Genomic DNA, 71,051 nt, shown 5'->3' on the forward strand with positions numbered 1-71,051 from the left:
ACACATTATGATTTCAGTTTAGCTGCTATATATATATATATATATATATATATATTAACTGCAATTTCTTTTCCCCCTGATGCTATTCACCTCACAATGAAAAAAGTCAACGAAATAAATAAATAAATAAATAATTCTTTTTCCCCATATGCTATTCACCTCACAATGAAAAAAATCAATGGTGTTCGTGAATCTAAGAGCTTAACTTAGAAATTATGTTTTGTGCCTAGTACAGTGGTAATCATGTTCTATTTATGATGATAGACATCTTTAGAGGTCTGAATGCTTTGCATTTAGAATAGTCATCACATCATGAATTATTTCAATTACTCCTTTGCTTCCATTGTATCATATGGAATCAAACTTGTTTCAAATGGAGTTTTGGTTTTTGGCATTTAGAATAGGTCTAACACATTTGAGATCAAGTAGAAAAATTAAAACACATGAGACATCAAACTGTACCTTGAGTTCCTTTTGTAGGCCTTAACACGGCATGGTTAGATGCCTTAAAAGTGTGTGGATCTTTATTGTGGTTTTCTAGAACCTTGAAGGTATGCTTAAACTATTACGTAAATCAAATGAAAAATTTCTTCAGTGTGATTCCTGTAACGGCCCAGCTCACTAGTGATATTGTCCACTCTGGGCCGAAGCCCTCACGGTTTTAAAATGCGTCACTAGGAGTTACGAACCACTAACTTATAAACCCAGAATCTATCCCGTGTTTTACCGATGTGGGATTTGCCTAGGGTGTTACAATCCACCCCCCTTATGAGACTCAGCGTCCTCGCTGAGGTTTGCCCCACCATCGTTCAAGGTTGCACGCGGAGCGACTCTGATACCACAAATGTAACGGCCCGGCCCACTAGTGATATTGTCTGCTCTGAGCTAAAGCCCTCACGATTTTAAAACGCGTTACTAGGAGTTACGAACCACTAACTTATAAACCCAGCATCTCTCCCGTATTTTGCCGATGTGGGATTTGCCTAGGGTGTTACAGTCCAACAAATGTAATGGCCCGGCCCACTAGTGATATTGTCCGCTCTAGGCCAAAGTCCTCACGATTTTAAAACGCGTCACTAGGGGTTACGAACCACCAACTTATAAACCCAGCATCTCTCCCGTGTTTTGTCGATGTGGGATTTGCCTAGGGTGTTACAATCCACCCCCCTTATGGGACTCGGCGTCCTCGCTGAGGTTTGCCCCACCATCGCTCAAGGTTGCACGCGGAGCAGCTCTGATACCACAAATGTAATGGCCCGGCCCACTAGTGATATTGTCCGCTCTAGGCCAAAGCCCTCACGGTTTTAAAACGCGTCACTAGGGGTTACGAACCACCAACTTATAAACCCAGCATCTCTCCCGTGTTTTGTCGATGTGGGATTTGCCTAGGGTGTTACAATTCCACTATTGATGTTAATTAAAAAGGTTAATTGTAATGAATAGAAAGCTATGCTAATAGAAAGAAAAATCAGTAATTACTTTCATTTGGTGCATGATTGCCTAAAAACATGGGGAGCAATAACTATTTGTGTTATTATTAAGCACCTTTGGTCAAATATTGTTGAATTGAGCATCAAATATAGTGCTTCAAACACAATGTTTATTTCTAGCAGAACTTTCTTAGGGAAAAAGATGTGCTATATTTATGTAGCATGAGAGTTGATGACAAGTTATTATTCATTGCCCTTTGAATTGATTCAAAAGGTTCAATCTAATTCTAGTATGTTCAGTGATCGAGGTATGAAATAACAATTTAGTTGAGGACATTATTAATTTTGCCAGATATGGGAATCACACCTTGGAAATAACTAGGGACATGAAAGTAGTATGGCTCAAATTTCTTAATCAGTCCTTCGAATTCTCATTGCTACTAGTTTGGTTTTGGTTGAACATTGTTCTTAATCCAAGATAGAACGAACTCTAAAATTAAACAATTAATATGAAAAAAAGAATGGTTAATTTATGTTAGATATATAAAGTCTAGAACATGGTGATCTCATGTTTCTTGGTATTTTTTCAAGAGGTCAATTGTAATAGAAGTTGGTTGTATATTTCTTTTATTAACAAAACAAGTCAATTTCCAATTCTCATGATCAATTTTAATGCTGGAATTAGCTATAATACTAGGAATTATTTGATGTTTATCATTAGAATTTGGAGATTATGGAAAGAGTTACTATTAGTTATCTCATGATAAATTCATTTAATACTGAAGGTCTAGATTATTATTTTTAGTTTTATTTGCCTTTCAAAAGCTTGAATTCTTACAAAATAGGAAACTTACTTTCATGCTTTTTTTCTTGAATTAATCTCAAAATGGGAGTTTTCTTTAATACTCTTGCATACTTTTATTTACTTGAATGTTATTTTTATTTGGAGTTAATAGCATTCATCTTTATAGGTTGATATGGCTACAAAAAATAAGGGTGCTGGAAGGGTTGCATGGATTAGTGAACAATTTAACTTGTTCGTTAATATTTGTGTTCGAGGCACTAATTTGGGCAAGAGAAATGGTGATGGATGGGATAACAAAGGATATACATGATTACATAATGAATTGAGGCAGGTTGGTGTAGAGTATACTAAAGAGCAATTAAGGCACAAGTGGGATTGGATAAAAGATCAATGGAAGATGTGGAAAGCATTAAAAGGAATGAAACAGGACTAGGATGGGATCCCATAAAAGGCACAGTTGTTGCTCCTGATGAGTGGTGGAACGAAAAAATTAAGGTAAGTTAAATAAAGAACTAGCTTTTAAGGCTTCATTAAACAAATAGGCATTTAATTATTTATTAACACTAGTGTTTTAATTTTTATATGTATTAGGAAAATTCAAATTTTGCAAGATTTCAAGAGAAAGGAATTGGACAAGAGCTTTATGAAAACTATCAAGAATTATTTCTAGGAACTGTGGCTACTGGAGAATTTGCATATGCACCATCATCTGGAGTTTTACCTAATGAAACTTAGGAGACGCAATAATTTAATACCGCAGATTATGTTGAGGAGAATATTAATGCAGAATCTAATTTTGATGATGATTTAGATGAAATGATGAATGCTGGTTTTGGATCTAGAGGTTCATTTAGTCAAGCAGTAGGTGAAAATATAGGCTTAGAGAATACAAAAAATGATAGTAGTCAACATAACGTGCAAAAATAAAAGAGGAAAGAGTTGTCTAATGACCCTGCAACAAAGAAAAAAAAAGATAATAAAGGCAAAAAGGTTTCAAGTGCTACACAGATGACTGATACAGTTAAAGAGCTAAAAGAAACTATAAAAGAGACCATGAAATCTAAGACTGCAACTATGTGTAGTCTTTTGGGAGATCGCTCAGGTTGTTCTATTGAAGAAGTTATGAAAGATGTATTAACTTTACCACATATAGAGAAAGGAAGCGATATTCATTTTTTCTGCACACTGTTACTTGATCAAAAGTCAAAAACAGAGATGTACAATACTCTCGAAGATGTAGAAACAAAGTGGAAATGACTGCAATTTCAATTCTCATTATGGACTAATGGTGTGTGGAAGTCTTTTACTTAATAGATGCTATTACTTGTATTTGCTATTTTTCTTATTTTTCATTGCTTGTTTGAACTCTTAATTATCAGGTTTGGCATTGCAATAAAGTTTTAGTGTAATCATGAACTTTTAAAGTTAAAATATTTAGTATTTAATATTAATTTATATATGAGGTTTATTTATTTTTATTTTTTCTTAATAGAAATTGATGTTGTTCAGCGAATGATTTGTGATGAGGATGATAATGAAGTTTGGCAAACAACCACATATGCAGTTGATATTATATGTAGCTATTACTTGTCTTATATTCATAAAGAACCTTGTATGGATTCATTCCATATAGGACTTGTATGGTTACATGAAATAATGATAGGTAATGAGAGAAGATATGTTAATTTATTCAAAATGGATAAAGACACATTAATAAAACTTTGTCTAGACTTAGAGCATTATTACAAATTAAAATGTTCTAAAAAAATGACTATTTTGGAAAAAGTTGGCATGTTTTTATATGTTTTCGCTTTGAGAGCTCCAAATAGGTAAGTTCAAGAAAGGTTTCAGCATTCAGGAGAAACTGTCAGTAGGAACTTTCATGAAGTATTAAAAGCAATGTTGTGCTTATCAATTGATATGATAAAATCGCTAGGCCCTGCATTCAGTAATATTCCTCTTAAGATACTAAATGATGACAGATATATGCCTCATTCCAAGGTATATTTTTCAAATTTTTTTCTTATCTTTATATGTAGTACTATATTACAAATATCATTAAAAATCATTAAGTATTTTAATTTTAAAATCTAAACATTTGAAAAATAGGACTGTATTGAAGCAATTGATGGAACTCATTTGTCTGCTTGTGTTAAAGAAGAAAATTTGATTCGATTTATTGGTAGAAAAGGGGTGCCTACCCAGAATATTATGACTGCTTGTAGCTTTGATATGCAATTCACATTCGAAATGGCAGGATGAGAAGGTATAGCTCATGATGGACACCTTTTCCAGTATGCTATCAATAAAAAAAATTTAAACTTCCTCAAACCACCACCAGGTAAATGCGTATTTTATTTTCATTTTTCTCATTTCTTTTTTCAATTGGTCATAAAAAGGCAAGTACACAGATGTAACAACCCAAAATTTTTAAAATTATAAATAAAATAAAAAGAAAATATTATGTTATTAATATTATAGGATTTATTTCAATTGATTTTAAAAAAAAATATGGAAGATAAATGGAGAATAAAAAGGAAATATTAAATTCTAAGATGATATGTCAGTTCAGGAACAGTCTTTTATGGCCCAAGGTCCCATGGATCCAATGGTAGCTACCTTAGCTGGATTACAGAGAACTATCGATATGATGGCACAGTATATGGTCGACCCTCCCCAACAGCAACAGTCCACCGCACCAAGAGGGAAACCTTACAAACAAATAATTAATTTCAAGAAGTTAGTGCCTAGTACTTTTGATGTGTCAGATGATGCCTATCGGTTTTTTGATTCCTGCAAACAGGCAGGGATGGAGTTGCAGTTGATTGATAGGAGGCTTACTACGGGTCTCGGGGGATTTAGGCTGGCCCAGGTCCTAATGCCAGTCCGACTCATAGGTTGGGTCGTGACATACACAAATATATACACACAAACCTTATACTATTATACATTTGTGATTTGTTTTTTTAATAAAATATATTTCATATGTAGGAAAATATTATGTAGTGGATGTTGGATATCAACAGATGGAAGTAGGGCTGAGTAGATTTCGGTTCAAATTGAAAAATCGAACCGAACCGAGTCAATTCCATTCAATCAGTTCGGTTTTAAAATTCAATCGTTTCGGTTTGGTTTTATATTATAAAAATTTTGATTATTTCGGTTTGGTTCGATTTTGAAGAGAAAAAAATCGATTAAACAGAACCGAACAGTAATTTATATGTTCAAATCGAACCAAATCCATTTTTGAATTGATTTATTTTTATAGGAAATTTATGAATTATATTTAATTTTATATATATTAATTATTTAATTTCATTGATTAATGGTTATTAGGTTTAAACCAAAGTTAAAATTAGACCAAATAAATTGAAAATCAAGTCTAAATTAAAAAATTAATAAAAAATCAAAACCGATCAGTTTAAACCAAATCGAAATAGAGTGGTTCGGTTCAATTCAATTTTTTACTAATTTCAGTTCAGTTCGGTTTCCAAAATATATAATTCGGTTTTTATAATTTAATTCGGTTTGGTTCGGTTCGAACCGAATGCTCATCCCTAGATGGAAGGATATCTTACACCTTGTAAATGTGCTAGATATCATTTACCTAATTTTCAACGTGGTGGAAGACCAAGGGTACTCAAAGAAATTTTTAATCGTTGGCATTCATCTCGAAGATGTTGCATTGAACGAACTTTTGGAGTTTAGAAGGCAAGATGGAAGATATTGCGAACAATGCCTTCTTATTCATTTCATGTACAAAGAGATATAGTATTTGTGTCCATGGCATTACATAATTACATTCGAAGAAAAGCATTGGCTGATCCAGCATTTGAGCGATTAGATAAAAGTCCAAATTTTATACCACCAGATATATTTTCTGATGCAGATGACATTCAAGTGGAAGAAAATAGTCAAGAAAGTGGAGCACTTCAAATGAATGCATTATGTGATCAAATCGCTCGTAGTTTAATGTTGGCAAATAATGATTATTAATTTTTTTAAATAAATATTACTTACTATAGTTTCAAATATATTTTACTCTAAAATATTTAATTTTTATTTATATATTTCAATAGTAAATAAATTTGTTGAAAAAATAAATTAATAATATATATTTATTTTAATAATAAAATAATTAACAATATATAAGAAATTAATAATTATATAATTATTTTAATAATAAAATAAATTACATGATACATACTCTTATTGATCATTTTACATATGAACAGCAATAATAACATAATTTTGTCAAATACTTAATATCAATCAGTTATTATCAATTATTAATTATCAGCTATCAGTTAATAGCAATAACTATCAGCTATCAATTATTAGCTACACCTAACAGTTAAAGCAAACAGTCCCTGAAGCTGTTAATATAAATACATACAGAGTCCATTCGATGACTTTTCTAAATAGAATGCGAACAGATACAAATTCGATGTAACAATTGAACATATAAAATAATAATAATAATTACTTGATCAATACCGTCCAAATGCTTCTAAAATTGTGATTAATTTATTAATAACAGGCTAATTAACATGCATTGCTGAGGTTCTCAATTATACATATTGACCGCCACTCTTTTGCGTACGCAGTCGGATACAATATTCAAAGCTAAATCCCCATGCATTACCCTACTAGTTACATACAATTTATAATTGATTTTTTTTTATTTAAACTCGACCTATTATTCATTTAATAGATTTAAGATTTAATCTCATTTCTCAATTTTTTTTATTAAAAAAAGTTTTAATGAAGTATATATGTTTAAAGAGTCATGGGTTTAATATTAAGATGATTATTCCAGTTCTATAAATTAATTAAAATATCTTTATGTGATATGAAATAGTGATTATAGACACCATTACTCACTTTTTACACCATTTATCTCTTTTTCTCTCATATGTTTGTTAATTCTAGTTTTAAATTATTATTGATTAATTTTACTAAATAAACATAAACTTTCAAAAGATTACAACAATTGTGATGAAGAGATTTATTAAAAAATTTGCTGAAATATTGAAACAATTTAGAAATCGCATGAATGTGGTATTTTAAAAGATTTTTCTTACTTCATAAGAATATAATTTTTTTTTTAATATTAATGCTATAATTATTTTATTAATTGATTGACCTTTTCTATAAAGAAAAAAATAATAATAAACACTTATAATAGAGTTACTATTTTTTTCTGGCCTTTTTTTTTTCAATTATTTCCCTTATCAACAAGGAACTTTCTACATTGTATAACATTAATTGTCATTGTAAGTCAACATCACATACCTTGTGTCCTTGTAAAGAAGAGGAGAGAGTCAAACTCACATTCCTTCCCCTTATGAGAGTAGGGGTGAGTAGATTTTAATTTGAATTGAAAAATCAAATCGAATCGAGTCAATTCGGTTTAATTAGTTCAATTTTAAAATTTAATCGGTTTGGTTCAGTTTTATATTATAAAAATTTCAGTTATTTTGGTTCGATTTGGTTTTAAAGAGAAAAAAATTGATTAAATCGAACCAAATTGAATAATAATTTTATATATTCAAATCGAATCAAATCAAACCGAATCAATTTTTAAATTGATTTATTTTTATGGGGAACTTATGAATTTTATTTGATTATATATATATAAATTATTTAATTTCATTGATTAATAGTTATTAGGTTCAAACCAAAGTCAAAATTAGATCAAATAACTTAAAAATTAAGTCTAAATTTAAAAATCAGTCAAAAATTAAAATCGATCAGTTTGAACAGAACCGAACTAGAATAGAGCGGTTCGGTTCGATTCGATTTTTCATCCATTTTGATTCTGTTCGTTTTCTAAAATATGTAATTCGATTTTCATAATTTAATTCGGTTCAGTTCGGTTCGATTTGATTCGGTTTGAACCGAATGGTCACCCCCTACTCGAGGGAGGGAGGATAAATCCAAATGCAAGTAAATAATCACTTTTTTTTTTTTAATTCAACGAGAAAGAGTAGAGATTTTGATAGTAAAACTTTAGACAAATAACTTCTTAAATAATTAATCTCATATTTTATTTTTATTGGGTACAATGAGCCTGATCAGTACTCAAACTTAATATCTTACAGTTTTGAAAGTCACTTAATTATCTCTAAGTTAAAATTCATTAATGAAATAAGTAAATTTTTGCACCTAGCATTATTTTTTAATAATTATTGTGTATTTTTAGTGTTTACGTAGCATCACTAACATTGATATAGATCTCACCTTTGATAATTTATAAAGAAATTGAATTTATATGAGTTATTTTTATGCATAGGTGCATCTTAGAATTTGCCCTTTATATAGGCTGAGTTGGAGATTATAAACCCACATCAAATCTTTTAACGTTAGACTAGTAGCTCTCATGGCTGTAGCTGAATGCTTGCAGATTCTTGCAGCTTTCATTTTCATGCTTCTTCTCAGCCATTGGACTTTGAACAATGCAATTTCGCCAGTTACAAACTGGCCTGTCGTTGGAAAAAGCCACCTCATATCCATGAATAAGTGGCGGTGGCTCCTTTGAGTTCAGAGGACCATGGTTTGCCAACATGAACATTTTGCTGACCAGTGATCCTACCAAAAAGAAGGACACCACGTAGAGGAGACGGCAGAATATGAGTACCCACAGGATAGGACTTGCCATGAGAAGCAAGCCAATCTGCCGAAATGTTGGCTTCTCGGTAAACATGGAGGACTTCATCTTGATGGAAACCACTCAACCACCACTTAATTAATGGATCTCAGCAAAGACACGCATCTGGCCATATGTCTCATTAACCCTAAAATCATATCATGAAGCTGTCATTGTTAATCCGTAGCAGCTATTACCTTTTCTTCTTTATTTATTCGTAGGGCTAATAATCAAAATAATCCCAAACTTTGCTTATTTTTTCAAATTTATCCTATACTTTAAATTTTATTAATTTTTATATGCCATCTTATTTTTTTTTTTAATTTTAAATTTGGTTTCCCACACTTGATTGAAAATAATACTAAAATCAAATTTTCTCAACAATGATAGCTTTAGAATTCAAACTTCGACCCTACAAATAAAGTTTATTTGGGATTGGCTTTACGCCACTAACCAAACCATTTGTTGATAATGAGACCTTATTTTTTATAAACTCAAATTTATTATTCACAAATTTTATTTTATTTATATTTCTATCATTCAATAGAGTTTTTTTTTCTCTTGTTTACTCCACATGTGATTATTGTCTTCTCTTTTATTAAGTATTATTTTTATATTTTATATTGAAAGGTGTCAATTAATTTTAAATTATTATTAATTAATTTTATCAAATAAACATTAAAAAAAACTACAACAATTGTGATGAAAAAGTTTACTAAAAAATGTGAAAATATCAAAATAATATTTAGGGACTGCATGAAATAGACTATGTAGTGTTTTAAGAGATTTATCTTACAAAAAGGTTATATTAAAATTTTTTTAATATTATTATTAATTGTAAAAACTGTATAATTATTTTATTAATTAAATATCTTTTTGTAAAAAGTAATAAACATTTGATAATAGAGTTATTATTATTATTATTTTTTTTTGGTAGCATTTTTTAAGTAATTTTTTTTAATTATTTCTCTTATCAACAACAACAACAAACCGTCTACTTCATATAGCATTAATAATTATCTTTGTATCTGTACCCAAAAAAAATAATTGTCTTTATATTGTAAGTCAAATTTCTCATGTAGGAGAAATCCAAATGGAAGTAAAGGATTACATTTTTTTTTTTTTAAATTCCATGAAGAGAGATTTCTTTTTTTAATAAATTTTAAAAATTACATAATGATAAATGATGATACAATTTCTAATAAATTGTTCTCTTATTCTCTTTTTAAATAAAAATTTTTCTTGTCTAGATTGATAATAGACTTAAAACCCTATTTAAATATATAAATTTGGTATATTTATATATTGAATCGGTTTATGTAAGAATTTTCGCTTTAAATAGGCTGTCTTGGAGAACATAAACCCACATCAAATCCTTCTACCTTAGACTAGTAGCTCTAATGGCTATAGCCGAATGCTTGCAGATTCTTGCAGTTTTCATTTTCATGCTCCTTCTCAGCCATTGGATTTGGAACAATGAAATTTCGCCGGTTACAAACTGGCCCGTCGTTGGAATGTTGCCGGGACTTCTTTATAAAGCTCCCCATATTCATCAATACGCCACCCAGCTCCTGAAACAAAGTGGTGGCACCTTTGAGTTCAGGGGACCATGGTTTGCCAACATGAACATTTTGCTCACTTGTGATCCTATCAATATCCGCCACATTTCCACCAGAAATTTTCTCAACTACCAGAAAGGCCCTGATTACAAGAAGATTTTCGAGCCCTTCGGAGACGGTGTTCTCAATTCCGACTTTGAATCATGGAAATCTTTCCGCAGGATGATTCAGTCCATGATTAAAGATAACAAGTTCCAGTTGTTTCTTGAGAGGTCTATGCGAGAGAAGGTGACGAAAGGCCTAATCCCAGTTCTTCAGCACGTATCCAGGCTTGGAATTGCTGTGGACTTGCAAGATTTGTTTCAGAGATTCACCTTCGATAATATTTGCCTTTTGGTTCTAGGCTTTGATCCAAATAGCCTCTCCGTTGATTTACCTGAAGTTGCATACAAGACGGCGTTCGATGATGTAGAGGAGGCTGTGTTTTACAGGCATATTGTCCCTGAAAGCATCTGGAAGTTGCAGAAATGGCTTAATATAGGACAAGAGAAGAAGCTAAGCATGGCCATGAGTATCATAGATAATTTCTTGGAGCAGTGTATATCATCAAAGAAAGAAGAAGTTCGCAGGCGCAATAAAGCCCAAAAGCTGCAAGTTCAGGAGAAGGAAGAAGAAGATTATGACCTGATTACAGCTTGCATAGAAGAAGAAGAAATGGATGATGAAGAGACGAAATCTTCCAAAAATTCTGATAAATATCTCAGAGATATCGGATTCAATTTCATTGCAGCAGGGAAAGACACAGTCAATGCAGCTCTAACATGGTTTTTCTGGCTAATTGCCACACACCCATCAGTCGAAGAAAAGATTATAGAAGAGATCAAAGCCAAGTTGCAGAGAAACGAAGATGGGACATGGAGGTTTTACAATCTACAAGAGCTAAGCAAGCTAGTTTATATCCATGGTGCCATCTGCGAGACTCTTCGGCTATACCCAGCAGTACCCTTCAACCATAGAGTATCAGTGCAAGAAGACACTCTCCCAAGTGGCCACCATGTGGAAGCAAACACCAGGGTGATGTTTTCTTTGTATTCAATGGGAAGTATGGAAGAGATATGGGGTGATGATTGCCTGGAATTCAAGCCAGAAAGGTGGATTTCAGAGCGAGGAAGTATCATACATGTTCCATCTTACAAATTCATTGCGTTTAATACAGGACCAAGAAGCTGTTTAGGTAAGGATATAACCTTCATCCAGATGAAGATAATAGCAACTTCCATACTCTGGAATTATCACGTTAAGCTGGTTGAAGATCACCCTGTTGCACCTTGTCTTTCTGTGATGATGCATATGAAACATGGTTTGAAGGTGAGGATCTCCAAGAGAGGTGAATCTTGAACAAAATCTGGATCAAGATTTTATTGTGCTAGATACTTATATATCAGCCACATTGATAACTAGTATAAACAAGTGAAGAGACTAATTACACTTGTGTAAAGACCAAAATTTAGGATATTTTCATGGATTGAATTATATATTGGACTTAAAAATGTTATTTACATTTATACTTATAAATTCATATTTCTAAAGATGAATAATCATATGCAGGTTATATATGTTATGTATTTACCTTTGAATTTTATTATATAAGAAATATTATTCCTGCAAACTATACCTTTTGTTTTGAGGTTTGCTATTGTTGATGAGAAATTATTTGAGATTAGTGTACGCTGTTAAAGTATATGTTTTATTCTTCACAAAATATAAGAGTCATTGATCTTAATTCAGAAAATAATTAAGAGAAAGCGATTACTTCAATTTAAAACATATTATTTATCTCAGTAAAAAGGATCAAAAGCAAGATATAATTTTAAGATGGTCATCGTTAATATTTATTTCTTGATATATACTTCATTTATAGAAAAAAAAATATTAATTATAATTTTAATAATTAATAAAATTATTGTTCTAGTCACTGCAAATCGAAAGAGGCGGCAAAGAGGGGAGAAGATTTTTCGATTTCCCTTTCCTTGTAATGGGAATGGGATTTGAAGGGTGCTTTGGATGCTTGGGAGTAGGGCTGAGCACAATACGGTTCAAACCGAAAAATCGAACCGAACCGATTCAATTCGGTTCAATCGGTTCGGTTTTAAAAGTTAATCGGTTCAGTTCGGTTTTAATTTATAAAAATTTCGGTTATTTCGGTTCGATTCGATTTTGAAGAGAAAAAATCGAATCGAATCGAATAGTGATTTATATAGTCAAATCGAACTAAATCGAACCGAATCGATTTTTGAATTAATTTATTTTTATGGAAAATTTATGAATTATATTTAATTATATATATATTAATTATTTAATTTCATTGATTAATGGTTATTAGGTTCAAACCAAAGTTAAAATTAGATCAAATAACTTGAAAATCAAGTCTAAATTAAAAAATCAATCAAAAATCAAACTGATCGGTTTAAACCGAACCGAACCGAATTAAAGCGGTTCGGTTTGATTCGGTTTTTCACTAATTTCGGTTCGATTCGATTTCTAAAATTAGCGGTTCGATTTTGATAATTTAATTCGATTCGATTCGGTTCGATTCGGTTTGAACCGATTGCTCACCCCTACTTGGGAGGCCCCAAAAATGATGCAAACGACATGTCGCGCTTGCATGGTGCCGCATAGGTGGAGGCGCTGCTTTTTTACCTTGGACGACGTCGTTTCTCTAACGTAGGCTATGGCTGCGATTGGCTAGATTGAGTGTGTTGTGAGCCTGGCTTGCTGGGCCTAGCGCCACTTCAGTTTTCTATATTATTTTAAATTTTTCTCCAATTTTCAAAATTCTCTAAAAATTCTTCATACATCAAAAAATTATAGGACTTGCATCAAAATTTTTCAATGAATTTTAAAATTTTAGTGGCATTTAATTTTTTATAATAAAATTGTAGTATTATCAATTCTTTAATTTTTTTACAATTATATCATAAAGATAAATAAATTTAAAAAATTTATATTTTAGATAAAAAAAATATAACAAAAATGTTGTGTATTACACATGAAATAAAAGCTAATTATTATTGAAGTCAAGATAAATTTATTATGAATCTCAGCAAATTAAACCTGAAATAAGCTCAAACTCAAATCTACTCCAACCAAACTTGAATTTCAGTAAAGGTTATATATAAAAATCTTTAAATAAAAATTCAATAATTCTAATAACAATTCATCGGTAAAGTTTCTATTTAATAATTTTAAGAAAATGGATCAAACTTGACTCACTTTAAAAGTTAGTTCAAAGAAAGGGAGTGCTCAAAGTTTAGTACGAGGCACATTTCAGGACTAAACACTTGGAGTGTGAAATAATTATGAGAAGTATAACATTAGTTGAGGAGATTTTGGTACAATTTTAAGAAAATTGGTCAGTCCTAGCTCACTCCAAAAGCTAATTCAAGGGGAAGGAGTGCTTAAAATTTAATAAGAATCATATTACTCTTAACTCAAATCAATGTAAATTATTGCCAGATAAGGCTTTCTAGATACTTAGAGAATTAATAAATTAGCAGCAAACATAATCTTATCAAGCCTAATATTATATTGGGAAATTTTTATTTAGACACAAATATATAAGACCCATGTATTTAACAAATGAGTCTCACTATTCTTTAATTCATGGTTGACCGAGTTTAGATAAAAAAAATCTCATTATATATATATTTTTTGGGGTTAAATTTTAAAGAAAAGGAAAATGGGTTTGAACCAATAAAAATTAAACACCTAGAAGTTGTAATTTATTAATTTAATTTAATTTACAAAAGAACAAACATGAGTAAGAGTAAAGACTGTAGCTAATCAAATAACAACATCGAGAAGCATTTTCTTAAAGAAAATGCAGCCGTAAAGCATAAAAAGAAAAGCCAAAGTATGATTCATAAAAAATTTTTATTGTGAGTGTTTGGAAATGGGAATCTCATATGACTCACTCCATTCATGATTACCTTCAATTCAAGTCCAAAAATATTCTTATCTTCTGGTTTTTGTCAATGAAAATGTGGAAAGGAGAAAAATATTCTTATAAACTTATCCATTCTTTGTTCATTTGATTGGTTATCTTTGGATCATTTGACTTGCCTATACTTAGCCTTAAAAGTTATTCTCACATTCTAGTGGGAATCGTTCTGTAGGAAACTAATCCCACTCTTTCCTTTGCTTTCTTTATCATTGTTTTTTTAAAAGTATAATTGATTCTCATTAAAATATTATAATTTTAAAATAAATATAATATTATTAAACTAAAATTAATTAATTTTAACATTATTTTTTAAAAATATCTCTATAAAAAAAATTCTCAAATTCTCTATTTCTCTTAATGGGCTAAAATTGATAAGTATACTCTCATTAATAGTCTCTGATCACTAAATCAAAACAAATTATATTATATTGTATCATATCATGCATAGTAAATTAAAGTGAAGATTACCTTTCACCTAATTGTGTAAAAAACAAAATTCTCAAGGAAAGTGTTAGCTTTCAATGTGGTCAATAAAATATACAGTAAAAAAAATATTATAAAAAAATTAAATTTAAGCGTTTTTTACATTTTTGACATGAATTTTTAATTTTCACAATAGAATACGTGAACTAATTGAAATTTCACAATTACATGCCTCAGTGCCACCTTGTAGGTCGTGGGCCAGAGGAAGAACGAAACAATGAATTTTGGACAATTTTTTTATTTTATTTTTTCCTATTTAGCTGCCACGTCAGCAGCTTTTTTTGATGGCACTGGGATTAGCTGCTCATGTGCTGTGCTTGTTGTAAACTTTTGATTTCTTTTCTTTTTTTTGTTTTTTCGGTAAAGATAGTCTTGGCCGTTGTTCACTTTGGGATCAAACCAGATTAATCTAACCAAAGCCCAAAATCGAATTGGTCTAATTTGAACTAAGCTGAGCTAGTTCTAATCTGATTTTTACAAAATCAGATTTTTTTTTTCTTCCCTTGAAATTGATATTTGATTAAAATTGAATCAAATCAGAAATGGGACCGAACCTAAAATTGAGAAAGACCTCGTGGTTTCATCTCAATCCTCTAATCCTCTAAGAAGCTGAATCAAAATCACCGAACCGACTCAAATCAGACCCTGGCCATCCCCAGGTAATAGGCCCAAAAGAAAGACCAGGGGACAAATGCCAAGCTCAAGCTGTTTCTTGGTAAAGGAAACAAAAAAAAAAAAAAAAAAAAAAAAAAATCTACATAATAATAGCCTACCAAAGAAAAGCTGAATGCGTTTGCTTCCATAAAAGGAAAGATAAAGATTCACTCTTAGGAATCCTCAATTGCATTTCTAAATCGGCATTCAAGAAAAAAAGCCCACTGAAAGAGAATAGGAAGTTGCTTCAACCTCAAACAATGCATACCCACAAAAGGCTTAACGTTACATTATCAAGCAAGCAACCTCCTAATATCACCATCAACATATCACCTATCTTCACTGTTGCCTAACTATATGATATTTTATTGTTGGCAGCAGCAGCAGGAGGAGGGATTGCAGATTGCTAACTAGTCATGGAAGAGTTTGTGGTGCAGAATCTCTTCAATGGTGAGAGAGAAGCACAGATTCAGGCTGCTGCTCAACTTGGTAAACTCACTAGTAAGCAAAGGCACAAATTGGCTGAAAGAGGGATTATTTCTCCTTTGATTTCAATGCTTCAGTGTCAGGATTATGAAGCCATTGAAGCTGCTCTTTTTGCTTTACTTAGCCTTGCCTTTGGAAGTGAAAGGTGAATTCGTTGTTGTTTCCTCAATCCCTAGGCATACAATTTCTTCTTCTTGTGAGTAATTTTCAATAACTTTAATAGCAGAGTCTGAAAAATCTTGATAATTTTTGCAGAAACAAGATTCGGATAGTGAAATCTGGGCTTGTACCTGTGCTGTTAGAGCTCCTCCAATGCCAGAATGGGACGCTGACTGAGCTCATAATAGCTGCTCTCTTGATCGTCTCTTCTTGTACAGCGAACAAATTAGCAGTCACATCTTCTGGTGCTATTCCAATCCTTGTTGGAATCCTCAATGGAGACTTTGCAAATAATGATGATGATGATACCACAAACACCATTAGCATCCAAGCCAAGCTTGATGCTATAGCGACACTCCACAATCTCTCAACTTGTCATCAGACTATTCCATCAATTGTTGCTTCTAGGGTAGTTTTTACCCTGCTTCAAATAATTCACAGCTATGAAAAATCATCACAATTTGTTGAGAAAGCAATGGCACTGCTAGAAAATATAGTGACTTTATCAGAGAATGCACTTCTGCAGACTGCCAGTACAAGTGGGGCAATTCGAGCTTTGGTCGAGACGATTGAAGAGGGTTCTCCGCAATGTAAAGAGCACGCAGTGGTAATTCTGCTGTTGATATGCCAGAGCTGCAGAGAAAAATACAGAGTACTGATTTTAAGGGAAGGTGTAATGCCAGGATTGCTTCAGTTAAGCGTAGATGGAACGTGGAGGGCTAAGGATACAGCTCAAGAACTGTTGCTGCTCCTGAGGGATTGTTCATGTTATGGTTCGAGAAGTAAACAATCGAAGCATGAACTTATAGAGCAGATCATGCAAGAAATTGACGCAGAAGGAGAAACAGTCATGGGAACAACAACGCTTAGGATGTTGGAGGAGATGATTGCAAAGCTCAGTACGTGATCCATAATTGTTTCTTTCAAAATTGTGGAAGTTTTGATCTGCTGGTGCTTATTTAAAATATAGAGATTATTTGTATATAGGATTGGGATTGGCATTAGGATTCTTTTGCCAATTTGGGTGGTACATTTCACCCTGATGATTTCATACTGATATTTATGCCGAGTGACATTCATGGTAGGGGGTGCATCAGTATTAAATTCAGTACTATTTTTACAGTACCCAAATCTATGGTAACAGTACCCAAATGAATATGCCATCTGACTTGTTACTTTCTGTTTCCATTTCTTAGCATGCGAACCTTGTCAGTGGCACATCTAATTTCCCAGGGGAACACAATTTGCACAATTCAAGTGAAACAATCAAACCAGGCCCTATTTTCCAGAAATACCATCACCCCCGACCAGAGCCCACGGGTCCACATCCCTATAAGGTTGCGAGTTCTACTCTTTGTTAATAAACAGCATACGTATGCTGTTACAGGTTCTATTTTCATCACGTTAAATGCCAAAAGGATCCCTTGAGAGAAAGCATTAAACAGTATAAACCACTACAACTAAAAGTCTGAAACAGATAGATATTCACTTACTGCCAGAAACAATAGGAAAAGTAAGCGGGGATTAATGTAGTTGGGCAACAACATTTAGCTTAAACGTGACACCATCAACTACAAATTAACAATATGAACATTCCAAATAAAATAGTCAGCGCTCAGCAGTCAGCAAAACACGAGAATACAATTTTGGCTCAACTGCTCGTCAGATTCCAATATCTTAGTTCAAAACCCCCAATTCGCCTTGGGTTCCTTAAAACATTCGCTGCAAGTCGCAACTCGTACATAATTCACACCCAGCCTCATCCGTGGGCTGGAAGCCGATAAAAAGGGCCCATGAATGCTGTGCATTCAAATGGGTAAAAACTCGACCCTGTACATTGTACTACATATAATCCAATAGTGAATGAATATTTAGTGAAGATAATTTACAAAGCACTCTTCACAATCCATCTTCAACTTCCATTTTCAAAACATATACATTCGTGGCTTCCATATCCTACAAACAGTTCCCAATATTGCCCATAAATATTCCCCCATGAGCAAAGCATCCATCATAAATCCACAGGTAGTCAGTCCATATATATCACAATCATTTGTCCCAGACACCAATTTAATCAAGCAATATTGTATCAATTTCAAGCACTAACATGAACCATTCACCAAATGTTGTATCATTCTAGTAACAATATAATCTGTGTAGAAATCAAGAAATAATAAGTGAAGTTCCATATCACTCAAACTGCTAAAATTTTGGTGATACCCCCTTACACCAAAAATATATGTGTATCATTCTCGCAACTTGTGATTGGAGTATTATTTTCAGTGTTACTACTGGATCTGCCTACAAAAAGCAAAGGTATATGAACCCACAGACAATACTAATGTATGGAGCACAAGGCACATTTCAGCCTGACCTTTTATACAAGCTACAGGCCGCTGCAACAGTTGCAACTGCTCCAATCACAGCAACAGCTGCAAGGACATCGCTTTGCTCCAATGATGCTATCCAGCTTGACACTTTACCTAGCCCCTTCTTTCCATGAATTTTGTTGTTTTCCTCCAGTTTCTTTTCTTCATTTACTCCTAAACTTCCATCTCTCCAGCATGAAAAGCCATTAGCGCCCTGGCAACAGCCACCAACATTCTCTTTACTGACGTCGCTGTTGCTTTCTTCACGTTTGTTACTTTCCTTCACATCTTTTCCATTCAGAAGCCTTTGCTCAGCAGCCTTTTCACCTTCTTCACTAGGTGCTCCCATTTGGCCCCTGTAGTTGAGTATTGTAAATCCATGTTCCTCGGTGTACTAAATGATTCTAAATAAATGAATGAAGTAATTACACCTGAATAGGAAAAGAGAAGCATATAGTTTCCAGTGAACTGCATAGCCAGACACCCGAATATTCATGTAATATTGGAAAACCAACTTGACATATGGATCAAATTAGCACATCCTCGCAAATAAGTATGCCAACTTAGAACCTTAGAAAGGAGCTACATGCAAGTCATCTGTTATGTTTTATTACATTCAAATTTCAATGCCTTGTCTATTTTAACCATACATCAAACGAAAAAGTTAAGAACTTTAACATCAATCTAATTCAGGTCATTCTACTTGATTTTGGTCAAAGAAACCAAACTGTCAATTTCTAGTTACGTGTAATGTAGTACGGGGTCAAAGTGAATAACTTGCAGAAACTTCAAGTCAAGTAAAGGAACCAAAGTAAAGCATGCATTTAAATTGAGAGACATAGGCTTAAGCACAAACATGCTTCAATTTTATTAACTAATAAGTAATAAACAAGAAGAAAACTAAGTGAACCACTTAATTTGTAACAAATACAATATGGCTATCCTTAGAAAAAAGGTGAATGACCAAGAACCATAGCAAAAATCAAAGTAAAGTGTAAATCTAGAGAAACAGCATCATCTATAGTGTAAAGTAATTGTTCACTTCAGATTTATTAACATGGTTCACAAATCTAAAACCTAAATACTATTAATATTTAATAAATGCATCAACAACATTCTAAAAAGAAATTCCATGTGAACAGGACAAGCATTAAAACAGAAACACATACCTCCAAATACGTTCTATTACTACTCCTTGCCCAATGTGCTGATCCAGAATTTCAGGCACATCAACGGGTGTAACATAGCCATACCTATAAAGAACAGAATATCATCAATTTGCCCCATAACTTGTGCCATTATAAGGAGAATGAAAGGTCAAATTTTACCAGTGGCCCATAATTTTTCCCTCCGAATCTGGATTGTAGACAATCAAGTTCCCGGCATATTTATGCCCCCCAACATGAGAGCAGGCACTAACAAACACCTGTTCCCTCAGCCCTCGAGATTCAATCCCCTCTTTGAGCTTATCAATAAGAACAGGTCCACAAACACCACATCTCTTATCACGACTACCATGAGCACACACAAAGACATATGAACCAGTAAGCTTCTGCACTCCTGAAGCCCATGGCCTTCCATTCACAAGCACATCATCAACAAAACCATCGACATCCGAGTCCTTCAAACACCTTTGATTGCAAAATGACAATCTCAGAATCAAGAAATATAATTTTGAAAATAAAATGAAATCTCATTGCTTCTTTACTTTCAAGAGAACAATACAGAATACAGATGTGAACAAAGAAATATAGATTAAGAAAAGACTGTATTCTCAATATTGCTGGCAATCAACAATTTCAAATAGTCAGCAGTATCTCAATTATTACTACACCTTAACCATAACAAGCGCTTGAGCACATTCTAAATAACATATAATTTCAATGATACTCTTAAAGATTATAAGACGTGTTGAATTATGCCCACCAAAAGCATTAGAATCTCAAATTAACTAATTCTAACAGCCACCAGCACCTTAAACTCAAAACCTTAATTCTAATTGTGCAGGAGCCCAGGCATCTTATCTGAAGTCAAGATGAGCAGTCTTAATCACAATAAAAAAGAATTAAAAAAAAGAGGCGTAAAATATGGCCAAGTAATATCTTGATCTAAAATTTCACCAATTCGTACATTAAATTCAACAAGTAAATATACTCCAACGCATTCTAGACAAATCTTCATGTGGTCAAGCACTGCAGAAAAATAGCATAATCTCAAACTCAACGAAGAGAAAGGATAAGTCTAGAACCCTAAACTTCCTAGTCTACTGGCATCTAAATCTATCTATTCAATGAAACTAAACAAAATCTCAATCTCAAAAAAATTCTCAGAGAAATGAACAGACCACCGAAAACTCACTTGTATTTGATCATATCAGGAAAAATCAACACATCTCCGCGCTCAAACTCAGTCCCCTCGCGTTCCTCGCAAATCGTTACCTTAGTCTATCGAAACAGAAATAGAAGAGAAAAAAATTCAACACAAAACACAGCTAAAAGCACACAAATCCCTTCGAGCTAACTAAAAAAAAAAAAGAAAAAGTAAAGCTAATTCTAGTCATGAATACCTTAATGGTGATATCGTTCTTACGAGCTTTAACAGCAGAGGAAAAGAGCTTGGGGAGGAGATCAGTCTCAGATTCCTCAACGCGTGGAAGCCATGAGTCAGGACCTCTGAAGCAGACGAAGACGTGTCGGTCGTACTGATCCACAGTGCCGGCGAGGTTGCTCTTGTTCATCTCCGGTCGAGTGAATCCGAACTTCGCGTCCACTTCAGGCAAGATTGCCGTCGAAGCATTCTCAGTATCCGCCATTGAAACAGGAGCTAGAATTCGTACAGGTCTTCTTCTGATTAGAGTTAGAGTTCGTGGTTTCTGCGATGGAAGAAAGCGGAAAGAAAGAAATCTATTGGGAGACCAGAAGTGAGAAGGATGAAGAGGGAGAGATAAAAGAGAGCGGGAACGGTGCGCAATGCGCATCGAGGGGGGTGTCGTTTTTGGTTTTTTTTTTTTAAGTAGAAGCCACCGGCATTCGAAGCCTACCGTATTAATCCGAACTTGCGTCGAGCACATGAACAAATAGGGAAACATTGGCTTTTTCTTGTTTCCGTGAGGACCGGACTAACACATGCTCGTGCATTAGCGCGTTGAAAGTTTGGACTTCAATTTTTATTTTCAATTTGAATATTTAAATTTACTTTAAAAAATATATATTATTTATTTTTTATTGAAAATATATTAAATTTTTATTAATTTTAAAATTTTTTATAATTAATCATTTTATAAAAATTAGTATCAATTTATAAAATTTTTTAAAATATTTCATTTTTTACACATTATTTGTACAAGGATTAGATCAGTTGAAATCCTATTTTTTATTCTCTGATCGAAGGTCATTTTTCCATTTTATAATCATGTGAGAAACTATTCTTTATTAAGTGCCAATAATCAAAGGCCAAGAGCACAAGAAAAGTCTTTCCCGGAAATAACATATTGCATATTTTTATTTGCATTTGATGTCGTGTAGAAATAGGCCGCAAGGAAGCAAGCTACATGCCCATTGCTGACGCAAGCTCTTACGAAAACTAAACAATGGTTGGTGGGCCTTAGCTACGGCCACGGTTACTTACAGACGACAAATTTCCTCCTCGCTTCTCATTAACCATAATACCAGCTCCAGTTGATGTTCAAGAACATTAACATACTATTGTTGATCCTACATATATTCAAAGACTTGAAAGAAATGTCTGTTTACTCGGTAGAAGTCCCATGCTAAATTCAGGTTGAATGAAATATATCAACAGGGTATGCACCGCTTGCAGAGTCTCTCGAATAACGCAAACCAATTCGATCGGTTAAAAAAAAAAATCAATGCTTCTGGATAATAAGAAACTAAACACTGAGTGGAAATAACCAGAGGCAATAGTTTTTGACAGAAATGAAAGAACAACTTCATTCCTCAGTTAATTGCATTTGCTTTTTCCTCAGTGTTGCTTATCATGCTTGTTTAAAGGAAAAGTTTACAAGTGGCTACCAAGGGGAAAAAACCCCTTGCAATGGAAGAAGAACCATTGAAGCACAAGACACACGAGGCTGTAGAAAGCTGGTCTGAAGAAGGACACTGATCACAGAAATCAAAAGAAATCAATCTCTAGATAATTACCTGAAGGCTTCACATCTACACCTGGCACATTCTCAACTTTGGGTGCTTTTGGCGCATCAGCTCTCATAAGAATATCCATCATGGCTTGTCTTGGCACCTCTGGGGGATTTGTGCAACGAATGAGTGCCCAATTCACACTCTGAAAGAATGGATGTTGTTTTATTTCAGTAGCTCCTCGCCTATAGGCAAGACGATGCTGTGGTTCTTTCACAAGTAAACCTCTGATCAAGTCCCTAGCAGCAAAACTCACAGGAGGTGATTCTGGAAATCTTAATGGATGGCCAATTACATTAAACAGTGTAGCCCGATTTCCTGCCCCCTTGAAAGGAGTTTTACCAAACAAAAGCTCATAAAGGAAGATGCCAAATGTCCACCAATCTACAGCACTGCCATGGCCCTCGCCTTTAATTATTTCAGGTGCCAAGTACTCATGCGTGCCCACAAAGGACATTGATCGAGCATTTGTGGGTTCAGCAATCAGTTCAGGGAGAGGGCTTACTTGATGATTTGTCTCATTATTTGGCTTAGCTTTTTTATCTTTCTTGGCCTTTCTTGACAAGAAGCGTGGTCCAAAACATGCTGGTTGGATGCAATCCGGCTGCATTACACAAGTTGGCTCAATGCAAGCAGGCTGCGAGCAATATGCTGAATTTTTTGACTCCATGGTCAAGTGTGATGATTTGACCAGAGTTGGGCAGACAGCACATCTTAAAGAGAGGTCGAAATCTGAAAGCATTATGTGCCCATCTTCCCTCACCAAAACATTCTCTGGTTTAAGGTCTCTGTAAATGATCCCAAGCATGTGCAGGTACTCCAAAGCAAGGAGAACTTCTGCAACATAAAACCTGCAGAATGGAAAAAAAGAATAATGGACTAAAATTATGAGTACTGCATCTAAAGAAATGCACCATAATGTTAATACTAACATTTAAAAAGCCCAATTGTATCCTCATGTTTTCTTGACTCACTCCTTATTGGTATGATTTATCCGCATGAAAAAGTAAACCCCACTAAAAATATCTCTAAAAATACCTTGATTTGAACTCCTTATCTCTGTAATGCTAGTTAAGTTCAAACTTGTACTAGTTACCATTTATAATACAAAATTTTAACTTTGACAAGTAAAGACGCATGTAAATAATAAAGCATTTTTCCTTCACCAACTTAAAAAACAACAAAATTTAATGGGAGAAGCTTGGAATGCAAGAATCAAAAGAGAAATAGACATTATATAGTTATAATTGTCTGAAACTATTGCAATATTCAAGAAAACAGAAATTTTCTTACTGAAGGCAAGGAGAATGGAATGAGATAGGTGTCAAAGCTAAGTTGATAGTAGTTAAAGTTTACAGAATCATGGGGGTAATAACAAAGAAAGAAGCAGTAATTATAGCAGAACCATATAATAATATAGGACCTTAAAAATGTTCGGACGCATAAGAATTTATAACTGGGACAATATTTCAGAGTTTGATGTTGCCTATTTGATATTTGGTATCCAAAATTTGAAACTGTTCGCACCAGTTATTTATCTGTATGCACCTTGCTTCTCAAGTATTTTTCCTAAAAAAGGGAGAGGAAAATAAAAACAAGGAGAAGAACAATTCCATACTCACAATCTCCTTTTAACATAATTTTACCTTTGCACTTAATAGAAAACAGAACAAAGAGTAAGGGAGAGGAGGAAAGAGTTCCTAACCGGGCAGCATGCTCCGGAAAATACTTCCCAGGTTGTCTTTGCCTGAGCGTATGTAGGTCTCCTCCAGGGCAGAACTCCATCACCAAGCAAGAGAACTTTTCTGTCTCAAAATGTGCATACAAAGTGGGTAGAAATGGATGATCCAGAGATTGCAATATCTCTCGTTCAGTTTGGGCCCTTGGAAGCTTCTTCCGAGCTGTTAGAGTTGCTTTCTCCATAACTTTCATAGCAAAACAAGTTCTTGTACCAGTCAACTCAGATAGATAAACATTGCCTATATCTCCAGATCCCAGTTGCCTCAACAATTTAAAGTGATTCAACCCCAATGCTCCCTCACGAGATTGGACAGCTTGAATAGCTTCCCATCTTATATCATTTGCTTTGTGGGGCTTGTACAGGGTACCGGTTAAACTGCTGGAGCTTCTTTCATCGCTAACATCGCTACCTGTGCTGCCTCTGTAGATACTTGTCTTCCTGCTCTCAATATCGTAGGAGTTACTTACATCACCACTTTCACCTGGTTTCTCAATAGAGCTTGCTTCTTCACTAACTTCTGTGTCAGTGAAACTTCGTTTTGCTTCCATATAACAAGTGGCAGTGTAGACACTGTTTGAAGGACTTGAACAAAAGCTTATGGCTGATTGAGATGCTACGTGGCTATTCGGCACCCGAACATCTCCTCCACATGAACTTGAGACAATACTTTCAGATTCAAGTGAGCCACTTGAATTAGAACTCTCAGGATCATCAATAGGATGCTTGATGAAAGATTTGGCTTGCACCATCGAAACTTCCTCTGCTGATTGATTAAGAACTTCATTTGAGCCATCAAATTCAGGCTTACCCTTATGTGGACTATAGAAGTGTTTGGCCATATCAGGCAATTCTTTGTATCGCATAGGATCATGTGCCATTTTGTAGGAATGCTTCTGATTTGTAGCAGAACCATTTGGATGTTTCATGCCAGGATTATTAACACTTGCATAATACGTGGTGGAACCTTCATATCTAGATTGTTTTGCAGATGGAGGCCGAGAACAGCGAGGATCCAATGATGTGGCTGGAGGATTGTTCCCCACTATAGCAGTTGAATTCTGAGTCTTTGAAGAAGAATCAACTCCATTACTAAATGAATCCATGAAGCACCTTCACAGCAGCTCTATCACACCAAAATCCAACCAAGCACAACAATCTTTAGAGATGGAGCAAGGAATGACAACCAAGCCATTAATGGCAGAATCTTCAAATCATACTTTGTTTATATCTAAAATCAAGGAACTGTAATACCATTAAAAAAAAAAATTCAAGGAACTGTTACAATAACTAGGCTATTAGAGATAAAGACACGGACAACCCAGATATTTATATTCAAACAAGAAAAACAATAATTTGTAAAATCCGCAGCTATCAAACCAACTCATGCAAATACTAATCATGAAAACTCCAAGCATAACGGAGATTACAAGATACGATCTCTCCGCGCAATCAAGATATAAACCGTTACGTTATACACAATCAAATGAATGTCAAAATCCACCTATTTAAGCATTGAAAAGACTAGGATTTCTAAAAATCCCATAAAACCCAAAAATTTGCGTTGCTCGACAACCCAATTGCTCAAAAAAAAAAAAAAAAAAGAAACCAAATGTTGAAGCTTGGTTAAAGTTTATAACACAAGCAATAGAACTAGTTGAATCATCTTCTTAAGCAACTAAACCAAAAAGCAAAGCAAAATAGAAGATACCCAGTAAAAGAAAGAAGAAACAGAAGTAAAGGGAAGAAATAAAGAAGGTAAAAGAGCAAGTACCTGATTAAACAAGAGAGAAGACAATGCAGAAGAAGCAATCTTGCATGACTGTGAAAAAGAATTAGTAATGAGAGAACCCAAAAGGCCAAAAACACACCTCAGAAGGAGAGAATTAAGAAAGTGAAACAACTTTGTGATTGTTGTTGTTATTATTATTCGGCCTTTCTGCAACCCTGAATTGCTAGTTCTTCAGATCCGATCAAAACAAGAAAGAAAGAAAGAAAGAACGAAAAAGAGAGAGAATGAGAGAGTAATGATAAATGATTATAATATTTTCATTTTTGAGATGGCGACAAGATGTTTCAGTTATTTTTTTCGTCGTTTTATGGATTGAAAGAAAAGAGTAAAGAGAAAATGAAAGCCAAATTCACAAGCAAAGATACGCTTAAAAGCCGTCTTTGTTTTTGGATTAAATTTTGTGTTCCCTCTCTTTCTTTCTTTCTTCTCCTCCGTCTGGTTTTTCTTCGCTGATTATTCTTTTTTTTTTTATATATATATAAAAATAAATTAAAAAAAGTGGACACAGAGAGGGCCACCTCACTCATTATGCATGGAGCGCCCCTACCACTTCTGGTCCTTTTATTTATTTTATTAATATTATTATTTTATTATTTATTTATTTAATTATTAAAATTTATCATTTTATTTTTATTTTTTTAAAAATATATTATTTAATCTTTCAACACTCAAACTAAAAAACATATTAATTAATCTCTTAAATTAAATTTTGTTAACTTTTCAATCCTCCAATTATTTTTTATCCTGACTCTCTTCAATTAGAAGGATAACCAATTTAAGGTTAATTAAATTTCTTAAATTTTTAAATAATTAAGTAATTATATAAAATTATTTTTTAATGAAAAAAATATAAAAATAATATTCAAGAAATTTAACAAAGTATTTGAATAATTTTTTTAAAAAATATAAATTTATATTTAGTTTTCGTATAATAAAATTTTTATTTTTATCTAATAATATATTTTTTAAAATATAAAAATTAACTAATTAATTTTAATAAAATAAAAAGACTAAATAATAATATTTTTTAAAATATATGAATTAACAAATTAATTTCAAAATATACATTCTTAAAAATAAAGAGAAAAAATAATTAATTTCATTAAAATATAAATCATATAATACTTTTCCCTTTAAAAAATAAGATTGTTAAAATTTTAAATGTTAATTTTTTTACACAGGCATTAGATTACTAATTCAACCAATAAAAAATAAAATAATTTAATGCATGGTGAGTAGTCAGATAAAAAAATAAATAGAATTATGATGAGAATTTTTTTTTTGCATAAAAATTAATTTCTTCTGATGCCCATTAAGGTTTTATTCATTATCAATTGAGAATTTTAAGTTTATTATATATTTTAAGAGGTTAATTTTTATATTGATTGACTTGCAAATAATATAATGTCCTTTTCTATGAGAACACATCATCTTAATTTCCTTCATTGGATCTATTTTCTTAATTATTTATTGATAGTTTTGTGGTGTGTGCTGTGTTAGACATTGCTTTCTTTAGTTTAATTTGAGCTCTAATGCTCCTCTTTATTTTAAAAAAAATTGTTTTAAAATAATTAAAATTTGTAATATCTAATTTAATATTAATTTCTGTATACAACTCAGTTCAACTTAACTAAGTATTTATTCAAAAATTTTGGGGTCGACTTCTGTATCATATTGTGAAATAAAAAAAAAATTTAATAATTCCAACTTGTAATCTTTTAATTACAAAAGAATAATAAAATGGAAAATGAAATAAATTTTGTTTGCAAAAGGAAAAAGCTAACACAAAGGAATTTAAATGTAATCATTCTATTCTTTTAGATGGAATGTTATCATTGTTAGACTTCTCAAAACTCATTATCAATTGGCAACAATATTATTATCAAAGATTAGAGCACTAAAATTACTTTATGATTTACATTTACAGATTAAGAGAAAGTTGTTTTCTGCCAGAGGGGGATAAAAACAAAGAGCAACTATTTGTTTTACGTTGAGTTTTGAAGATTAAAATCGTTTTTTTAATAAAAATATTATTTTAAATATTATTAAAAAAAATAATTTAAAAATATTTATTTTATTATTTTAATATTTTTATAATTAAAATTTATGAAATTTAATTTTAAATTATTTTTTAATTTTTTCTAATTAATATATTTATAAAATTTATTTTTTGTGTCATTCCTCCCATGCATTTGCATTGGCAATAGCAAAACATTTAGGATTCAGATTTCCAGGTAATTTTTTGTGTTCAACACTTCTATATTATTACTAAATCACATGGGTTTAAGCAAAACTAATCCAATATTAATATTAACCTCGTTAGATGAAGGAGGGAGTCCTCACATGCACGCACGTGAACTCCCAAACAGAAGCACGTGGACGGCTGTCATGCCCCTGGCGCATGATAATACGATGCGCCTTAAGTAAACTTAACTAACTAATAGCGCTCTGGCTAATCATTAACGGCTTAACACACCCACGGCCCCACCCCAACTTTTCTTAACTGCACTTGAGGACAAAACAGTCTTTTACGTATGGGTGCCCCCAAACTAATGCCTAATTTTGCTGCAGGCCATCCAGACATGTGGGACCAATCTGTCACGCTGGCGGGTTCCACCACCCGCCTAGGGACAAGTTTGGGTGGGACCCAATAGGGATTGTAGGGAAGACGGTAGGCATATGGTAGGATTGGTGGTTGAGTAGTCCCAAGAGGGTCCTACTAACTACCGCTCTTGACCCTAAAAAGATATTCTGATCAAACGGTGATATTAAGGAGATATTTAGTGGGTAGTGATTGCCGTTTGATCATAGAAAAGGGAGGATTCTAGTGGGGTCAAGAGGATGAGGGTATGTTAGCGGGTCTAGATTGTGACACGTGTAATGATGAAGTGGGGTATTGAGACAATGTCCCCAAAGTTGTGGGACCAATGTTACCAATCACATAAGCATGTTTGAAGCAATCATATTTAGTGTGCAATGTATGTACCATATCATTCTCTTTGGGGCACAGGTGATAATGTAGATTTTATCACTCACATCCAGGCATTGATCTTCCTCAATACAGTGCCTCTCCTCAGTTCTCACAAAATAAATATGCACCTTGTCAAGATTAAATTCAACTCTTACACTTACGTTTATAGGCCGTAATGCAATTAAATTTTTTGTCAAGATTAAACATAGCTTTACTTCTTGCTGTTTCCCTAAAATTCAGAAAAGAGTTATATAAACAAAATGGTAATCATCAACAGTTAGCAATGATAGTACATAAAGTTCAGCCCCCACAGAACTACTGACTCAGAGCTATTTTTGTTGCTCTCTTCTCTACAAGAACCAGATTAGCACTTGAATTTTAAAAAACAGAGACTATTAAGTGGCTAGAACATGATCAAGGCATTAGGTGTAAATGTTAAGATTGTTCTAGCAAATTTTCTAAATATAAGTTCAAGATGTATCTTCCCGTGGACAAAACATCAAGCCTCTTCTCACTGGATTCATACTTCCCCTTGCGGAGCTGGTACCGATGAGTGACTGCTGCAATGGTATATGCTTGCCCTTCAATCGTCACACTCTCCCCACATTGCAAGTTCTGCTACACAAGAAACAACAGGAGCAAAACATGAGAAAAATAATAATAGTAATGATGCATTTTTTTTTTCCAATTTAAACATGTTGGGCCTACCTAGCCCTTTGAATGAATGAACAAAATAACACAAACAAGATGACAGTTGGATCGTCCAAGGTTTTTGTTTGTGGCAAGCATAGAATACAAGAGAAGGGTCTACATTTCATTCTGTAATCCAAAATCATTGAAAACCAGCACCTAAAATCAGCAAAGGACAAACCAATATATATTTAATAATTGCAGAACCCATATCTTCAAACTATAATATGATCTGCAAACAACAATGTCTTCAAACATTTCCCAACCCTAATCTATCAAGTTGTAATGTCTTCAATTACAGGAATCTATTTGGGATGCCCCCAGCTGTGGAATCCTGGACAGAAAGAACATATATCCTAATCTTTTTTTCCAACTATTTTTCCTTTACCTTTTAAGTAGGTCTTATATTCTCAAACAGGTACCTAAATAGTATGTTGGAGTTGGAATTTTTCTATTTTTTGCAGCCTCCAACTTTCTTTTTACGGTTGCTTTCTTCACAGTTAGTGTCATTCACACTTCAGTTTAAGTTCTCTCACTCTTGTTCTGTAAAAGGAATGCCATTACCTTAGCCTTCAAAGTGCAATTATGACTGCAGTACGAGGAACTTTCTTAGAGTATATCAAGAACAGAAATTTGAGCAGTGTACCTATAGAAGTGGAAACAAGTGAGGCCCTAGGATGAACACAAGTACCTCTCTCCAACAATCGACTATCTCCAACCATTTTTCCTTTCCGGAAGCGCTCTCCAGCCTGCCTGTGCGTGAAAGACTTTGCCAAAAAGGTTATGACAATTGACATATCTTGTCCATAATGTGGTTTAATCAAAAAAATTATAGCCAGTACTTTAGCCAAAATAGTCTAAAGTCATTCCCTTCTTTCCAATTTCATGAGTAGCATGCCTCCTGGTACACTTAGTTTGCTACTTTTGGAAGATCTAAATTACTGAGTGAAAATGATCAATTTTGCAGACTGGGGATTTTTCTTCTTTGGTGCATTTGGAAAGCGAGAAATGGCATTGTCTTCAAAAAAAAAAAAAAAAACGTTGGCATCCAACCCAAATAATAACTAAAGCTTGTTGAGACTCCATGATCATCAAGAGGCTTGACTTTTGAGCTGTTCAAATAGATGCACAAACATTGAGGGTGGTCTGAATGTTACTTCAGAGCCTTGTTTTTTATGAGTGATAGTGGAATCCAACTGCCAGTGCCAGGTTATGGTTCAAACCATCAATAACAATTTAGATGACAATGAATTGCAAGCTTCCCTGTCTGATATTCGTGAAACTAAATAGAAAGTTAGGGTTGAGAAAGTATATTTTGTGAAAAGTTGTAATAATGTAGCTCAGGTGTTGGAACATTCTGGGATTATGGTGTTTAATTGTTGCACTTGGATTGAAACAGCCCCCACCCCCCCTTTCACCACTGGCATGAACTTACCTTGCATGATATTTCTTCTCAGTAACTTACATCTCTGTTTTTACGAAGCCAAAAAAAAAAAAAAAAAGAAAGAAAACTACCTTTGTGAAGAAGAAGGTACCTAATAAATAAAGAGGGTGTTTAGTTCTTTGATAAACAAATGGCACACAACATGAAGATGGATGCAATGATGGCAATGCCAGCTATCTGTCCATTTGTTTGCATAGCATCCGTTTTCTTGGGAGACCTGCTGAGCTTTCATATAGCACTACTGCATAGAAGTTCTAGCCGCCTCTAAACTATTAAGTTACTTGAACCAAGTCCATAGTTCACATTTCTTTAACTGGTTAAGCTATATGCCTGCAGTAAATCTTGAACCTCTTTTTTCTTCACATAGTTAATTTAACTAAACATTCTACCCTGAACCATAGTCTGCCTGCTTTTATAGCAATCATGGATTCTACTTAACCAAGCATTTATATCCCACTTATTTACACAGTGCTGAAGCAATCATTAATTTGCGCTTGAACCTTTTAATTTGTTTCATTTGTCTCAGTTACCCCATTACATTATGACAGATAAAATGAGATATAAACATAAATCAAAAGCATATGACATACACCAGATGCATCCACGCAAAAGATGAGCAAATGATCACAGCAACACTTGCTCACTTCACGTATTCCCATTTCCCTCTAAATGGGTTTCTTCTAATTCAGAGGCACTATAATGCAAAGATGCTCAATCATGAAAAAACCAGCTAAAATTTAGAATTCCATGACTACACATAAAATTAAAAGCTAAAAACAAAATCAAATAAGCTTTAGGACACATTAATTAAAATAAACAAAAGACACTAAATTGATTGTCAACAGCAGATAGAATAAAGACTTACGGGGGGAAAGCAGCGGATTCCAAGATTCTTGGGGGGAGGGGTAATTTCTATGACTTTATAAGGGTGGATATGATCTCTTTCTCTTTCCTTCTTTCTGCAAGATAGATGAAGAACTGGTGTCTGCAAAATTATAGTTTAATATCAGATTAAAAGAAAGAGAAAATGAAACTTTTAAAGTGAGAATATTTGGGATAGGAATACAAAACTGTAAAGAAAACCTCTGGGAATTGTTGAATCTCGCACCTTCTTACATGTTCCAATATTCCATGAACCCATTGCCATTCTCTCTCTCTCTTTCTCTTCGTCTTTGTGTGTGTGAGAGCGAATGAAAGCCAGAAAAAAATCAGATCTTTTCTTCCTACATTTTTAACCGAAGAAAAAAAAAGGAAAAAAAAATTCTTAATTTTGGAAAACTAAAAAAAAAAAATATCTTATTATTGTTGCTTATTAAAGTGACGAGAAATATCAATCAGCTCTAGTTTTTAGATTAATGATATAAATGAAATTTCTAAAATCTTGAGTTTAGGATTTTAATTGAAATTAAATTAAACAAGTGACAAGATAAATGTTTTCTTTTTTTATTTTTTTAAATATTAAATAAAAAAAATTATTACTAATAATTTATGACGAATAACTAAAAAATTCTTTGCTTTTAGAAAATTCTAAGTGGATAATATCATGAATAATAATGAGGACAACCATAAACAAATGAAGAGATTAAAGTAAGCACAAGTGGGTTTTTTTTTTTTTTTTTATAAAAATCTCGTGAATTGATTTAAGAGTTATTTAAACTTTGGTCAATTATTTTGGTCTATTTAAATCCCTAAAAGTGAAAAAATGAAAAAAAAAAAATATTAACAGTGTTTAATTTCCATTAACAAGGCCTTTCACTATTAAAATTGCTGCCACTGGATGCAAATGTGTAAACCTTTGAAACAAGGACCCTTTCATTGTTTGTTTCTTCCTCATCGTCCTCATCTATGCTAGCTACCTTATCATTAGATATTCCATGCTTACAAGACCCAGAATCACTCAAGATGTTTCCGAAAAAAGCCAAGCAGAAATATCAGACATGGAAGCAAACATTCATCCATAGCTAGCTTCTCCATCAACATTACAATCCTTGTCAAAGCAATTTCATTAAATATTATCCTCTAGAAAGTTGAACAACAAATTGGAAGTACAACCTAAGCAATGTGAACATCAAATAACAGAAATGCAGTGTCAAGTGAAGCAAGCATAACTTCAAACAAATGATGGTTTAGTTCTGCCAAATGCAATTCAGAAGATGAGGAGACAAAAAACAAGATAAAATTATTAGTCGTTTGAAATGAACTCCCCTTTGCAACTGTCAAGTGACTCCCCTTAAGTCAACAATTGAGTCCATTTGATGATTTTTTATTTTTTTTTGTGTTTTTGGAATCCTTTAAGATATTTATAAGCATGTGAATATAATGCCATTCATGATCGCAATTGAGGATAACAAGTTCATAAGGAAGTAGGCAGATTTTGCAATGATGCTGACACGAACTGTTACTATTCTAATTGAATTTGAAATTTTGGTATTTAGTGTATAGATTGATTAGATATATAGGAATAAAAATATATCCATGAATCAACTTGGTCTATTTTGCTGAACAATATACAATAGCAAAACAGAAAAAATATATATCCCAACATGTTGCGACTAAATAGAAAATTACCTTCAATGAAGGGAAAATGCTTTTGAGTCACCACGCTGCAACCCATACTCCGAGATGAAATTTGAAGATTGCTGACCTCAATGGGTCTTTCCTGAGGCTATTTGCAATATCAATAATCTTAGTGACTATTGATTTGAAGAAGAAGATGTAATCGCCCTTAAATGTTTTCAAAGACTCTTATAGAACTAGGGAAGGAGAGAGAAGCATAGAGAGTGATAATGAGTTAGCGTGTGAACTATAGAAAAAGAGAGAAGCATCGAAAAGGTGATGGTGAGCGTGCGAGAGATTCATCTCCAGAAACTGAAAGAAGCAGCCAGTTAAGTCATCCCATCATGTGCCATGCACGTATCAAGTTTTAGGTTTAATTGACCTATTTTAAACCATTTTTAGACTTTTTGGTTCTTTTATTTACTATTAGAGGTTTAAATGAACCAAAATAATTGGCCAGCTTTTAAGTCGGTGGTTTAAATTTTTAATCCAGCAAATACCCATTTTTGGATCTTAGTATGAACTTTTTAATGCAATGAATTATCCATAACCCTGAAATGTATATACACACATGGTAGTTGTGAAATGGGGTTGCTCTACAATAGCTCTACCAATTAACAAGACAAGAAAATGAGAATAAAAATGGGTAAATACCAATTCTCAATCTGTATTTCCAGGTGTCCGTTAAGAATCAGAGTGAGGGTACATCTCCACAATTTGTAATTCATGGGTGCTATTCAAATTTAAAAAATTAAAAAAGATCGCCTAGATGATTGAACATTCAGTGAAAAAATCCCAGGCACCAACTTGCCAAACTAAAAAGACCTAAGAGCACAAGCTACAGAATTTGACAACTAGCTCAAACATTACAGTTGTGACAACAACTTCACTTGGCCGTTGCACTTCAATCCCAAAAATCTTTCCACAAGAGCCTTCTACCTCCCATAAGGGTGGTATCTACCACTACCCGCACCACCATATCCCCCTCTACTTCCATAAAAGGAACCTCCACTGCTACCTCCATACCCACCCCCGAGGCCAGTGTCATATCCACCTCCATATCCACCACCACTGCCATATCCACCACCACCGCCACTGCCATATCCGCCACCACTGCCACTGCCACTGCCACTGCCACTACCATATCCACCATAACCCTCACCAAGGCCACCGTAACCACCTCGTAAATCATAACCCCTGCTAAAGCCTCCTCCATAACGACCGGAATATCCATAGGAGGGCTCCCCTCTATAAGCTCCAATGCCACCACCCCCATATCCACCATATCCACCAAATTCACCCCCATTATATTCACCATAAGTGCTAGCTCTACCTCCATAGACTCCACCAGACCTATAAGCAGCACCACCACCACCACCACTACCAAAGCCACTGCCTCCATATCCATCATATGCATCACCAAATCCACCACCAAATGCAGGCCTGGAATCATTATAACGCTTAGAAGGGGGTGGTGCAGCATTGGGCTTCTTTGGCTCTGCCTTCTTAATCTCCACCTACAAAAGGAAGAAAGATGTTGGTAAACAGAAAATATAATGCATACCAATCATTTTATTCTACAACAAAAATTACTTTTAGACAACAAATGAAATTGATTTAATCAGTTTTTCTTTTCTCCTGATTGACCTAGCAATCTACACAAGGGCCTATTACATCTTCACAGCACATAGAAAACAAGCCAGCTGGACAATAAGCATAAGAAAGATTATAAAACTCTCAATAATATTATAGCTTATAAACCATCTTTGAAAAGGGGATCACCAGCAACTTGATTAGGCACACAAGCGTCTTCCTTATAGTTGGCATAAATGTCCATTACGCATGCTAAAGATAAAATAAAATCGCTTGATTTTCAAGGTTAAAATGTAGGGCATCATTAATGTTGACTACACAAATATATGCTAGTATTAACAGGGTAAAACACAATCATCATTTAGTCTCCATTTTTGGTTATGGACACAAATTTTTAATTTGTATCAATTTGTTCAATAAACCTTATTTCAGTCTCAATCAATTGAATCAAAGCAAACAGAATCCACTGAAAGATTCACTTAAAAGTTAATTTGCCAAATTTGAGAGAAAAAGGAGATAAAATTGAAGAGGATAAGTCAAAAATTGGTCTTTGTGTGGTTCCTAGATGTTCATCAGGACACCAAAAGAAAGGGAGAGAGCCACATCAGTTTTCCAGTGAGCTTTTCACCAGATTTTGGTGATATTGGTTCAAATGATGCTAAATTGAAGGCTTTTTTTTTTTATATGTGGGAGACTACTTGAAGTTTGATGAAGACTAAATTGAAACGAGTACAAAGTTCAGTGACCACAAGTATTTTTAAGTATCTAAACATCAAACACAGCTAGCCATTTGATGCAGCCAAGGAATTCAAGAAAATTCATAGTCAAATACTCAAGAAGCTTAGGATTATAGTTCAGTTTTAATATAGAGTTTATTAGGGAAATTATAGAATTTTTTTTTTTTTCTAGTTCTTTTAGAGTTCTATTTAAATCATAAATTTTACATGAATTCACTTCAGAGAGTTGTTTGCCTCCGAGTAGAAATTTCTTTTTTTGGGAGACTACTTGAAGTTTGATGAAGACTAAATTGAAACGAGTACAAAGTTCAGTGACCACAAGTATTTTTAAGTATCTAAACATCAAACACAGCTAGCCATTTGATGCAGCCAAGGAATTCAAGAAAATTCATAGTCAAATACTCAAGAAGCTTAGGATTATAGTTCAGTTTTAATATAGAGTTTATTAAAGAAATTATAGAATTTTTTTTTTTCTAGTTCTTTTAGAGTTCTATTTAAATCATAAATTTTACATGAATTCACTTCAGAGAGTTGTTTGCCTCCGAGTAGAAATTTCTTTTTTTGGGTTCTATGGAAACAGCTTGGTTTCTCCAACAATGCATTCTCATGCAAAACTATAAAAGCTAATTGTAATGTCAACTATAATGGATTGAGTTGAGGTCTTGTAATAATTCCAGTCACATTGTTGGAACAAGAAAAGGAGCATCAACAACCAAATATTATCTAGATATAACTACTATCTTCAAGAACCTAGAGTAAGAAGGGCAGCTGTAACGACATAAATATTATCTTAAAGAACCTAAGGAAAAGGAAGAACAAACTGTTGTTGCTATTGGCTGACCTGAGTTCCAGCTAACTCAAGCTTATTCCCTTTGGCCAAAAGATCATCCACTGTCTCCTCCGAGTCAAATGTAATAAATCCAAAGCCACGGGAGCGGTTGGTAGAGTGGTCCCGCATGATCTGGTGTTCAATGACCTCACCATATTGCATAAAGAATTCTTTGAACTCATCTGTCCATAGATCCATGCCCATTTATCAAATAACTAGCACTTTAGTGGTGGCCAGAAAAATAGAACTGCATAAATGATAAATTACCTTCAGTCACAGCTGTTGGAATTCCACCAACAAAAATCTTTTTGGTCTTGAAATCCTTAGATCCAATAGCTCCCTTTGGTATCGTTCGCTTGATTTCCACCTATGTAATTCAAAGACCAAAACAAAAATCAATTATCCACACAAAGAAATGAAGATAAAGTTAGTCAGTTTTACGAAAAGAAAAATCAAAGGTTTAATCCAACATTGAAATCAAACTCCACCCTACTTGTTTCCCATTAATAATATGTGTGTCCTGTATAACTTGATCAACAACTGAGGGATCTGCATAGGTCACAAACCCAAAACCACGAGGTTGTCCAGTCTTCCGGTCCTTCATTATAACAGAATCAGTAATTTCACCATATTTACCAAAGTGCTTGACAAATTGAGCTGCACAAAGAAACATAGAACAAAAAAATATTAAAAAACCACAAATAGTTCTGAAATGAAACTGGTGCCACTAGTTACTTAACACAAGACAAACTAACCAGAAGTAGTCTCCCTGGCTAAACCTCCAATGAAAATTTTTCTGTAGTAAAATCAAACAAAGCAATCAATTAGACATCTAAGTTGAAGTTTCTCAAAACATCATATAACATGAAAAGAAAAACGCAAAGAACCAAGTATAATAACTTTTACTATGTACAAATAAAAATTCTCTAAAGTTAATGGGTGCATTAGAACATTACTAGCCATGCGTAAATCTATTGAAGCACGAAGAAAAGTGTAGCATGATATGCAGGCAACAATATGGAAACCAATCACCAATACTAAAATTACCGATAAGAAATCAAATTCCACCTTTCGTTCCACGAAATTACCGGTACAAAAGAGAAAAAAAAATCAACTTTTCTTTCTTTAATGTCTAATTTCCCCAATAACAAAAGAGCTTCTACTACAACGTAAAAGAATTAGAGTAAACAAGCATATCCTTCTCTTAGATTTTGCATGGAAAGAAACAGAAGCAAACGTACCCAGGACTAGCTCCGTCTCCAGTGTGAGATTGAGACTTAATCTCATATCCGTTGTGGTCGGTTTCTCCACCAGCAATTGCGTCCTGCTCTTGCGGGTCCATGGCTTGCAGATTTAAACGATGTTTACAGAAATGGTAAAGAAGAGAGCTTGGAAGAAGAAGAAGAAGAAGAAGAAGAAAAGCAAGCCCTAGAAAAAAGAATTGGGAATTGAAATGAAATTAGGAGTGTTTGAAACTGGAAAGCCCTAAAAAAGAGTAAAACCCTCAAGTGGCAGTCATTTTGGACTTGTCCTCTGCTTGGGGCCCACCTTTAAATCCATAATTTTACTTTATTTTTTTTTAATAATGTGAACATGAACTTATTTTTAAAAATAAATAAATAAAATTTTGAAATATTTTTATTAATTTGTATTTAAATTAATAAAAATTATAAATTAAAATTATCATTAATTGTTAATTAATATTTATTTAAAACAAGAGAAGAAAACAATTAAAAAAAAAAAAAAAACTAAACTGTCGAATGTGCATCACTGTTAACTCTATTAAAAAGCAGCCAAGATGGAATCCCATCGAAAGGATAACAGAGAGCATGAGTATCCAGGTAAACGAAGAAAAAATTATATAATAAAATTGATATATATGGTAATTTTATTATAATTATTAAGTATGATAAATTTTATATAAATTTTATTATAATTAATTATTATAATAAAAACATTATATCTATATTGAGAAATTTGCTTCTCTAAAAATATGTCCAACATGAACTTTCCTGAACTGGCACAATAGCCTCTGAATAAAAAAGACCAAGGATAGGTGTTTATTTGATAAAATTATTGATATTAAATAGTTAAAATACTATCATTTCATATTTATTAGAATATATTAATTATCAACATGTATTAAAAATGTACAAAAATAATTATAATTATTAATTTTCATTTGCATGATAAATTAAAAGAAAAAAAGGCTAAATATTTAAAATTACTCTTAAATTTTATTAAAATTTTTTTATAATACTTCAAACTTTTAAAACCTTTTATTACATACTTTAATTTTTAATTTTTAGTATTATTAAATCTTTTTTATCCTAGTCAATAATATGCATAAAGGGACACTCTATTAAGTGATTGAAAAGTAAAAAAATATGATATGGCCTTAAAAAAATAAAATAAAAAAAACAATGCATGTGATACTCTCTCACTATCTTTTCCCATACCCAAATAAGGAAGAAACTATCTTCTCCACTCTCTAGCTTAATTGCTCAGCAAATGAGAGTAGAAGGAAAGGAGACTCGCCATTTTCTTGCAAGCCACTCACATGCCTCCAATCCTATATTCACATCATATCCTACAGCCACAACTCAGCCTCTACATGAAACTGCTCTTCATTTCCTTTGTTCATTTCTCTTACTTTTCTCTTTCGATTTGCAAGTTCCTTCTCCCCAGGCAATCGCTCTTAACAAACCTTGGAACTCTTACCTATGTAGTCTCCACGTGGTATCCAACTGAAAATAGCAATAGTGGCAACAGGTTCGGTGCCTTATCGACCTCGTCGGTGATTCTTGAATAAATTGTTTAAAAAACATGTTATAAATTGTTTGTATGTTAAATAATAACGAGAAAAAAAATGAAAAAAAAATGAAATATATAGAATTATATATATTTAAATAAATATATATTATTTGATAATAACACTTAGTACGTATGTGTGTGAAATAAAATAATTATTTTATTTTAATTATTATAAATAAATTATTAATAGATGTATTTATTAAATAAATTATTGTGTTTGTTATAAATGACATATTTATTATATACAAATAGTCATAACTGTTTAAAAATGTGCCATCATAGATGTGTTTTAACAAATACACATATCTATTACACACAAACAGTCACATATGTTAGAAGATATTGGAATTTAAAACAAATAATCGTGTTTGTTGGAAATAGATAGATGTGTCTGTCTAGAAAAGTGTCATGATTTTTTTATTGTTTATAAATATGGATGAGTTATTTAATTCATACACACTTCTTCTTATTTTCTTATTGTCTCTCTAAATCCAGTTCATAATAAGTTCTTAAGTGAAATATTCAGAAGTAGTTGTCTATAGATTTTTGACTTTGTTGTATTTTAGAGATAAATTATCATAACCTTACAGCAATCTAGTGAGAGTAATTAATAACTTAAAGATAGCATTTTATCATGCTTCAAAGCTTATTTGACATCCACTATCATAATAAAATAAACATCAATCCTCCAAAAGGAATAAGGATTTTCCTCCTAAAGAAGTGCTCCTCCATAATTAGCTATTCAACTTTTTTAGATAGGTCAGAGTTGTCCCTACCTCACCCTACATATATGAAGGTCTTGAGAATATATGTGTTAGATTTGTGACTTAAAATTCTAGTGGAATTTAGAGAGACTTTTTCCTAATATGAGTAAGAGAAATATTTTTTAATAGGATAGAGGTATATTTCTTATATAGAGTATAACTCTTATTTTAATGTTATTCCTAAATTGAGTGGGACTCTTAGTTAGATTATGATTGAGGAATTAACATTATAAATAGAAAAATAGTAAAAAGGTTATTATGCTTTGTCCATGGAGAGTGACTTTGCCCATAGAGAAAGGCTTTGCCTACGGAGAGTGGTTTTGCTTATAGAGGGAGGCTTCACTCATCGAAGAGAGTGGCTTCAGCTCATGGAGTGAGGCTATCACCCATTACAAAGAAGGGCTTTACCAATTGTTGAGGATTTGACCTTAATCATTGATGAGTGGCTCTTGCTTATTGCAGATCTCGTGGAAGGAAAGACGCTTCAGCCCAAGGTGAAAAAAAGATATAAAATTCAAGAGAAGGAATTCTTGTCCATTGGTGAGAGGGCTCTTACCCAAATAATTGAAGACATCGTTTGTGGTGGTATAGTAATTGTCGACACCATATTTTGGCCGATCCCCAAAATCAATAAAACTTTGAAACCGATCCCCAAAATCAATAAAACTTTGAAACCGATCCCCGGTACTAAGTCTCCTTCGAACAGCTAATCACATTTCCGATCCCTCTTTGATAGGCTGTCACAATTCTGATCTCTCCCCACAAAGAATTAAATCAAATTGTTAAGTTCTCGCATCAGTCAAAGCTTTACCAGTCTATCGCTCATCGATCTCTCAAACCCATTGTCGAAACTCAGGGCCCGTCAAGTATATTCCTGATAAATGAACTGGCACTAGATCTTTTCCTACCAGTTTTATTGCCGATCTCCCATTCGAAAGTTTAAGAGTTAAGGTTTTGGTTCGGTTTAAAAAGGATTCCAATCTTAAGTGTTAGTTAAATTTTCAATTTTAATCAAGTCCCATTCAGCATTTCTTCCCCACCGATCTCATGCTTATTGTGCTTTCCGATCTCTTATACTTAGATTAATAATTGCATTTAGTTCTTGTTTCGCTATGCTCATACAATCAAATACTAAGGCAATTCAGAGATTTTCCAATCACATCCATTCATTGAACAAAAGAGAGCCCATTTCATTTCATTTTTTGTACAAGCTATTCAGCTGGAGGGTCACCCCCAGCCTGATTTACATTTTGCTCACTCTCTCTCCCACCCTCGGCTTCCTCCTCACTGTCCTCATCGTCGCCCTCAGGAGCCAGCTCGGCCATCCAAGAGAAGTCCTCCCCTGGGTAACGCTTCTGGAGTTCGGCCAAGAGGTCCTTGTGAGCATTCACATAGGCCCCGGCTATTCCCGTCACCATCTCTTCATCTTTCTCCTTAAGCTCCCCGTCTTTCTCTTTAAGCTCTTCGATGAGTTGGGCGACCTGAGCAGCTTCGTTGGCCTGTAGCGCCTGGACTTCTCCGAGAACCCGATTCCTTTCACGTAACAAGATTCTTCGGCCACCCTGTCCTCATAAAACTTCGCCCGCCCCTCAACTTGAGATATATAATCTTGAGCGGATGAGAGTTGGGATCGGAGGGAAGCCACTTCCTGATTTTTCTTCCCGATCTCCTTACCCAGACGCTGAACCTTTTCCCAAACCATGGTCTGATTCACCAGGCACTCCACGTTCAGGCTCATGGATTGAGTCAAGATATCATCAAGGCTGTTCGAGGATAGCCTGTCCCGATCCTCCCGAAGAAAGATGGAAGACCCCAAGACTTGGGCAAAACCGGGGTTCTCCCGAACAGTCCGGTTATTCTTCAGGGACTCGATTAGCTTTTGAGCGCCACGAGAAGAGGTCCTCCCAGAAGATTGAGAAGGACCCCTCTCTGTGCTTGGAACAACTGGAAGAGCCGGAGGTTGCTCTTCCAATCTAGGAGGAGATCGGACAGGCCTCGGCATATCAGAAGGTTTAGGCGGGTCACCTTGTACTTCCTGCATTCATGACTGTGTGTTCAAGCATTTCCGAACGCTTCATCTCTTTTATTCTCCGGGAGATCTCTTTGTCCTTCTTCCGTTTCCTAGAACCCTCACCACCCGCCATACCTGCACAAAGAAAAGGTCAGTGAGATCGCTAAGGTCCTGAGAGCTGAGATATAGAAAATACCAATGCCGAGGTCAGGGAGCGGAAGTTCGCGGTCTTGGCCGGTGAGCAGTTGAATAGTCCAATGATGCAACTCAGCAGTCACCGCATCCAAACAAGAATACTTTTGAGTGGCGGCCAGACTCTTCAGATCCATCACTACTAAGCTTTCTTCCTGGTTCGGGGTAATATGCTTCGGAAGCAAAGGCCCCTGGTACCACCAGCTACGGGGGAAGTCCTCAAAGCAGCTCGGATCTTTGCTCCTCAGAATGAAGAAACGGTTCTTCCAATTCTTAAGGGATGAGGGCAGATCGGAAAAGAGCCCACAATGAGGCTTCGCCTGAAAGAACCAGTGTTCGTAATCCTTTCGGCGAGTTAGTCTGTGCAGTTCGGTGAACACCTTAGCCGTAGGTCTGATTCCCTTAGCTCGGCATAGACCTCGGAAGGCTACCAAGATCCGCCACGAGTTAGGGTGAATTTGAGAAATGCATGCTCGGTGAAGTTTTAGGACCTCCTTATAGAAGTCATCTAGAGGGAACCGAAGACCGGCCTTTAACTGTTCCTCGTACACCATAACCATGTCATTCTCTTCAAAGGAGTGATCGACACGAAGATCGCCGTGGCACTTGATTAGCTGCATTTAATCAGGCCGAATGTTGTATTCTTGGCTAAACGATTGCAGATCGGATACTCGAAGAACCGACGGTAGCTCATCTATAGGGAGAGTCTCCCTCCCTGAAACAGGTGCACGCCTTGATGGTATGATCCGCCCCCGAGCTAGAGCGGAGACCCTAGGGGGTTCGGTTTGCGTGCTTGGCCCGACTACCTCTTCTTCATCGGACGACCATGAAAACTGAATGGAAGGAGGGCTCGCCGCTCTCTGACCTTTGGCACCGCTCATTTTCAAAAGGAATAAAGAACTTAAACTAAAAAAGAAGATCAAAGCCCTTACCGAGTCCGACGGCGTCAAGAACTTGAGAAAACGAGAGAACTTCGAAGTTGTGAGCAGGGGATTGAAAATGGAATGAGAGAACAACTGGCTAACCCTCCCACCCCTATTTATACTAGTCCGAGCATTTAATGCTCGCGAGGTTCTAGGCAACGCATCGATTGGTGGAACTCGATAGCTGTTCTGACACTTCTCTCAAATATTCGAATGTTCCGAGATCGGTTAATTGGAGATCGGCACAACAAGTTAAATATTTTGAATAAAGGATCAGTTAAGTGTCATTCAGGTAAAGAACCAGATCGGATAATCACATTAGAGATCGGAAAATAATCAATGCAAAAATAATAAGATGATAACCGACGAAATAAAGTCTTTATTTTCAAAAGATCGGATTACATCATTTGGGCGATCTCTAGGGATCGGATTACATTAAAATTGGATCACATCATTTCTGTGATCTCTAGAGATCGGATTACATTGAAAACAAAATACATCATTTGGGCGATCTCTAGGGATCGGAATGTCACATTGTGACTGATCTAAAGGGGTGTCACCGTAAGCCGAGCCGCTTAACACCCAATGTGGAGGAAAGCCGCTGTCGGAACACCCAATGTGATGAGAAGCCGAATGAACTCAGTTGAGAGACTCGAGATCGGTACAACCGAGCTCCGCAATACAGATCGGTCAAATCCAGTTCTCTCACCATCGTCAGTTAAGGTCATTCGATCACCGGGATCGTAAATTTTCAGTCGGTGAGTAAAGAAGTCCATCTGAAAAAGATCAAAGCCACAGTTGTAGTCGAACTTCCACGAGCAATAGAAACAGAAAAGTAAGAAGGAAGAGAGGAAAATCGGATGAAGGAAATGTCTCACGATGTGGGTATATATAGGGAAAATGAGCATTTATTGTCGAGCAAAAACGGCAACGCCGAGAATCGAGGCAATTAATGCTTTGACCGCACTGGACCTAAGGGAGGAAAGATCGGAATAATAGATCGGAAGATGGGAGACCGGCATGAAAGATCGGAAAGAACGTGTGAAAGAGATCGAAAGAAGAGGATCGGAAGACATAAGGAATAAGACAAATCCAAAATTTGCGTTGTCAGAATCAGAGCCAAGGTAGTTAAAGCGTTGCAGGCTAGATCTCCACCGCACGCCTAAGAATCGCTCGCAATGCTGATAGGTGCTGTGGTATGTCGTGGATTTTGTACATCCCAATCCCCACCGTTGATCTCACTTATAAGGACAAACCCGGAACCCTTGGATCAAGAGAGAATACGACAATACCAGCGTCTTTCGCTCTTAGCCCTTAGATCGTTCCGGACAAGAAGATCTGGGACCGTCAGATTGAAAGAAGAAAAGGACAAACATTCTGAAGAGGGATCTCAGCCATTCATTTTGATTCTCTTTAATTCCTAGACATCCGATCATGTCCTTCGAAATCTTGACCCTCCATCTCCCTCAAAATAAATCCTGACCCTTCATGGGGAGCACCCGATTCCTATAAATACCAGTATGAAAAAACTGTTCAGGGGACGGACGGACAAAAACGGAGAGGCTGTTATTATAGCGGAAGAACTCTGAAAACTTCATTCAGTTTGTTATTCCGCTACTTTGAAGTGTTGATTGGAAAAACTTTTGAAACTAGTTTTCTGAAGTGTTTCTTGAAAAGGATTCTAAATACTGGAACTCTACATTTCCAGTTTGTTCATTATCTGGTCACACCCTCACTTTCAGCCCTTTATCATCTCTGTTTTCATTCCCACTGTCTAAGCTAAACTTCATTCCACTCGGCTTTTATCTTAATCTGATTATATTTTAGCCGAGCTCCCTCCACTTCCCGAACATCGGCTCTCGTGCTAATCATCCAACTGTCTTATCTCTAGTTGCCACCCCGTAGCTATTTTAGTAGATTTGGCTCCTCACAGGTAAGAGTTCATATTGCTGCTTTACTAAGTGTTTACATTAATTTTCCGCACTTTCTTTGTTCTTCTTACGTATGTGATTTTCTCCAAGTTCATTTTGTGCAAAAGGACCCAAAAGAATGTTACTCTCAAGTTATCTCTTTAGTGATTAGTCCGTTATTTTATTAATCTTAAATCGTTTACGAATGCAAGTTTTTCTAGCTCCTAGTAGCGTGTAAATGGTCCGGTAAGACGTAGGTAACTGCAACTTAAAGATCCCTTTTAAAAGAAAGAACCTGAATAACGCGTCAGGAAGATAGCCAAACTATTAGGCTGACGTAAACAACAATTCGACAAAGAGGTCATAAAGTGGAATAAAACCAAAATAAACAAAACAGAATAGATCGGTCATTAATAGATATTGGTAAAATGAATACATGGAAGGTCGGTAAATCAAGTCTAGTTTTTCCCATCTAGCCAAAAGGTATCGAGAAGCCTTATCCCCAGCATCTTCGAATGCCAGAATCCTTAGCTTTAGGCTCTTATGTCATGTAGCTGAAATTAAAATCCGGGAGATCGGAAAAGTCCCTTTCGGGCTCCCGTTAATTTAAAAGAGATCGGAGGAGAGTTCTTATCTGGTCTCAACTCAAAATTTTAATAACTATTAAATAGAGATCGGAGGAGGGTTCTTATCCGGTCTCCATTCAGAGTTTTAATAAATAACCATTTAAAAGAGATCGGAGGAGAGTTCTTATCTGGTCTCCACTCAAAGTTTTAATAAATAACCATTAAATAGAGATCGGAGGAGAGTTCTTATCCGGTCCCAACTCAAAAATTTTAATAAACGTCTAGAGGAGATCGGAGGAGGGTTCTTATCCGATCTCCCTCCCAAAATTTTAATTTAAAAGAGATCGGAGGAGAGTTCTTATCCGATTCTCACACCAAATCTTAACCCATACGCAAAATAATCTCAGAACTAAAAAATTCGTAACGTCAATTCACTAAGGTGGTCTCATTTACTTGTGTATCTGGGTGATCCAAATTCAGTGAGAAATCAAATGTTCCTTTAGCCAAAAGGATTAACATTCCCATTCAAGCCCTCCTAACTAATTTATAAAGAACGCAAAATTAAATCTACTTACCCTTATTAAGGGACGAGGTGGGGTGCCTAACACCTTCCCCACCCGTTTACGGACCCCGAACCTAGAATCTCTGTTTTGAAGTGGTTTCATTTTTAATTTATCTTCCCAAATGGTTTTCTTTAGTTTCCCTCAAAACTAAGGTGGCGACTCCTCACTTTTCCCACTTCGGTGAGTGATCGTCCAGGCGACTGCGAAATCCCTTTGCGACAGCTTGGCGACTCCGCTGGGGAAGTATATTTTAACCCCGGTCTAGTGGTCCAAAAGTAGATTTAATTTTGTTAGATCAAATTATAGTTAGATGGGCTCATTCGGCGATGTTTTATACATTAATTATTATTGCCGCTAACTATTTTGTTTTGCCTGTTCTATTTCCTCACAGTGCTCTTCATTTCAAAAAGGGGGAAAAAAGGAAAAATGGAAAAATAAAATCCCCCTGAATTGGGAAGAGGTAAAGGTGTCCCTTCACACACTGAACACTCACACGATGTCCTCACACACTATGGTCCTAACCCGGGCTTTCTTACCCTTTTAGGAAAGTAGGAGGGGGTCATGTAGCGGTACCCGTGGGTTTTACCCCGTTAGTATCCGTGAAGGCTTCTGCTCAAATTGAAACTCGTTCTATTCACCGTGATACCCATGGAATTTTCCTGATAATATCATGAGGGTAGAATGGGGCTCTACTGTTTACAGTAGGGGCAATTTGGGAACCTGTGGCTTTTAGAAAATTAGATCCTGAGCTAAACTATCACAATAGTTGAAAGCTGTAGTAAACTACCTTATGAGATAGAACTATCCAGATAGGTAGCGCTCACCCGGTATTAGGAGTCTCCCTATTACAGGACAAAAGGGACATACTTACTCTTACCCTATTCTGCTTTAATTTCCTGTTGTTCATTTTTTTTTTTTAGGGTAATCTTGAATCCTACTAGAACACCTACACATTTTCCTACTTTGATAAATGTGTACGTGTCACCCTGTCAACAGTATGATTCAAAATTATCCCAATTTGTCTTACTAACGAATTTTCTCACAGGCATTACCAAACCAAGAGTCTGTAAAAGGATAGGCATCATTTTTATCATGGCATCCTCGAGTCAGTCGGCAGAAGAGGCTCAGCATGCTAAACTTTGGTCCAAATCAGCTCATAGGTCGGTATCCTCGCAAAATGATGTTTCCGAGGCACACGCTAGCTCAATACCTTCACTAGATCTGGACAAAATAGAGGTCAGAATGAACAACCTCGAGGGTCTGTCTAATGGATGGAGGTCGCTTCCCGATCAGGTCAAGGTACGATTTGAAGAGAAGTACGGAAGGATTGCAACCTTAATGCAAGTCAAGGTCCAAATCCCGGCATTAAAAGCCATGTTGTCGGTTTGGAATTCTAAGTACGGGGTATTCTCTTTCAATGACATTGATACGGTTCCCACTATGGAAGAATATCAGACATTGCTAGGGATTCCTTACTCATTACAGAACCGGATCTACCTACACCTCGAACATAGGCAGACCTGGAAACGACTGGCACATATGTTGGGTACTCCCCCAGAAGAATTGAAGTCAAAAGAAACCACCAAAGGAAACACGCATGGTTGGTATTGGACATATCTCCAGAAATGGTTAGATCAATGCCTTCGAGAGAAACGGTGGGATCAAGCTTCGGTAGCACTCGCCTTGGGAATCTATGGTCTGATTTTGTTCCCAGGACCATTGGGAATCATAACTTGCAATGCGGTGGAAGTGTTCTGGACAGTAGAAAGGCAGCAGATCAATCCAATACCGGCAATCCTTGCGGAGACTTTATTAACCCTTACCTACTGCAGACAACAGGGCAAAGGGTCCCTTAAGTGTTGTTCTCAATTGTTATACCTCTGGATTATCAGTCACATGTGTCCCGTAGAGACGAAGGGGTTGACTTGGTACCTTGACCAGCCTCCCATCGAGAGAATGACCCGGTTAGTAATCATTCTAAAAAATGAACAGCAGTGGTGGGAACGGATTTTGAGTTTCAATGGCCATAGTTACTGTTGGAGGAAGCTGTGGACGTCAGGCCAATCCGTTCTGATCGGTACAGGGGGTAATCAGTTGGTGTCCCTAATTGGAATAACCGGATACACAAGTTACACTCCGGCATTGGTAATGAGGCAGTTTGGCTCAACACAGTCCGTGATCAACATCAAAGAATACCACCAAGGTCACTTCTACCATGAGCTCAAGGAAGAAGAAGGGTTGAAAATGGCTCGCAAGTCTTGGGAAAACATTACTCTGATGGAGAGATCGCCAAAAGGCCCAAATGCCTTGGGTGATTATCTTAAATGGAGAGCTGACAGGGACCGAGAACACTCTACTGTAGAATTCAAGGACAGTGACCCTCGCCAAAGCACCCTGTTAGAAGAAGCTGATGACTGCCGGGATGACTCGCTACAGAAGGCAAATACCGAGAACTCACAGCTGCAAGAACGAATGAAACAATTGGAGGACCAACAGCAGAAACTTAAGAGAAGGGTGAGAAGACTCAAGGAAGAGGCAAGAGCCGAAAGGATGGAGTTCGAAAAGCAAGAGGTGCAGTGGGAAAAGGAAAAAGACTCTCTTCAAGCTGAGGCCATATTTTTCTTTTCTCGTGAATTTATTATCTCAACATTTATCTTATCAAATTATAATGGTTGGTGGCAGCTATCCAAAAGGGTGCATTGCGAATATAATTAACATTTTTAATAATTAAATTTATCTCAAATTTAATTAAAATTTATTTTAAATTACTCAAATTTATCATACATCAAATTATTATTTATTCAAATATTGAGCTATAGTCCTAGCAATATAGATTCAACTATATTAGTTTATTTATGGGATTATTATTAGAACATAGGCCATACATACTATGTCACGACTCGAATTTTGGGTCAGACCGACACTAGAACTTGGCTCAGAATAAGACCCCCAAAACCCATAGTAAGCATAACTATTTTTAATACATTAATAAAACTCATTAAGTTAACTCAATTTTAAGAAAATAAACGGATAGAGTCCGGCCATAAATTGTACTATCTAACGAGGAGCATTAACTCACCAACCTGTAAACAAATAATATTAATGATATAGGAAGCTCAGCTCACCCTCACAATCCTCAAATCACGTATATCAACATTCGGGAGCTCAGCTTCCTCCATCATCAATAATAAACATCTCATTCATCTAGGCAATCTCACATAATTAATTTTATAGCTCCATAACTAAGTTATTATAACCCAAATAAAAATACAACTATTAGTCCATGTAGAGTTCTAAATTTAAATAAAAGACAATAAAAGTAAATTAAAATATTTTCTATTTAAACTTGCGGGAAAAGAAAGCAGGTTAATCACAAATAAAGCCACCTGTCACCGGAGGAAAAATAGTTGAATAGAAGTGAGCGTTCAACTCAAAGAGTAAAATATTAATTTTAAATATAATTTCTACAGCTATCTAAATCTAATGTATTCTTATGTATAAAATACAACACGTTCACATAATTCAAACAATTCAATTAATATTCTCACAAAAGATAACTTGGAGCACGCACGCAGCCATGTGTCATATCAATACATATATGGAAGCTGATCTCCTAGACAGCTTTCTTAATCCAATACTACCAGCGATGTCAAATTAAGCTGGATTTTTGCTTTATAATCCAAGTGCATGGTTCAGCGAGATCAATTCAAAGCTGTGCCCACCTCGACATATCCATATATAAGGATCTGGTCTCAACGAGTCAAGCTCCAACTATGACTATCCGTCCTACCCATATACATATTCACACCATACTCATGCCAACACACATACACACAGAGCTCCAAGTTATCTTAAGGTGATATCCACAAACAAATTCAATAACATGTGCAGCAAAGGAGCGTACTTAGCTAACTAATTATATACATACATATAAATAAATGCATGAGTATGCCTTGAATACAAATTAATGATATTGAAATTACAAATAAAATTAATATCAAACTCATAGTGCAACCCAATGCTTATTGATCCTGTTGAGAAGAAAAAAATTATTGATTTGGATCACCTAAGCAAACATACCAAATAACTATCAATAATAGACCATTAATACTTAATTAAAGAAACAAAAGACTTCTAGGATTGTGTTGAAAATTTGACAAAATCTTTCCTATACCTAGCCTACAAGAAAAAAATCTCATTTATATCTCAACAATCCAAAGGCCTTAGGCCCACAACACAACACAACACAATACCCATTTGAGGCTTACAAGCATCCTAAGCTACACCTAAAACTCTAATCTCCAGCTTGGTTTCTGAACTCCTCTACAATCCAATTAAAACCATACTATTAAAAGCTCTTATTAAAATATCATAATATAATTATAATCAAGTTAATCAATAAAATTTCAATTCCATGTTAAATTTCTAATGAATATTCGACGACATTCTCTCTTAAAATTGGACTAAATTCCATGTCACAAAACTCAAATCCACCATTCAATAATTATACTAGCTTACACAAATTCCCAACTTATATCTTCATACTATTATTAATTCCAACACTTCATACTCAAATTTAAATTAAAATATTCCATAATGTATCCATATCACCAAAAATCTAACTAAACATTTATATTTATTTCCTAAAAATATTCTACAATGACTTAAAAATTCATTAAACACCATTTACTATCTCAAAATAATTTTGGTTTTATCAAAATAACATATTCAACTTAACCCAATCCTTAATACCAAAATTGACAATTTGTTCATTCAAATTTATATAAAATATTTTAACCATCAGATAAATTCTAAACTTTAACCATATGTTTAAGACATCCAAATACAACATCAATAAAAATTTTAACATCCAATTATCTTTACATCATGGGATATCAAAATATCTATCAAACCTTCAAATTTTAAAATTTTCAGAATAGCTCATACTCAGATAACTCATACAAAATAATTTATATCTCACAAATTACAAGTTCAAAATTCACCAAATTTACCATAACAGCTGCAACATCCAAATGATCATCTCTACCAAATTTTATAATTTTCTAATCATCCTAACTATTTATTTTTCTCAAATTTCTGTAGCTAAAATTTAGAATTCTAAATGCATATAGCCTATGTTCAACAGTTTATTTCTTCAAATCTAAAAAATTACTAAATTTTAACTATAACTTCTACATATATAGACCTCAAACATATCAAAAAATTAATAGTGAAAGATGCACAAAACTCACCTGGACGGAAGACAAAATTGTTGCCCCTGCTCAACCCCTGTTTTTGCTCCTATTCATCATATTCCTCCCTTTTTCTCTCTAATTTCTTGGTTTTTAGACTACTCTCCTTCTTTTCCCCTTGTCAGTGTCCATCTTTACTGAAGAAATCTAAAAAATCCAACCACTATCTCCCTTCTTCCCTTCTTCTTCTTCTCCTTCTCTCTTTCTCTATTTTTCATTTCCTTTTCTCTTTCCCGATTCTTCCACTCTCCATTTCTTTTTTTTTTTTATTTATAATTCTAGGGAAGGGGCTGTCAGCTATCCCTGTGACACCCCTTACCCGTCTACAGTGTAGCCGAGCAAGTTATGTCACTCAGTGTGCCGGAGCACCAATTTATATTTCTAATTACAATTTATCCCTTTTAATTTATTTATTTACAATTTTTGATAAATCTGAATTTTTTCGCAAATTTTATAGAAAATCCGGCAGAGTGCCGGCTGTAAATTGGAAAAATAGTTCTTCTGAACCTGTTTAAAAACACTTCTAATATAATTTCTAAATCCAAACTCTATTATACACATTTAAGTCAATCTCAAAATCTCAATCTTAAATCACAACACTATTTTCAGAAATATTTCTTTTCACTTCATTGCTGGAAGCACATTCATAAATATTTCTCAACATAATATACAGAAAATTCTAATAATATGAAATTTCATATATTTACATCATTACATAATTACAAGAGTTTATAGTTACAACCCAAAGCTAATACAAAATGCAAAATATAAAATGCTACCCAAAATCCTAATGTCCTATCATATGCAGTGCATATGTGAGGTGACTCTGGACTCCAAATGCAGCTCTGAATGCTCACCCTGTCTGATGTCTGCTGGGCTCCCCAGCTAGGTCTCCACAATTCTGCTTAATGGTAACAATATAAAATAAAATAAAATGAAATAAAAATAAATATATAGAATGTATATTTACATTTTTGGGTAGACTTAATTTCTGCTATTAATTGCAGTATTATCCATTTTAAATTCTGTAAAGTTTATTATCATTGCCCGAGTAACCTATATTGATCGACTGGACTGGATAAACGGGTAAACTGGCACTGGATACTAAGTACCTCGGACCATCACACCATCGGTCACATTGTGTCTCCCGGTGTGCAACAGAATAGTTAATAAGCTGTAATAATTATCAGGGTTAAAACCCAAGTGTAATGATTCAAATAACATAGCCAAAGGCTATTATGTCACAGAATGGCATGGAAAGCCATGAAACACAGAATGGCATGAAGCCATGTGCAGTATTGCTAACAAAACCCTATTGGCATGCCAAGCTATCCAAACCAATCTTGTTAGGTATACTAGGGCATTTTACACTTTTAAGTTTCACAGTTTTTGGAATTTAAGTTTTAGTTTTACTATTCCATTCATTGGTCAACAAAAATGTTGACTTTTGCATAGGCAATAAGTACATTGGTTTTAATATCATCAACATACCACATTTTGCATTCAAAATTTGTTGGTATTGGTTGTCAATACCATTTCTAAGCTTAATGTTAGTTGGGCAGAATTTTCACTTTTTATGCCTTGTTTTTACTGTTCCATTGGTCAATTTTGCAGTGGAATTTGGCAAACTGATCAACATGAAAATTGTTCTTTATTTTGTCTAGTTGCAATTCCTTTTTTGAATCACTCTATTTGGAGTTTTGTCGCTCAAGTTATGGTCCAAAAACCACAACTGGCCGGATTGAAATTCTGTCCAGAATTTCTGGACTGACTATATCTATAGTGCAATAAACAGTGACTGAAACTCACCTTTTGAATATGTTCTGGTCATAATTTGGGTTAGGTTTCTTCATAAAAGTTGTTGGTCTATATCTCAGCTTGTTGTTGGTAAAATTTCGGTCAATTGGACCTTTCTACACTGATTTATGGCCAAATGACCAAACACTATTCATTTGGTCATTTTGTCCAGGCAGATTGCAGGTCACCCAGATTAGGGCAAGCTTTTGGTCTACTTAGTTTGGTTTTGTGGGCATAGTTTCTTCACCAAAGTTGTGCCATTATGTATCTAGTTTCATGTCCAATTGGCCTTGCACCAATTAAACCTCTACAATTCAAGTTATGGCTGCCCAAACCTACTGGACTCATGTCCAATTCTACAGGTCACCAAGGGCAACCACTCCAATCTCAATTCCCACTACATAAACCACTTCATTTCTAAGTTATACATAGCCAAATGGTTAGTAATTGACCATTAAAACATACTTTCACCATTAAATGATTAAGGTCTCCAATTTATGCCCAAACCCTAACCCTAATATCTCAAGTCATGCATTTACATACCTTCCATTGTCCTAAGCATTGTAATGATGTTAAAGGCAGCCAAATTGCAATTTAACTCTAAGAAATCTTCAAAAATCTACTAGGTTCAAGGCTGCTCAAAACTTTGGGATGGGCATACACAAGATATTTAGCAAATTTCTTTGCAATTTTGCACTCAATTATACTTATTCAACATAAATTTGAAGAGAAACATGAGTTTAAGTCACTAACCTCTTAGGGAGCTAATCCAAAGCTTGTAAGAACTCTTTCTTTTTAATTCTTTTTGCTCCCAAAAGCTTCACTAGGATGTAAGAATAATTTTTTGTATTGACAAATAGGGTTTTTGGTGGAAGAAAGCTAGGGAAATGGAGGTTTAGAAGTTTATTAATGGTGGTTATGGTGGAATGGTTCACGGCAAGGAAGAAGCAAGGAAGAGAAATCTGATTTTTTTTGTTTCATTTTCAGCCCATTTTGTCTCTTTAAAATAAGTTAATACCATGTGTCCATATTGGATAGGTTGGAAAACTTTAATGACATCATTATGATGTCATAATGCTATTTTCTTTCATTTCTTCTCTATTTCTTGTCTAATTAATTTCAATTAAATTTTTAACAACATTTAGTCATATTTTATGTTATATAAATTATTTATTTAACTGGACAAGTTGGCCAAAAATCATCTCTGAAGATGAAATAACCAAAATGCCCTCCGTTTGGCTTAACGGGCCAAAATTGTTTGTACCGATTGAAAAATTTTTCTAAGTATTTTCTTGGCATTCTAATGCCATTATAACCTCAATGACCCTTTTCTGGAGTCTCAAAAATTATTTTATAATTTTTCCCCCGGGTCTAGGGCTCCTATTTGCGAGAGCCGCAACTTCTCACTAGGTTATCCATCTCTTGGGCATCGGCTCATTTAATTTGGTTGTATTTTATTCCTAAAATTTTTCCTAAATTTTTCTTATTAATATTTGAGTTAATTATGGTTCCTCACTTTAGTTTAAATATTTTTACGACGTTCTAGGCTGGGACCAACAGTCACCGAGCAGTAGAATGTACGGAGTTGCTACAAGGAGGGTGTTACAACTCTTCCCCTCTAATAAAAATTTCGTCCTCGAAATTTACCTGATGCAAACAGTTGAGGGAACCGTTGCATCATCATCTCCTCACTTTCCCAAGTTGCCTCTTCAGTGTTGTGGTGCCTCCAAAGCACTTTCACCAGTGGAATTTATTTATTTCTCAGTTCCTTCACTTCCTGAGCTAGGATCTGTATAGGTTCTTCTGTATATGTTAAGTCCGGTTGGATTTCAATCTCTTCCATGGAAATGACATTTGAAGGGTCTGAGCGATATCTTCTCAACATAGAAACATGGAATACATTATGTATTTTATCCAGTTCTGGTGGTAAAGCTAGCCGATAGGCCACTGGTCCCACACGTTCAATGACTTCATATGGGCCAATGAACATAGGTCTTAACTTACCCTTTCTTCCAAACCTCAGTACTTTCTTCCATGGTGAGACTTTGAGAAACACTTTATCACCAACTGCATACTCTATCTCTTTTCTCTTCAAGTCGGCATATGATTTTTGTCTATCTGAAGCAACCTTCAGATTAGCTTTAATTATCTTCACTTTCTCCTCAGTCTGTTTCACCAGGTCTGGTCCTACTAGCTTATCTTCACCCAATTCAGTCCAACACACTGGGGTTCTATATTTTCTCCCATACAATGCTTCATACGGAGCCATTTAAATGCTAGTTTGGTAGCTATTGTTATATGCGAATTCTGCCAATGGGAGGTATCTATCCCAACTCCCCTCAAACTCAATGACACAACTCCTTAGCATATCCTCTAGGATCTATCACATAATTTACATTATTACTATCATTTCAATTTATTTATTGCAAAAATTCAATTAGTTCTTAGGTTTACCTGGATTACTCGTTCTGACTGTCCATCCGTCTGGGGATGAAAAGCCGTGCTAAAATGGAGTTGTGTGCCCAAGGCTTCTTGTAACTTTTTCCAGAATCTCGATGTAAACCTTGGGTCTCGGTCAGATATGATGGAAAGTGGGATTCCATGCAGTCTAACTATCTCACTGATATACAATTATGCTAGCTTCTCCAGTGAGTAATCAGTCCTAACTGGCAGAAAATGTGCTGATTTCGTCAATCTATCCACTATCACACATACTGCATCATGCTTCTTCTGGGTAAGAGGTAAACCACTAACAAAATCCATTGTGACCCGGTCCCATTTCCATGCAGGTATGCTTATAGGCTGTAGCAATCCTGATGGAACTTGATGTTCTGCTTTAACTTGCTGACAAGTTAAACACTTAGTCACATAGTCAACTATATCCCTCTTCATGCCAGTCCACCAATAATGAGGCTTCAAATCATTATACATTTTCGTGCTTCCCGGGTGCATAGCATAAACACTAGTGTGTATTTCTTTCAGAATATTAGTCTTCAGTTCCCCATCATCTGGTACACACACTCTTCCTCTGAAGTACAGACACCCATCTGCTTTCACCTCATAATCAGTTTCCTTTCCCTCTAGAATTTTACCCACAATGGCCATTAATTTTTCATCTGCCCTCTGCCCATCTTGTATTTGTTGTAGTAGGATTGGCCTCACTTACAACTCAACCAAAATAGCTCCATCTTGAGCTAAGGACAGATAGGCATTTAGTGATCTTAAAGCTGTGATGGACTTCCTGCTTAAAGCATCAGCAACTACATTTGCCTTCCCAGGATGATAATCTATCACACAATCATAGTCCTTTAGGAACTCAATCCATCACCTCTGTCTAAGATTGAGCTCCTTCTGAGTTGGCAAATATTTTAGACTCTTGTGGTCTGTATAGATGTAGCATTTTTCACCATATAAATAATGCCTCCATATCTTCAATACGAAGATAATTGCTGCTAACTCCAGATCATGAGTAGGGTAGTTCTGTTCATATGGCCTTAACTGCCTGGAAGCATAGGTGACCACTTTCCCCTCTTGCATCAATACACACCCTAGCCCATTATGCGAGGCATCACTGTAGACCACAAAGTCTTTTTCTGACACTAGTTGTGTTAACACTGGTGCTTCTATCAACATAGCCTTTAGCCTCTCAAAACTGGCTTGGCACTTGTCGTTCCAAGCAAATTTCACATTCTTGTGCAACAACTTGGTCATTGGAGCAGCTATAAGAGAGAATCCTTTCACAAATCTTCTGTAATACCCAGCTAGCCCCAAGAAACTTCTGACCTCAGTTGTATTTCTGAGAGGCTTCCATTCCATCACTGCTTCTATCTTTCTGGGATCCACTCTAATCCCCTCTGCTGATACTATGTGTCCAAGGAAAGAGATCTCACTCATCCAGAAGTCACACTTGGACAGCTTAGCATACAGCTTCTTTTCTCGCAGGGTTTGCAGAATAATCCTTAAATGTTCATCATGTTCTTCCCTGGTCTTGGAATACACCAGAATATCATCAATAAAGACCACTACAAACCGATCTAGATATGGATAGAAGATACGGTTTATAAGGTCCATAAATGCTGCTAGTGTATTTGTTAACCGAAACGGCATCACTAGAAATTTATAGTGCCCATACCGGGTTCTGAATGCAGTTTTTAACACATCTGCATCCTTTACCCTTAACTGATGATACCCTGATCTGAGATCAATTTTTGAAAATACACCGACTCCCTTCAACTGATCAAATAGATCGTCAATTCTGGGCAACGGATATTTATTCTTCACAGTTACTTTGTTCAACTGCCAGTAATCAGTACACAATCTCAAGGTTCCATCCTTCTTCTTTACAAACAACACCGGAGCTCCCCATGGTGACACACTGAGGAGTATGAACCCCTTATCAAGCAACTCTTGCAACTGAGTTTTCAACTCCCTCAATTCAGTGGGTGCCATCCTATAAGGAGCAATAGATATGGGTGCTGTACTCGGCATTACCTCAATAGCAAACTCGACTTCTCTTTCTGGTGGTAAACCAGACAACTCTTCAGGAAATACATCTGGGAAGTCTCTTACTGTGGGTATATCACACAGGTTTGGCTTAGCCTACCTAGTATCAACCACGTGTGCTAGGTAGGCTTCACAGCCTTTTCTCATCAATTTTCTTGCAACTGTGGCTGAGATAATATTGGACAGAAAATCTGTCCTTTCACCCACAACAGTGATCTCATTACCCTCAGAAGTTTTCAGAGAAATCCTCTTCAATTTGCAATCAACTATTGCCTGATGATGTGACAACTAGTTCATTTCCAAAATCACGTCAAACTCGTGGAAGGGCAACTCAATTAGGTCTGACGAGAATTCATACCCCTGAATCCTCAACAGGCAACCTTTATACACCTTATTCACCACCACACTATGGCCTAGTGGATTTATGACCAGAATGTCTTGATCACTCTCCTTTACTGGAACTCCCCTCTCAATGGGTAGTTTGATGCAAATGTAGGAATGAGTAGATCCTGAATCCACCAATGCATGCACAGAAGTGTTGTAGAAGGAAAACATACCCATGATGACATCCGGGGCATCTTGCTCCTCCTGAGCTCTGATGGCATAGGCCCTGAAAGGTATCCTAGTGTCTGGCCTCTCAGCTGACTCAGATGCAGGCCTCAGTGATGGACCAGCTACCTCAGGTTTACCGGGCTTCCTACCACTTTGTGGTACAGGAGCAGGTCTGTCAGTTTGTGTTAGAGCAACAGTAGTAGTCCTCTTCGGACAATTCTTGATCTGGTGTTCTGTCAATCCACACCGTAAGCATGCACCGGTCACTCGCCAACAATCCTCCTTGTGCCACTTCTAACAATACTAACAAGCAGAAGATGCTAGGGCCGGTCCCCTGAACACCGTCCCTGAGGAGCTACCCATTGATGGTGTGGACTGGCCTTTCCTAGGTGTGAACTGTGGTCTGGGCCCCTGAGACTGACTCTAACCCCTCTTCTGCTGTCTTTCCCTTCTATTTTGTTCATTGATTCTGACCCTTTCCACTTTTGATGCAGCATCAACAAGCTTAGCAAAATCTGTGATTTCCAATACTGTGATCATGACTTTGATGTTGTCATTGAGCCCTTCTTTAAACCTTCGGCACCTCTCTGCCTCTGTAGGGACTATCTCCCTCCCATATCTGCTCAGTCTGACAAACTCAAGCTCATACTCAGCCACTGACAACTGTCTCTGTCTCAGACTGATAAATTCTCTTCTTCGCTCTTCTAAATACACTTTGGTCACATATTTCTTCCTGAACTCTATAAGGAAGAATTCCCCGGTGATCCGTTCAGGTTGCACTTCACTGGTTACTGTGTCCCACCACTGATATGCGTCATCCTGAAGTAGGGACACAACACCCGCTAAATTCTCGCCGGGTGCGCTTTAGTCAAGCCAAGACTGATGGTTTTATCCAACCAGTTTTCTGCGGTCATGGGATCATCCTCCCCCTTCCCAAAGAAGTCTACAGCCCCATGCTTTCTCAATTTCTCCAAATGAGATTTCTGTGGTGCTGGTGGAGGTTGTGGCTGTGGTTGTGGTGGTGGTATTGCCCCCATCATTTGTCGGTAAAATTCAGTAATTTACTGAAATAAAGCAAACTGAGGTTGGGCAGGTGCCTCAGCTGCTGGTGGAGCAGATTCTCCCCTGCCCCCAGATTCAGCCCTGGGTGGAGCACGACTCTCCACCTCTTCTTCAATTGCTCTTTGCGAAACAGGGTCCATATTCTATTCAAAATAAGAAAACAAACAGATATGCATCAATGTCACCTCAACACTTACGAATGCAATGAAATGCAATGGTATGCACTCTATCTAGGCCAGAAACGCCTAAACCGATGCTCTGATACCACTAAATGCGACACCCCTTACCCGTCTACAGTGTAGCCGAGCAAGTTATGCCACTCAGTGTGGCAGAGCACCAATTTATATTTCTAATTACAATTTATCCCTTTTAATTTATTTATTTACAATTTTTAATAAATCTGAATTTTTTCACAAATTTTATAGAAAATCCGGCAGAGTGCCGGCTGTAAATTGAAAAAATAGTTCTTCTGAACCTGTTTAAAAACACTTCCAATATAATTTTCAAATCCAAACTCCATTATACACATTCAAGTCAATCTCAAAATCTCAATCTCAAATCACAATACTATTTTCAGAAATATTTCTTTTCACTTCATTGCTGGAAGCACATTCATAAATATTTCTCAACATAATATATAGAAAATTCCAATAATATGAAATTTCATATTTTTACATCATTACATAATTACAAGAGTTTATAGTTACAACCCAAAGCTAATACAAAATGCAAAATATAAAATGCTACCCAAAATCCTAATGTCCTACCATATGCAGTGCATATGTGAGGTGACTCTGGACTCCGGATGCAGCTCTGAATGCTCACCCTGTCTGATGTCTGCTGGGCTCCCCAACTAGGTCTCCAATACCTGCGCGTGGCAAAAGCGACGCGCTAAGCAATTCTGCTTAGTGGTGACAATATAAAATGAAATAAAAATAAATATACATAATGTATGTTTATATTTTTGGGTAGACTTAATTTCTGCTATTAATTGCAGTATTATCCATTTAAAATTCTATAAAGTTTATTATCATTGCCCGAGTAACCTATATTGGTTGACTGGACTGGATAAATGGGTAAACTGGCACTGGGTACTAAGTACCTCGGACCATCACACCATCGGTCACATTGTGTCTCTCGGTGTGCAACAGAACAGCTAATAAGCTGTAATAATTATCGGGGTTAAAACCCAAGTGTAATAATTCAAATAACATAGCCAAAGGCTATTATGTCATAGAATGGCATGGGAAGCCATGAAACACAGAATGGCATGAAGCCATATGCAGTACTGCTAACAGAACCCTATTGGTATGCCAAGCTATCCAAACCAATCTTGTTAGGTATACTAGGGCATTTTACACTTTTAAGTTTCACAGTTTTTGGAATTTAAGTTTTAGTGTTACTATTCTATTCATTGGTCAACAAAAATGTTGACTTTTGCATAGGCAATAGGTACATTAGTTTTAATATCATCAACATACCACATTTTGCATTCAAAATTTGTTGGTATTGGTTGCCAATACCATTTCTAAGCTTAATGTTAGTTGGGCAGAATTTTCACTTTTTATGTCTTGTCTTTACTCGTCAATTTTGCAGTGGGAATTTGGCAAACTGATCAATATGAAAGTTGTTCCTTATTTTGTCTAGTTGCATTTCCTTTTTTGAATCACTCTATTTGGAGTTTTATATCTTAAGTTATGGTCCAAAAATCACAACTGGCCGGATTGAAATTCTGTCCAGAATTTCTGGACTGACTATATCTATAGTGCAATAAACAGTGACTGAAACTCACCTTTTGAATATGTTCTGGTCATAATTTGGGTTAGGTTTCTTCATGAAACTTGTTGGTCTATATCTCAGCTTGTTGCTGGTAAAATTTTAGGTCAATTGGACCTTTCTACACTGATTTATAGCCAAATGACTAAACACTGTTCATTTGGTCATTTTGCCCAGGCAGACTGCAGGTCACCCAGATTAGGGCAAGCTTTTGGTCCACTTGGTTTGGTTTTGTGGGCATGGTTTCTTCACCAAAGTTGTGCCATTATGTGTCTAGTTTCATGTCCAATTGGCCTTGCACCAATTGAACGTCTCCAATTCAAGTTATGGCTGCCCAAACCTACTGGACTCATGTCCAATTCTGCAGGTCACCAAGGGCAGCCACTCCAATCTCAATTCCCACTACATAAACCACTTCATTTCTAAGTTACACACAGCCAAATGGTTAGTTACTGACCATTAAAACATACTTTCACCATTAAATGATTAAGGTTTCCAATTTATGTCCAAACCCTAACCCTAATATCTCAAGTCATGCATTTACGTACCTTCCATTGTCCTAAGCATTGTAATGATGTTAAAGGCAGCCAAATTGCAATTTAACTCTAAGAAATCTTCAAAACTCTACTAGGTTCAAGGCTGCTCAAAACTTTGGGATGGGCATACACAAGATATTTAGCAAATTTCTTTGCAATTTTGCACTCAATTATACTTATTCAACATAAATTTGAAGAGAAACATGAGTTTAAGTCACTAACCTCTTAGGGAGCTAATCCAAAGCTTGCAAGAACTCTTTCTTTTTAATTCTTTTTGCTCCCAAAAGCTTCACTAGGATGTAAGAATAATTTTTTGTATTGACAATTGTAACACCCCAAATTTTTAAATATATTATTTTTGGGCAAATATTGATGTTTTAATTTTATTTAAATTTTAGGAAATTATTTGAACTTTTTCGGATTTTCGAAATCGGGTTTGATTTTCTGAAAACATAAAACTTTGATGATTTTTAAAAATTAATTTAAAGACCACGTGGCAAAACTAAAAATATATTTAGAGTCTATGAATTTTTCTGAGTTTTCTGAAATTTTTTCAGAATTTTTGGACCTCATTTTCGGTTCCAAGGTAGAGTAAAAATTCAAAATTTTGTATTTCGAATCGAACCGGTCGAATCGAATCAGACCGGATCGGACTGATCGAATCGGACCAGCCCCTTCTTCTTCTTCTCTTTTTCTTCCGCGCGTCCCGACCTTCCTCTCCTTCTCTCCCGTTTTCTCTCTCCTCCCTCTTCCCCTTGCCGCGCCGCCGCCTCCCCTGCCACCCCAACCCGCCAACGCCCGTCCCCAGCCACCCCAGCTCGTCGGCTGCCTCTCGGAATGCCGAAAAAAGGCGCCCGAAGCGACGCTACGTTCAAGCCCGCCGCTTTATCTTCCCGGTCGAAATTTGGCCGATTCGGCCACCAATCGGACCGAGTCTTGTGTCTAAATCCATCTACTCGTCGAGAGCCTTCCATAGACACCAAGAACACCGAAATCCATAGAGCGGTTTGTTCAATTTTTGCCCGGGAAGTTTTAGTCCATTTTGACTTTTGGGCTAGATTTCTCGCAAACCGTGAACCCCATGAGAAAACCGAGAGTACCAGAGTGCTCCACTCATCGAGAGCTTCGCGGCGAAGTAAATTTTAAATTTTTCTGACACCGTTTTCGGTGGATCCCATGGAATTTCGCAGTATTTTTCCGAGCATTTAATGAGCTTAGAAAATTCTGTAAAATTTATGTATTAACCCCCGTGTTGTGGGCTTCGTGTAGGTATCTTCAATTCGCGGAAATTCGACAGTTGTCCGGGTCTGTGAATTTTCGGCCAGACAGACCGATTACCGAAAAAGTCTCCAAATTGGATCGAGGTTTTGGCTACCTCACCATTGTCAAATGTCCCGAGCGTGTCCCCGAAGTCAAAATCGGCTAAGGTAAACCCAAACCTTGCTTTTTCGTAATTTTCTAGTGCTTGAATAGGATTAAAAATCCATAAAATATTCGTGGTAGCTCAGAAAATTTTGATTCTTTTTGCAATAGCCTAGTAATATTGCTAAGGACCGTGGGGCAAAGTTTTAGAATTTTTAGAGCTTGTTTGGGCAGTTTTTGCAAAAATAATCAATTATAAGGATTAATAGAAATTTTACATATTGTGATGGATGATTGATTTGATAGCCCAGGAGGGGCTGTGTGATGTTATTGAGTTGTGGATATATGGATTGTGAATATAGAAGTGTGTTTTGAGCCCTTTTGCAGGTTGGGTAGGTCCTAGGTATAGGGGAGACTCTGCCGGATTTTCGGCACGACTTAGGACTTATTTGGTCTTTTCTTGATTTGTATTAAGTCAATTGTATTAAATAATTGTAATGTAATTGTCAGGTGAGCCGGGACAACCTTCTTCCTCCCCCCATCCGCCACAGTGATTGCTATTAAGTTTGTGAGTAAAATATTAATTTTAATTGTAATTTCGATATTGTTATATGTTCAAGCATGCCCATGCATCACTTATATGCATATATCTATGTAGTTAAACTCTAGGCATGATTTATGTTACATTCATAACTGTTAAAGTGCCATGGATGTTATTGTGGTAATTTGGAGCAGTGTGCGTGCGTTGGCGTGCGTGTTATGTGGTGTGGACTATGGATAGGACGGGTAGACACGGCTTGAGATCTTCGCTGGGACCCGGTCCTTCGGGGGTAGTCACAGCTTGAGTTCTTCGCTGGGACCCCGATTTGGTATATTAAGCGAAAGTCCGGCTTGAGTTCTTCGCTCGCACAGGTTGGATTTAAGAGAGCTGTATAGGGGATCAGCTCCCATATTTTATGATTGATATTACTGGGTGTGTGAGTGCTCCAAATTACCTTTTTGCTGTTATGATGTGAATTTATTGCTAATGTTGCATTTCACTCTACAGGGTGCATTAGTATTAGATAGTTATAGAGATTATGGTTAAAATTGATATTTTACTCTCTGAGTCGAACGCTCACTCCTGTTCAATATTTTTCCAGGCCACAAGAGGATATTTTTGAGGTTAACATGCTTTTCTCTCTCACAGGTCATCTATTTATGTTTGTGTAATTCTATAAACTTCTAGAATTTTCGCATGTGTTAGAAATTTTTATTTGATTGGGTCTGTAATATTATTATCATGTTGGACCTGTAGATGCATAACTTTATGCATGTTTGATGGGTTGGATGACGGAGCTGAGCTCCCATTTATTTTATGATGATATGATTATGTGGAGGGTGAGCTGAGCTCCCCAGTTGATTATTTATTGTGTTTACAGGTTGGGTGAGTCAAAAACTCTCCGTTGAAAGGTCCATTTTATGGCCGGACTCTGTTCGGTTGATTTCTTGAAATTGGGCCCAAATGGGCCTTAAAGTTGGGTTAATGAATAGTTAGGCTTACTACGGGCCTCGGGGCTTTAGGCTGGCCCAGGTCCTAGTGCCGGTCCTGCCCATAGGTTGGGTCGTGACAAATGTGATATCAGAGCTTAGGCTCCAGATTCTTAGGGATTGTTTGTCTAAAGTCTTAGGAAGAGTCTACTAGGAGTCACATGCGGAAAATAGAGTCCATATTTGTCTTGCATTGTCATCTTTGCTTCTAGTTTCTGCTTCACATAATTATGTATAAATATGAGTCTATAGAGCTGTGTAACATGTTGTTTTGAATATTGTGGGCTAATGCTGCTGAATTTCAGGAAAATGCGTAGAAGCAGGAGAGCTGCCACTGCAACAGAACTAGATGTGCTTGACGAGGTGTCAGCACAAGATGAGGCTCCTGCCCCGAGGAGGCGGGGTAGGAGGCCTAGAGCTGCTCAAGTAGAAAAGCAGCTGCCAACAGTTCAGGATCAGTCTTTTATGGCACAGGGTCCCATGAACCCCATGGCAGCTACTCTAGCTGGGTTGCAGAGAACCATCGACATGATGGCGCAGTATATGGTCCACCCTCCACAGCAGCAGTAGTCCACCTCACCAAGAGGAGAACCTTACAAACAGATAATCAATTTCAAGAAGTTGGTGCCTGGTACTTATGATGTGTCAGACGATGCATATCGATTTTGATTCTGACGCATGTAGGAGCAGTGCGATTGGAGTAGAAGACTTATTGAGTGTGTGCAGCATGTCATGGGGCCTATGCCAAGACAATGGATGAATGACTACGTATTACCTCGGATGGAGGGTTTGTCGTGGACTCAGTTTGTGGAACTGTTCATCAATCGGTTTGTACCAGAAAGTTTCAGAGATCAAAAGCAGTGGGCCTTTGAGGCCTTAAGACAGAATGGCAGGTCTGTAGATGAATATGCTACAGAATTTCTGGAATTGAGCAGGTATGCCCCTACAGCAGTAGCTATAGAAACTATGAAGGTGAAGAGGTTCTTAAAGGGGCTTGACAGGAGGTATGCAAACCTGGCCATGATGTCTGATCAGTCTTTTGATGTGGTAGTTGATCGAGCCAGACAGATAGAGATTAGCTATGCTGTGGATGACAGCAGAAGAGCAAAGAAAAATAAAGCAGAGGGTTCTTCAGGTGTTCCCCACATGGGTACTCCGGATAGTGGTGGCCAGAGTAATTACAGAGGAAGAAGTAGGAATAAGAAGAGTGGTTTTAGATACAAACCTCGAGGGTTCAGACCAGGATATGGATCCAGCAGTGGTCATAGTTCAGGGTATAACAGTTCTGGGTCTGATTCAGGATCCTCCTTGGCACCTTGTGCATAGTGCGGAAGAGGACATTCAGGACCTTGTATGATGGGTTCAGGAGTATGCTTCAGGTGTAGCCAACCAGGTCACTTTGCTAGGGAATGCCCCGTGTTCAGCAAGCCACAGATGGGGTCACAAGGTTCTATTGCAAATGTTCCTCGTCAGTTGTATCCTGGTGCTTCCAGCATGGCAGGCAGTCAGTTCAGTGGCCAACAGGGCCGAGGACAAGGGGGACGTGGATTTAGAGGCAGATCAGGAGGTAGAAGTTAGTATCAGGGTTCTACCACTCAGGGTAGGGGTCAAGCTTGGGTTTTCACCCTGACCCACCAGGATGCTCAGGCTTCCAATGCAGTTGTGGCAGGTATTCTTCTAGTATGTTCCTATGAGGCTCGTGTTTTAATAGATCCGGGTGCTACGCACTCATTTGTCTCCCCTGTATTTGCCATGAGATTGGGTAGAAACCCTACCACATTAGAATACCCTCTGTCTGTAGCTACCCCGCTTAGTGACAACAAAGATGTAGATATGGTTTTTCCGGGTAGCTCAGTAGTAGTGGATGGAAAAATCCTCCCAGCAGACTTGGTTCCTCTACCAGTAATGGATTTCAATATAATCTTGGGGATGGATTGGTTGGCAACTCATTATGCCACTTTATACTGCAGGAACAAAAAGGTGTATTTCCACATACCTGGTGTGGAGGAGTTTAGCTTTGACGGTGACAGGAGCGTGGCTCCATATAACTTGGTGTCAGCAATTAGTGCTAGAAAAATGTTGAGGCGTGGATGTCAAGGGTATGTGGCATTGGTGAGAGATACCTCTGTAGAAGGTGTCAGCATAGACTGCAGGAACAAAAAGGTGTATTTCCACATACCTGGTGTGGAGGAGTTTAGCTTTGACGGTGACAGGAGCGTGGCTCCATATAACTTGGTGTCAGCAATTAGTGCTAGAAAAATGTTGAGGCGTGGATGTCAAGGGTATTTGGCATTGGTGAGAGATACCTCTGTAGAAGGTGTCAGCATGGAAAATGTTCCTGTTGTCAGAGAATTCATGGATGTCTTCCCTGAGGAGCTTCCAGGGTTGCCACCAGGAAGGGAAATAGAGTTTTGCATTGATGTTGTGCCGGGTACAAACCCCATATCAATATCGCCTTACAGGATGGCGCCAGCAGAATTGAAAGAGCTAAAGGAGCAACTACAGGAGCTTCTGGACGAGGGTTTTATACATCCGAGCACTTCACCCTGGGGTGCTCCTGTTCTATTTGTGAGAAAGAAGGATGGGTCACTGAGGTTGTGTATTGACTATAGACAGCTGAACAAGGTAACTGTGAAGAACAAGTATCCATTTCCTCGGATCGATGATCTGTTTGATCAGCTCCAAGGGGCTAGATTCTTTTCCAAAATAGACCTGCGATCAGGCTACCATCAGTTGAGAATCAGGAATAAGGACATGTCCAAAATAACATTCAGGACAAGATATGGTCATTATGAGTTCTTGGTGATGTCTTTTGGACTCACTAATGCACCAGCAGCCTTCATGGACTTGATGAACCGGGTGTTCAAGCCATTTTTGGATCATTTTGTCATCGTGTTCATAGATGACATTTTGGTATACTCTCGGACCGAGGAGGAACATGTGTGGCACTTGAGAATGGTGTTGCAGACTTTGAGGGAGCACCAGCTATATGCCAAATTTTCAAAATGTGAATTTTGGCTAAAAAGCATCTCATTCTTGGGACACGTGGTTTCTAGTGAAGGTATTCAACTGGATCCCAAGAAAATTGAAGCTGTAACTGATTGGCTTAGGCTTACAACAGTCACTGAGGTGCGAAGTTTTCTGGGTCCAGCTGGCTACTATAGGCGTTTTGTGCAGGATTTTTCCAGGATAGCGGCTCCCCTAACTAAGTTAACTCAGAAGAATATTCCATTCATTTGGACAGATGACTGTGAGGAGAGTTTCCAGAAGGTTAAGGAGTGTCTAACCACTGCCCCTGTGTTGACACTACCTATGAGTGGTGAAGGATACACCGTGTATTGTGACGCCTCCAGAGTTGGCTTAGGGTGTGTTTTGATGCAGAATGGAAAGGTAGTGGCTTATGCTTCAAGGCAGCTGAAGAGGCATGAGCAGAACTACCCCACCCATGATTTGGAAAGGCGGCTGTAATCTTTGCACTAAAAATCTAGAGACACTACCTGTATGGTGAAGTGTGCGAGATATACACCGACCACAAGAGTTTGAAGTACATCTTCCAACAGAGGGATTTAAACTTGAGACAGAGGAGATGGATGGAACTTCTAAAGGACTATGATTGCACCATCCAGTACCACCCTGGGAAGGCCAATGTAGTAGCAGATGCTTTGAGCAGAAAATCTTCTGATAGTTTGGCACACATTTCAGCAGAGAAGAGACTGTTGATTCGGGAAGTACATGAGTTGATGGATCAAGGTTTAATCCTAGATCTTTCAGATGAGGGGATATTGTTGGCTCATTTTTCAATGAGGCCAGACTTGCGAGACAGAGTTAGAGTTTCCCAGCACAGAGACCAACAATTGATGAAGATCATAGAAAGAGTACAGCAAGGTGAAGGTGGAGAGTTTGGATTTGCCAATGATGGCGCCCTTATGCAAGGTTCTAGGATATGTGTGCCCGATGTGGACAATCTCAGAAATGAAATCATGCGAGAGGCACACTATACACTGTACAGTGTCCACCCAGGTTCCACCAAGATGTACCATGATGTGAAAGATAGCTATTGGTGGAATGGCATGAAGAGAGACATAGCAGACTTTGTGTCCAAGTGCTTGACTTGTCAGAAGGTGAAGTTTGAACACCAGAGACTGTCAGGGAAGCTGCAAGAGCTCCCTATCCCAGAATGGAAGTGGGAGATGATTACTATGGATTTTGTGACTGGGTTGCCTCGTACCATACGAGGATATGATTCAATATGGGTAATTGTAGACCGCCTAACCAAATCAGCTCACTTCTTGCCTGTGAAAACTACATATTCTGTGGCACAGTACGCCCGATTTTACATTCGAGAAATAGTCAAATTGCATGGAGTTCCTGCTTCCATAATATCTGACAGAGGGCCCCAGTTTACTTCTTGGTTTTGGAGGAAGTTGCAGGAGGCACTTGGCACACAGTTGAACTTTAGTACTGCTTTCCACCCTCGCATGCATTTGACAAATTGAAAGGACAATCCAAACACTGGAAGACATGCTTCGCATGAGTGTTTTGGATTTTGGAGGTCAATGGGATGATCAGCTAGATTTGGTGGAGTTTGCCTACAACAACAGTTACCATTCCAGCATAGGGATGGCACCGTATGAGGCACTATATGAGAGAAAGTGTAGGTCTCCTCTGTGTTGGACGAAAATGGGAGAAGCAAAAGTGCATGATGTAGACCTAGTGCAGTACACTTCAGAGATAGTTCCTTTAATCAGGGAACGATTGAAAACAGCTTTCAGTAGGCAGAAGAGTTATGCAGACCCCAGAAGGAGGGATGTAGAGTTTGCAGTAGGCGACTATGTATTCCTAAAGGTTTCTCCGATGAAGGGAGTCATGAGATTTGGAAAGAAGGGCAAGTTGGCACCTCGGTATATTGGACCTTTTGAGGTTACTGATAGAGTTGGAGCAGTTGCCTACCGGTTGGAGCTACCATCCAACCTTTTTCATGTTCATCCTGTGTTTCACATCTCCATGCTCAGGAAATACATTCCTGATCCTTCTCATGTACTACAGCCGGACGTAATAGAACTAAAAGAAAACTTGACGTTTGAGGAGCAACCTGTAGCCATAGTGGACTACCAAGTGAGACAGCTAAGATCAAAATAGATCCCCATGGTTAAGGTTTTGTGGAGGAGCCAGTCAGTGGAAGAGTGCACCTGGGAGTCAGATCGGGACATGCGTAGCAAGTACCCTTATCTGTTCAATGTGTGATCATGTACTTTATTCTGCCTTGTGTAAAATTCAAGGACGAATTTTCTGTAAGGAGGGAAGAATGAAACACCCCAAAATTTTAAATATATTATTTTTGGGCAAATATTGATGTTTTAATTTTATTTAAATTTTAGGAAATTATTTGAACTTTTTCGGATTTTCAAAATCAGGTTTGATTTTTCGAAAATATAAAATTTTGATGATTTTTAAAAATTAATTTAAAGACCACGTGGCAAAACTAAAAATATATTTGGCGTCTACGAAGTTTTCTGAGTTTTCTGAAATTTTTTCGAAATTTTTTGACCTCGTTTTCGATCCCAAGACAAAGTAAAAATTTAAAATTTTGTATTTCGAATCGAACCGGCCGAATCGAACCGGACCGGTCGAATCGGACCGGCCCCTTCTTCTTCTTCTCTTTTTCTTCTGCGCGTCCCGACCTTCCTCTCCTTCTCTCCCGTTTTCTCTCTCCTCCCTCCTCCCCATGCCGCGTCGCCGCCTCCCCTGCCACCCCAGCCCGCCGGCGCCGGTCTCCAGCCACCCTAGCTCGTCGGCCGCCGCCCGGAATGCCGGAAAAAGGGGCCCAAAGTGACCCG

General features: G+C 36.3%; 6 protein-coding genes and 1 long non-coding RNA gene across 20 annotated transcripts; 2 read left to right on the forward strand and 5 right to left on the reverse strand.

The window, feature by feature from the left end:
- Window positions 1-10,259: 10,259 nt before the first annotated feature.
- LOC110641301 (alkane hydroxylase MAH1-like) lies at window positions 10,260-11,956 on the forward strand. Its single transcript, XM_021792965.2, has one exon. It carries the CDS (start codon window positions 10,285-10,287, stop codon window positions 11,839-11,841), a length of 1,557 nt encoding a protein of 518 aa, XP_021648657.2. The 5' UTR covers window positions 10,260-10,284; the 3' UTR covers window positions 11,842-11,956.
- Window positions 11,957-15,649: 3,693 nt separating this feature from the next.
- Window positions 15,650-16,505, reverse strand: LOC110641325 (uncharacterized). Its single transcript, XR_002492274.2, has 2 exons — window positions 16,360-16,505; window positions 15,650-16,241 (listed from the first exon to the last, which is right to left on the reverse strand). It is a non-coding gene; the product is annotated as an uncharacterized LOC110641325 (long non-coding RNA).
- LOC110641324 (U-box domain-containing protein 7) lies at window positions 16,000-17,312 on the forward strand. Its single transcript, XM_021792994.2, has 2 exons — window positions 16,000-16,214; window positions 16,325-17,312. The coding sequence occupies exons 1-2, from the start codon at window positions 16,000-16,002 to the stop codon at window positions 17,133-17,135; spliced, it is 1,026 nt and encodes a 341-aa protein (XP_021648686.2). The 3' UTR covers window positions 17,136-17,312.
- A 985-nt stretch (window positions 17,313-18,297) lies between these two features.
- On the reverse strand, window positions 18,298-21,668 carry LOC110641323 (altered inheritance of mitochondria protein 32). The gene is made up of 6 exons (XM_021792992.2): window positions 21,164-21,668; window positions 20,956-21,041; window positions 19,926-20,228; window positions 19,767-19,850; window positions 18,603-18,953; window positions 18,298-18,529 (listed from the first exon to the last, which is right to left on the reverse strand). Exons 1-6 carry the CDS (start codon window positions 21,665-21,667, stop codon window positions 18,517-18,519), a joined length of 1,341 nt encoding a protein of 446 aa, XP_021648684.2. The 5' UTR covers window position 21,668; the 3' UTR covers window positions 18,298-18,516.
- An 852-nt stretch (window positions 21,669-22,520) lies between these two features.
- Window positions 22,521-26,724, reverse strand: LOC110641322 (protein kinase PVPK-1). Of its 3 annotated transcripts, none has more exons than XM_021792987.2 (3): window positions 26,264-26,724; window positions 24,457-25,615; window positions 22,521-23,602 (listed from the first exon to the last, which is right to left on the reverse strand). In XM_021792987.2, exons 2-3 carry the CDS (start codon window positions 25,593-25,595, stop codon window positions 22,729-22,731), a joined length of 2,013 nt encoding a protein of 670 aa, XP_021648679.2. In that variant the 5' UTR covers window positions 25,596-25,615; window positions 26,264-26,724; the 3' UTR covers window positions 22,521-22,728. The 3 variants fall into 3 exon arrangements, with proteins under 3 accessions (XP_021648679.2, XP_021648681.2, XP_021648680.2); XM_021792989.2 differs by having other exon boundaries at window positions 24,457-25,720; XM_021792988.2 differs by having other exon boundaries at window positions 24,457-25,734; window positions 26,264-26,718.
- A 2,775-nt stretch (window positions 26,725-29,499) lies between these two features.
- Window positions 29,500-34,478, reverse strand: LOC110641329 (uncharacterized). 12 transcript variants are annotated; one of them, XM_058136102.1, is made up of 5 exons: window positions 33,955-34,240; window positions 33,324-33,373; window positions 32,495-32,609; window positions 32,252-32,371; window positions 29,500-29,870 (listed from the first exon to the last, which is right to left on the reverse strand). In XM_058136102.1, exons 2-5 carry the CDS (start codon window positions 33,335-33,337, stop codon window positions 29,688-29,690), a joined length of 432 nt encoding a protein of 143 aa, XP_057992085.1. In that variant the 5' UTR covers window positions 33,338-33,373; window positions 33,955-34,240; the 3' UTR covers window positions 29,500-29,687. The 12 variants fall into 12 exon arrangements, with proteins under 12 accessions (XP_057992085.1, XP_021648703.2, XP_057992076.1 ...); XM_058136097.1 differs by lacking the exon at window positions 33,324-33,373 and adding an exon at window positions 30,589-30,709 and having other exon boundaries at window positions 29,730-29,867; window positions 32,458-32,609; window positions 33,955-34,462; XM_058136103.1 differs by lacking the exon at window positions 33,324-33,373 and adding an exon at window positions 30,634-30,709 and having other exon boundaries at window positions 29,731-29,867; window positions 32,458-32,609; window positions 33,955-34,467.
- Window positions 34,479-34,573: 95 nt separating this feature from the next.
- On the reverse strand, window positions 34,574-38,582 carry LOC110641315 (heterogeneous nuclear ribonucleoprotein 1). Its single transcript, XM_021792979.2, has 6 exons — window positions 38,343-38,582; window positions 37,857-37,897; window positions 37,595-37,758; window positions 37,369-37,468; window positions 37,114-37,283; window positions 34,574-35,459 (listed from the first exon to the last, which is right to left on the reverse strand). The coding sequence occupies exons 1-6, from the start codon at window positions 38,441-38,443 to the stop codon at window positions 34,878-34,880; spliced, it is 1,158 nt and encodes a 385-aa protein (XP_021648671.2). The 5' UTR covers window positions 38,444-38,582; the 3' UTR covers window positions 34,574-34,877.
- Window positions 38,583-71,051: the final 32,469 nt, after the last annotated feature.

This window comes from Hevea brasiliensis, chromosome 15, assembly GCF_030052815.1.
Source record: "Hevea brasiliensis isolate MT/VB/25A 57/8 chromosome 15, ASM3005281v1, whole genome shotgun sequence".
NCBI lineage: Eukaryota > Viridiplantae > Streptophyta > Magnoliopsida > Malpighiales > Euphorbiaceae > Hevea > Hevea brasiliensis.

Excerpts from the sequence above, each read along its gene's own strand:
- LOC110641315 (XM_021792979.2), bottom strand. The coding sequence starts at position 38,443 with ATGGACCCGCAAGAGCAGGACGCAATTGCTGGTGGAGAAACCGACCAC. Across the intron at positions 37,284-37,368 it reads TCCAACAGCTGTGACTGAAG|ATGAGTTCAAAGAATTCTTT; the intron begins GTAATTTATCAT and ends ATCTATGGACAG. Across the intron at positions 35,460-37,113 it reads TTGAGTTAGCTGGAACTCAG|GTGGAGATTAAGAAGGCAGA; the intron begins GTCAGCCAATAG and ends TTCCTTTTGTAG.
- LOC110641322 (XM_021792987.2), bottom strand. The coding sequence starts at position 25,595 with ATGGATTCATTTAGTAATGGAGTTGATTCTTCTTCAAAGACTCAGAAT. Across the intron at positions 23,603-24,456 it reads TTTCCGGAGCATGCTGCCCG|GTTTTATGTTGCAGAAGTTC; the intron begins GTTAGGAACTCT and ends TCCATTCTGCAG.
- LOC110641324 (XM_021792994.2), top strand. The coding sequence starts at position 16,000 with ATGGAAGAGTTTGTGGTGCAGAATCTCTTCAATGGTGAGAGAGAAGCA. Across the intron at positions 16,215-16,324 it reads CTTGCCTTTGGAAGTGAAAG|AAACAAGATTCGGATAGTGA; the intron begins GTGAATTCGTTG and ends TAATTTTTGCAG.
- LOC110641323 (XM_021792992.2), bottom strand. The coding sequence starts at position 21,667 with ATGTGCTCGACGCAAGTTCGGATTAATACGGTAGGCTTCGAATGCCGG. Across the intron at positions 21,042-21,163 it reads AGAACGATATCACCATTAAG|ACTAAGGTAACGATTTGCGA; the intron begins GTATTCATGACT and ends CTGTTTCGATAG. Across the intron at positions 18,954-19,766 it reads GTAATAGAACGTATTTGGAG|GGGCCAAATGGGAGCACCTA; the intron begins GTATGTGTTTCT and ends ACTCAACTACAG.
- LOC110641329 (XM_021793011.2), bottom strand. The coding sequence starts at position 34,000 with ATGGGTTGCAGCGTGGTGACTCAAAAGCATTTTCCCTTCATTGAAG. Across the intron at positions 32,610-33,954 it reads GCATTTTCCCTTCATTGAAG|GAAGAAAAGATCTGATTTTT; the intron begins GTAATTTTCTAT and ends TTAAAAATGTAG. Across the intron at positions 29,871-32,251 it reads GAATCCGCTGCTTTCCCCCC|CAGAACTTGCAATGTGGGGA; the intron begins GTAAGTCTTTAT and ends TTTCTTGTGTAG.
- LOC110641301 (XM_021792965.2), top strand. The coding sequence starts at position 10,285 with ATGGCTATAGCCGAATGCTTGCAGATTCTTGCAGTTTTCATTTTCATG.